The sequence below is a fragment of the Triticum dicoccoides genome, chromosome 7A, assembly GCF_002162155.2.
Source record: "Triticum dicoccoides isolate Atlit2015 ecotype Zavitan chromosome 7A, WEW_v2.0, whole genome shotgun sequence".
NCBI classification, from domain to species: Eukaryota; Viridiplantae; Streptophyta; class Magnoliopsida; order Poales; family Poaceae; genus Triticum; species Triticum dicoccoides.
In genome coordinates this window covers 199,895,893-199,967,981 of record NC_041392.1, presented here as the reverse complement: position 1 = coordinate 199,967,981, position 72,089 = coordinate 199,895,893, and the positions used below count along the sequence as shown (strand labels likewise).

The window sequence follows — 72,089 nt, the reverse complement described above, 5'->3', positions numbered from 1 at the left end:
GCCTCGATCCGCTCTTTGTGCGCTCTCCGCCTCCCACCGAACCGAAAGGGGCCCTGTCCCCATAGGTGTTGGTGTATCAGCACCCCCCGACAGTCTACTTGTCACGGATGTGATGCCTATATACATGATCATGCCTAGATATTCTCATAACTATGCTCAATTCTGTCAATTGCTCAACAGTAATTTGTTCACCCACCATAGAATACTTATGCTCTTGAGAGAAGCCACTAGTGAAACCTATGGCCCCCGGGTCTATTCTCATCATATCAATCTCCATCACTTTAATCTTGCTTTGCTTTTTTACTTTGCCTTTTACTTTTCACTTTGCATCTCTATACCAAAAATACCAAAAATATTATATCTATCAGATCTCACTCTCGTAAGTGACCGTGAAGGGATTGACAACCCCTAATCGCGTTGGTTGTGAGTAGCTATCGTTTTGTGCAGGTACGAGGGACTTGAGCGTGGCCTCCTACTGGATTGATACCTTGGTTCTCAAAAACTGAGGGAAATACTTACGCTACTCTGCTGCATCATCATTTCCTCTTCGGGGAAATCCAACGCAAGCTCAAGAGGTAGCAGGATGCTGATACGTCTCCGTCGTATCTATAAATTTTGATTGTTCCATGCCAATATTCTACAACTTTTATATACTTTTGGCAACTTTTTATACTATTTTTGGGACTAACATATTGATCCAGTGCCCACTGTCAGTTCCTGTTTGTTGCATGTTTTTTGTTTTGCAGTAAATCCATATCAAACGGAGTCCAAACGGGGTAAAAACTGACGGAGATTTTTTTGGAATATATGTGATTTTTTGAAAGAAAAATCAACGCGAGACGATGCCCGAGGGGGCCATGAGGCAGTGAGCGCGCCCCAGGGGGGCAGGCGCGCCCTGGACCCTTGTGGCCACCGCGTAAGGCGGTTGATGCCCTTCTTTCGCCACAAGAAAGCTAATATCCAGATAGAGATCGTGTTAAAATTTTAGCCCAATCGGAGTTACGGATCTCCGAGAATATAAGAAACGGTGAAAGGGCGGAATCTGAGAACACAGAAACAGAGAGAGATAGAGAGACAGATCCAATCTCGGAGGGGCTCTCGCCCCTCCCATGCCATGGAGTGCCACTGGGGGCCATCATCATCACCGCAATCTTCACCAACAACTTAACCGCCATCATCACCAACTCTTCTCCCCTCTATGCAGCGGTGTAACCCCTCTTTTACCCGTTGTAATCTCTACTTAAACATGGTGCTCAACGCTATATATTATTTCCCAATGATGTATGGCTATCCTATGATGTTTGAGTAGATCCGTTTTGTCCTATGGGTTAATTGATGATCAAGATTGGTTTGAGTTGCATGTTTTATTATTGGTGTTGTCCTATGGTGCTCTCTGTGTTGCGCAAGCATGAGGGATCCCCGCTGTAGGGTTTGCAATATGTTCATGATTTTCTTATGGTGGGTGGCGTGAGTGATAGAAGCACATACACGAGTAAGTAGGTTGTTTGTGTATGGGATAAAGAGGACTTGATGCTTTAATGCTATGGTTGGGTTTTACCTTAATGATCTTTAGTAGTTGCGGATGCTTGCTAGAGTTCCAATCATAAGTGCATATGATCCAAATAGAGAAAGTATGTTAGCTTATGCCTCTCCCTCAAATAAAATTGCAATAATGATTACCGGTCTAGTTGTCGGTTGCCTAGGGACAAATAACTTTCTCATAACAAAAGGCTCTCTACTAAAATTAATTTAGTTGTGTCTTTATCTAAACAGCCCCTACTTTTTATTCACACGCTCTTTATTACCTTGCAAACCTATTCAACAACACCTACAAAATACTTCTAGTTTCATACTTGTTCTAGGTAAAGCGAACGTCAACGTGCGTAGAGTTGTATCGGTGGTCGATAGAACTTGAGGGAATATTTGTTCTACCTTTAGCTCAATGTTGGGTTCAAAACTCTTACTTATCAAAAACTGTTGCGATCCCCTATACTTGTGGGTTATCATTAGTTGACTGGTCAAAATATGCGACCGAGTGGAAACTATACAAGTGTGAGAATGCGCCCGGGTGGGAGCTATCTAAGTGAAAGATTGTGGGCGGGTGACTTCCACCCGAGTGACTTCCATCCGAGGGACTTTCATCCAGGTGACTTCTATCTGAGTAAAAAGGTGTGCCCCAATGGAAATTTCATGCATCAGGGAAGTCAGAAAGAATTGTGTGTTAAATCGCCAAGTGATGCAACGGTCGAGTCAAGCAAAGGCAAGGAAAAAATCAATACCGACTCACTTATCTTGGGCACCGAAACATTAACCATACAGCAGCCGATTGTGCATAGCAATCCGAGTGAGCTGATACTTGCTATCGTGCCAAAGCACTCGGCTAATGACCATGAAGCAAGTACCAGCCAAGTAAAGACGAGAGATCCTAAATACACTCAGCCAAAGTGGTGTCCTCCAGGGCTAACAAAGACACGGAAGAGGAAACTACAAAGGTTAAGGAGTCAAGAGATGGCAGAACAAGAGGCCAAGAAACAAAGGGATAAGTTGTTCACTAACACTCGACCCATGGTGACTGCAAAACAAGTGTGGAGGCCTAAACAAATATAAGATGCAGTGGCTTCTACATATATCACAGCAGCACCTACACCACCAAACGAGGACAATGCGACAGCTATTACATCATATGCGACACTTCTTACTTCTCCTTCACTTGAACAGATTTCAGAATCGGTGGACACACTTGAGGAAGAGGATGATATGTTGGACTATGAGTCTACGCCGGTTCATGAAGGTATGGATATCAATATAGTGTATTACTTACCTGCTGAGTTTCGTGTTGTAGATGAGGAAGGGGAGGTGTCTTAGCTGGATTTTTGCCCTAAAACGCAATATTTGAGAAGCCAAAAGACCCAGTAACGCATCTCAAACCGCTGTATCTCAGAGGTCATATCAATGGACCGCTGCTCACTCAGATGCTTGTCGACGGTGGTGCTGTGGTGAATCTCATGCCTTATTTGGTCTTCAAGAAATTGGATTTGGCCGATGAAGAATTAATCAACACCAATATGGTTCTTAATGGATTTGAAGGCAAAGAGAAAACTGAAGCCAAAGGTGTGGTGTATGTGGAGCTTACAGTCGGAAGCAAAACTTTGGCTACTGCATTCTTTGTTGTTGAGGTACAAGGTAACTACAACGTCATACTAGGCCGTGATTGGGTCATGCAAACTAGTGCGTGCCATCCACTATGCACCAGTTTTTGATCCAGTGTGTTGATGATAAGGTGGAAGTCATCCATGCAGATAACTCGGCATCTGTTGCTTTGGCCTGTTCATCGATGAGTTGGCAACACCCCAATGCTACTTGCTTGACGGGACGCGACTTGTCAAAGTTTGATTTTCTTAGCGCGACCAATAATGGTTTCGTGCCCGTCTCTTTAAAGCCGACTGAGTGCAATCGGCTCCAAGGTATGATATATTTAAATGGATTCTGAAAGGATCAAGAAGAGGGGTCTAGGAGGGGGATATTAGACCCTCAATAAGCAAAAGTAGCAGTTTTTAAGTTCTTCAAGTTGAGGTGGAATTTTAGCACAAATTTAAACATTCACAATACATTTCAAGCAAGTATGGCAAGAGTATGAGCAGCGGAAAGAGTAAAGCATGCTAGTTACAAGAAAGTAAAGGGATGGGATTGGAGTGTCCAAACGCAATGAAGACACGGAGATTTTTGGCGTGGTTCCGATAGGTGGTGCTATTGTACATCCACGTTGATGGAGACTTCAACAAACGAAGGGTAACGGTTGCGCAAGTCCACAGGGGGCTCCTCCCATGAAGGGTCCACGAAGAAGCAACCTTGTCTATGCCACCATGGCCATCGCCCACGAAGGACTTGCCTCACTCGGGTAGATCTTCATGAAGTAGGCGATCTCCTTGCCCTTACAAACTTCTTGGTTCAACTCCACAATCTTGTCGGAGGCTCCCAAGCGACACCTAACCAATCTAGGAGACACCATTCTCCAAAAGGTAATAGATTGTGTGTTGATGATGAACTCCTTGCTCTTGTGCTTAAAATGGTAGTCTCCACAACACTCAACTCTCTCTCATAGATTTGGCTATGGTGGAAAGATGATTTGAGTGGAAAGCAACTTGGGGAAGACTAGAGATCAAGATTCTTCTGGTTGGATTGGAATGTCTTGGTCCCAACACATGAGTAGGTGGTTATCTCTCAGAAAATGAGTAGTGGAAGTGTAGGCGCGTTCTGATGGCTCTCTCTCATATAGAGAAGGGGGTGGAGGGGTATATATAGCCTCCACACAAAATCCAACCGTTACACACATTTGCCCCAACTCGGTCAGACCGAATAGAAGAACTCGGTGAGACTGATTTAGTTCAAAATGTGAACGTTAGGAATCTCGGTGGGGCCGGTGTGCTAGGGCTAGGACAAAACCTCATCTCGGTGGCACCGATTGCATCAACTCGGTTAAACCAAAGTGAAGCAATAAGGCAGCAGAGAGTTGGTCAGGCAAACTTGATGGGACCGATTGCACATTTTGGTTACATCAAAATAATTACAATAGGCAACAAAGAGTTTGCAAGGCCATCTCGGTGAGACCGAGATCCATATCGGTGTGACTAAATTGTCTAGGGTTTCTGGTAGTGGCTCGGTCAAATGAACTCGGTGGCGCCGGATAGATCAAATCGGTGGGGTCGAGTTTGACTTTGAGTTTTGGACAAATATGGAAATGAGAAAGTGGTTGAGGGTTTTGGAGAAATATCACTAAGCACTTTGAGCAAGTAGACCACTAAGAAACACCTCATCCCCTTTTAATGGTATTGGCTTTCCTATGGACACAATGTGATCTTGTATCACTAAAATGAAAATGAAGAGTCTTGAGCTTTTGCCAATCTTTGTCCTTACATTTTGAAGGGATTCCACATCCTCTTGTCCTTGCCATGCCATTGTTGAACTCATCTGAAACACACTAGGTAAAGGTATTAGTCCAACAAGAGATATGTTGACATTAATTACCAAAATCACCCATGGAGCACTTGTGTTTTCAATCTCCCCCTTTTTGGTAAATGATGACAACATACATAAAAGCTCTAGATAAAAGATATGAAGAGTAACAAGTAAAGCTTTGGAAGGACATGTAACTTGCATAGGCTCCCCCTACATGTATGAAATCATGTAAAGATGGAATATAAGAACATGTGAATGCATAGGCGCAAGCAATGAGTTACATGTATCTTGGCCATATGCATTAGAGCAAATGTTATAGATAAAAGGAAGTGTACCTTCATGTTCACGAATCCTCTCGCAAACAATATGTACATCAGCAAGAGATCATCATGCACATGAGTGTGATGCATATACTTACCTTGTGGTCTTGAGCTGGCTTTGGAAGAAGTGGACTTGAGAAAATAAGGTTAGATAACACAAGAACACTCCAGATAAAGCAATTTCAGGAAACAACAAGAGTACCAAGACTGGGATGACATGTAATGGGTGAGTACGTAGTACTTCATTTGGATATAGACATGTCCCCAAATATTAAAGATATGCAATGAATTTCAAAAGATTTTCTTCCCTAGATATGGACTCTTCCTCCCTTGAATCTGATGTTGGATAATGGGAGAAGGTAGGGTAAGAGAAAATCAAAGCAAGAAAAAAATAGAGCATGAAATGGTACAAACAACCATATATTGACATGTATTTCCCCTCTAAAAGACATGTGACTTCTCTCCTCTTAGTTTTATTGGCATCTGGAGGAGCTAAGATGTGTTGTCTCTCCCATATGATAAGCTTTGATGTGCTCTCTCTCCCCCTTTGACATCTATTTCCAAGAAGGGAACATCTGGAGCATGATTCAAATAGGTTCGGTCCTTGAGACACACTACAAAGCGGCATGTAGATTAAGATGCGGGTAGAGGATAAGAATCATTGAGTGGAGCTGGAGAAGCAATGAAATATGTAATGGCAAAAAAATTATCAGCAGTGAAATTAGTAACGCCGATCAGTTTCCATCGGTGACACTGAGTTGGCAGTGTCATAGATGATGCATATCGATCAGACCGGGTTAGTCCACATCAGTTGTACCGATGAACTATCTACAAGATTTTCTTATAGTTCGGTCTAGCCGATAGGCTTGGATCGGTGAGGCCGAGTTCAATGTAGAGGAAAATTTTGTCAACTCAGCTCACTAGACAAATTAAATCTCACAAGGATTTGCAAGGAATTAACTGAAAGATTTGCAATGAATTAGACACAGAGAAAAACATACATACAAAAGAGATCTAGATGAAGTTGTTTTTATAAGGGGAACAAGTCTGCAACAATCATATGCAAAAACACAAAGTAAGTGAACAAAGAAACACTGGAGAACTTCATCTAGAAGGGGTCGGCGACAAAGTCACCTATGTTAGAGTATATTGACTAAGGAGTCAAGTGATAACACTTGATCGTAGGTCATACTCATTGTTTAAGCTCAAAATGGGGTTACAATTTTTTGTTTAATCATTTTGATATATTCACATCTTGTTGAGTTGCTTTAACCCATGACTTGGATTAAAGCTTCTCTAAGATGGAATAACATACCTTGGTGGTGGTGTTGATCTTGATCATGTAGTCGAACTTGTGTTGGATTCTCAAGGTTGATGTAGTTCATCAAGAGTTTGGAGCACCACTTGTAGTTTGAGTTCATCTTCCTACATGGGTTAGTCTTGCAAGAAAGAGCACTTGTGTATCCAAAATGAAAATCATGAAACTTGATACCAAATGAAATTTTATATATTGAAATTGTCAAAGGATATGTTGAGTGGATTCATGCTTCCTTGAATTCAACAACCATATAGTAGGAACTTGATGATGTAGAGATTGCTCAAAATGTGAGTGGCTTGCAATCTCATAGATTTGGGCTCATCCAAGTACCTACAAGGATTAGATAACATGCAAGGGTACAAGTATGGATCCAAGACATATGGTCATCATCATAAAAGAAATATCAAGAATTAGTCACAAAAGGCTCATGCCTTGCATGTATCCAACTGGATTTTCTACTCCAAGTTTGAGGCGTCAATGATATTCAATTCACCTCTCAAATGGCAAAATACTTTCTCATCAAGCGGTTTGGTGAGTATATCCGCCAATTGCTTATCGGTATGAACATGCTTAAGATTGATGTCTGCTTTAGCAACATGATCTTGAATGAAATGATGAAGAACTTCAATATGCTTAGTTCGAGAATTTTGCACGGGATTGTGAGCAATCTTAATAGCACTCTCATTATCATAAAGCAATGGAACATGTTTCACATATATCTCATAATCCTTAAGGGTTTGGGTCATCCAAAGTAACTGAGCACAACATGATCCGGCGGCAATGTATTCCGCTTCGGCGGTGGATAAGAATATCGAGTTTTGTTTCTTGGAGGACCAAGACACAAGGGATCTACCGACAAATTGACAAGTACCTGAAGTGGACTTTCTATCAACCTTGTCACTGGCATAGTCCGAATCGGAGTAGCCAACAGGATCAAAAGAAGACCTCTTAGGATATAAAATGCCAAAATTTGGTGTATGAATTAAGTATCTCACTATCCTTTTCACAGCCTTAAGATGACATTCTTTAGGGGGCGCTTGATATCGTGCACACATGCGCATACTTAGCATAATATCGGGACGGGAGGCACATAGATATAACAATGAACCAATCCTAGAGCGGTAAACCTTTTGGTCAACTGGTTTACCATCCTTAGTCAAGTCAAGATATCCACTAGTAGGCATGGGTGTTTTCATACCTTTGCTTTCTTGCATGTTGAACTTCTTGAAAAGGTCCTTGGTATACTTTGTTTGAGAAACAAAGGTACCTTCCTTAGTTTGCTTGATTAGCAAACCAAGAAAGAATTTGAGTTCACCCATCATAGACATCTCAAACTTCTCTCACATTAGCCTTCCAAACTTTTCACTAAAATGAGGGTTAGTCGAACCAAATATGATATCATCCACATACATTTGGCACACGAATAATTCTCCATTAACCCTTTTAGTAAAAAGTGTAGAATCAATCTTCCCAATTTCAAATCCTTTTTCAATAAGAAACTTGGCCAAGCATTTATACCATGATCTAGGAGCTTGTTTAAGACCATAAAGAGCTTTGTGAAGTTTTTAGACATGATTAGGTTTCTTAGGATTAACAAAGCCAGGAGGTTGTTTAACATAAACTTCCTCCTCAATTTCAACATTTAGAAAAGCACTTTTAATGTCCATTTGATATAAAGTGATATCATGATGATTGGCATAAGAAAGTAAGATGTGTATAGGGGGGCGATCTACAAGGACAAAACAGATGGCTCTCCTCCCACCCACCCACCCTCCCACCCACGGCCTAGGTTTTCTGGTGATCTACACTTCTAGCCAGTGAATTGTGGATCTTCCCCGCTCATCTACTCCAGCGTCTTCTGATCTACACGTCTATACCCATCTCATATGGGTCCTTCTGGTGGATCAACGTTGGATTTGGACTTCTCGGCGGGCTCCATCTTTGCGGATAAGGTTTTCACCTCTTGTGGGAGATCTGTCCATCCCACAGATGACACGGGCCATTTCATTATGGTTGTGTATTTTAGCAGACATGATTTCTATCTTAATGATTCAGTGGCAGCTGCCTTGGAATCAGCAACTGGGGGATCGGCCATTGATTTGTCGGTCCAACTCATCAAGGACAAGGTATTTTCATTTATTGTCTCCTGCAAGAAAGTTGGCCTCTACATCCTTCAATTGAGATCGTTTGCATGCCCACATTTCAAATGTTATTTTCATCTTTCGGGGAAGGGTGGTCCTAATTGGAAACGTGAGTTTGACATCTGGAAAAAGGAATGTGACACTGAGTGGATTCTTGTTAGTCCCTCCAAAAAGCGTGCTACTTTGGGTATGATTGCTATGCATAGACCACCATCAAAATCATCTCTTAGATCGGGTTCATCTATGGGGAATAAACTTTCCTTTGCCATGTTTCAGCAGTATCCAGCTTGTAAGGGTTATAGATACCCTGCTACACAACTATGTGTTGATACGATTTCTGAGGCCGGTTACAACGTGAATCCACGTGAGAAAGTGATCATGCCATCACCGACGGTGACCAACCTTTAGTGGACGGTGACGACGCCACCCATCTCTTTCGGAACGATCAACGTCCCTGCCAAGAATATTGTCGTCATATACGGAACTGCATCGAGCTGTTTAGGCAATGAGTTGTAGGTGTCGCACGATATCATGTCAACTGGTGGCGTTGCACCAGTCTCCCAGGCCCAACATGGCTCCCCGGCTCCCTGTGGTATCTCTATGTCCCAATCTATGCACCAACCGCCTATGACCTGTTTGGATAATTCTATTTCCTTGATTGGAAAATATTCTCAGGTTGTTATGGACGCACAACTGCCGGACTCTTCTGTGGATTCTGCTAGGGTTAATGATCTCATTGATGATATTGTGTTCAATGTTTGGAAATGCTAGAATTGCTTATCTATGCTGCATCATACCAGCTCGTGTACCAAGCAAGTCCGCTGTCGTAGATGCTTTTGTCTGGGCCACAAGGCCAAGGGATGCTCCTACTCTGCGCCTTCCCCGACTTACAGGTGGGTCCCGCGAGTCAATCCTGTTTCTCCGGGCCGGTCAGCTGAGATATCCTTGCCTGGCGCCTCGGTTTCCCTCCCAGCTTGCCCTCTTGGGCCTTTGCCCAGTCCCATCACGCTTGCCACCCCATCGCTCCCACCATTGCCCGCAGAGCCACCTCCCATTACACCTCCACCGCCCACCTCGTCACCACCGCACACCCCGCCTCCGCCGTTAGCCACTACGGATCCAGCCTCGCCATCCGCTGCATCTTTGCAGCCGGCAATGGCTAACTTCGCCCTGAACCCCATGGAGTTCATCCCGTCGGGTTTCGACATCATCGACGGTGGGCCGCGGTGCCTCTCGCGCGCCTTCTTCTCTCCGGCTGTGGCGCCAGATCGCCAACATGAAGACTACGCCATTGCCATCATCGAGCCGGCTCCTCTGCTTGAAGAAGTTCTCATCTACAGAAACATGGTTAGTGATTTTGTTGTCAACACTCTCGGCAGATCTGTCCTTGATGCTCAGCCTTGGATTCAAGGAGTCGGTCTTTTTTGTTTCCGTAGCCCAGTTGCTAGGCAAGCTCTTGTGGATCATCCGCCGTTCGAACTAGACAATGATAGATTTGTTTGGTTTGTGCCGCATGATGAGGGTATTAACTATAGAGCTACTCAAGGTTTTCGTCGGGGGTGGGTGATGATTGTTGGAATACCCCTGGACTATAGGCGCATGCAGTATATCGCAGATGCAATCAGTACTTTTGGTCATTTTCAATACTGGCACCAGGATGATCCTCTGCTAGTTCGCACCCTAGCGTATGTTTCTTTCCCGGCAACAACTTTAGTGTCGTGTGATGTAGTGTATCGTGAGTATGCAGACTTTGGTGGAGCACGGATTTCTTGGACTGCTCCGATCTATATCTTCTCTGCAGACTTTGCTGATGTTTTGCCAGCTGATGAGGATCCTATGCCTTTCAATGGCAACCCTCATCCTCTTCCTGCGCACCTGCAATTTGATAACCATAATTGGGTTATGCCTGAGTTTCTTGAGAATGGTTGGGATGAACTGCCACCCCCGGCACATGATCATGATCAACCTCATGAGGATGTTCCACACAATGATTAGAATGTTGAGCAGCAAGAGCTTGTTAAAGAAAACCAAGTTGATGCCAATCAGTCGCAAGAATCGGTCATTCTGCAAGTTTCTGATGTTTTTGTTAATGATGATGATCCAGTGGCTAATGTGGTGATCTATCAACCCCCAGCGGCCCCAATGCAACCTCCACTTCATATTGGACAGGTTATCACTGTCTTTGGCCCTGTTCTTCCCCCGGTTATGCAGTGGCAGCGCACTTTTCAAAGGATAATACCGTCTCTGTACACTGCTGACATTCCAAAGTTTGTGTTCAAGTCTGAAATTGGGTCCCTCCTGCTGGCTAAGCGATCCTGGGATTTCTGTTACAATGGTTCTGAATTCAGCTTCACTCTGTAGCCTCTGTCTGACTCCTCTCACTGCATTCCTAGTCGTGCATCTCAAGTCAAGAAGCCAGTTGCAAGGGCTCTCTGCTTTGATGATCTCTCTGAACCCATCACTGAGTCCTTCGAGTTCAATGTTGCCCCAAAAGTGACCGTGAAACGTGGCCGGAAGCCGAAGTCTACTAAAATTTTGGTGGACAATGAGGTTCGTCGCAGTGCACGTCTCAGTGTGTTACGTGACGGATATCGTACAGTCCCAAGCAGTGGCCCTAGCCAGATCAAGACTCCTCACACCCTGAAGAAGCGCAAGACCAAGTCGACGCAGTCTGATGAGAGCCTGTCAGTGCCTCCCCCAATGACTATTGCAGATCTTCAGCGTATTGGGACTCGCCTACGCATCGCTCCTGAGAAGATCATTGCGGATAAGCTTGTGGCTAATCCAGCTAACTCAACCAGCAGCAAGAGTTCTGATGATTAGTTGCATCAAGCAGCTTTCTGGTCTATGGCATACCATTTTAAACGTCATCTATCTTTATTTATGTTTTCATGTATGGAGCTCTGTCATTTTGCTCTGCTTAGCTGGTCTGTGTAGGTCATTGCGTGATCTACTTTTGCTGCACTTTCTTATGGTTTGTAATGAATCAGACCGGTTTTCAAGACTGGAAGGTTTTATGTTGGAATGTGTGTGGCCTTAATTCTGAAGCGCGGCAACTCGCTGTTAAACAAAAGATTGATGAAAGTGGCTACTCTGTGGTCTGTCTCCAAGAAACAAAGTGTATGCATATTGATCACAGGTTCATTAGGAGGTTTTGTCCATGATGTTTTGATAATTTTTCTTATGTGCCTTCGGTGGGTGCCTCGGCTGGTATGGTCATTATTTGGAACTCTTCTTTCTTTAAGGGCGGATTAATTGAGGCAAAACCTTATGGTATCATTGTGGAATTCCGCTCTAAACATACCTCCGAAGTTTGGACCCTAGTCTCTGTTTATGGCCCATGCCAGGGTCTAGCCCGTGATGAATTCGTGCAGTTGTTATACAACCTTGACATTAATTCTGATGATAATTGGCTTCTTTTGGGCGATTTCAATTTTATGCGGTCGCTTGAAAACCGTAATTTACCTGGTGGAAATGTTAGTGACATCTTTCTGTTTAATGAAATCATTGGTCATTTGGGTCTTGTTGAGTTACCAATAAAAGGAAGACAGTACACTTGATCAAATATGCAATCTGAACCTTTACTTGAACAAATTGACTGGTTTTTTACATCGGTTGCATGGACTTCGGATCATCCCAACACATTAGTTTTGCCTCTTGCACGCACTGCCTCCGATCATGTGCCTTGCGTGGTCATGATTGCCACTGCCATTCCTAAGGCTAAGGTCTTTTGCTTTGAAAATTATTGGATTGATTTGCCTGGATTTAATGAATGTGTTGCTCGGGTTTGGAACAGGTCAGTGGGTAGATCCTCGGCTGCTTTAACTATATCTTCTAAATTCAAAGCTCTTCGGTATGCCCTCAAGAAATGGCATTTAAACCTGTCAACGGTTAAGGCGCTCATTTCAGATTGCAACAAAGTCATTCTTTATTTTGATGGGCTGGAGGAGATTAGGCCTTTGAGTAGGCCAGAGTTTAATTTCAGGTGAATTGTAAAATTGCATCTGGAGGATATTTTGCATTGGCAGTTTGTTTATTGGAAGCAATGTTGTACAATAAGAAGCATTGAAGTTGGTGAGGAAAATTCTAAAAAAATTCATGCCATGGCCACTAAAAGGTTTCGGAGGAACACAATTTCTTCAATCAAGAATTCGGCAGGTGAGGTGGTCTCTAATCATCAACAGTTGGCTGGCATGTTTTGGTCTGATTTCAACTAGCGTATGGGCCAAGCAAAAGGAATTCACATGGGATTTGATTTGGACACCTTAATTGCGTGAGTTGATGGTCTGGAGGATTTATCTCAACCATTCACGGATTCTGAGGTCGAGTCTATAATTAAGAACATGCTAACTGATCATGCACCTGGTCCCGATGGCTTTACTGGCATTTTCTTAAAGAAGTGTTGGCCAATCCTCAAGGAGGATTTCATGCAGCTTGTCAAGGAGTTTTATGAGGGGAGGTGCAATTTGGAATGCCTTAATACGTCCTTAATTACTCTTATCCCCAAGAAACTGAGCCCTGAAGTGGTTGCGATTTTAGGCCCATCTCATTGACCAACACTTGCTTGAAGTTTTTAACTAAACTACTGGCTAATCGTCTCCAGAAAGTGATCCTGAGATGTATCCATCGTAATCAATATGGTTTTCTTCGTTGTTGATCTATTCAAGATTGTCTGGCTTGGTGTTTCGAGTATATACATCAATGTAAAGCTTCGAAGCGGCCCATCCTCCTCCTCAAGCTTGATTTCATGAAGGCAATCGATACAATTGAGCATGAAGTTATTCTCAGAATTTAACAATGCAGGGGTTTTGACAATCATTGGACTGGTTGAATTAATAGCATCTTTTCTATGGGATCTTCTTCTGTGCTCTTAAACAGAGTGCCGGGCAATCACTTTGTATGCAGAACGGGCGTTCATCAAAGGGATCCTTTATCTCCGTTATTATTTGTGATTGCGGTTGATTTACTCCAGTCAGTAGTCAACGAGATGTGTTCCAGGAACATTCTTTCATTGCCAATCCCAACCAGATCCAATGATTACCCGATTTTCAAATACGCAGATGATACTCTCATTGTCCTGCATGCGATCGACGACCAACTCATTGCCTTCAAGGAGATGCTCGACACCTTTGCGCCATCAGCAGGACTACGTGTCAACTTCAGTAAATCCTCCCTTATTACAATCAATATGAGTGATGAGGAGGGCACTAGGGTTGCCACTTTGCTCGGATGTGATGTTGGTTCCATGTCGTTCACATATCTAGGATTGCCAATGGGAACTTCTAGACCTACAATCTATGACCTACTGCCTCTGGTTGATCGCATTGAGCATCATTTATCTACATCCTCATGACTACTGAATCAAGGGAGCCGTCTACTAGTCGGTGTTATGTTCCATGCCAATTTATTTCTTGTGTACACTCTCTCTTCCCAAGGGCATATTGCAACAAATAGAGTGAATCATGCGACAATGTATGTGGAGAGGAAACACGGATAACCCATGCCAATCATTGGCTGCTTGGGATTTGGTCTGTCGGCCTAAGAAGTACGGTGGTCTGGGTGTTCTTAATTTGGGTATTCAGAATGAGGCCTTGTTGCTCAAGCACCTCTTCAAGTTTTTTAACAAGGTTGATGTGCCTTGGGTCACATTAATTTGGGACACTTATTACGCCTCCTCACCGCCACAAATCACTCAGAGTTGTGGCTCATTTTGGTGGCGTGATGTCATGCGTTTATATAACAACTTCTGCAAGTTATCTGTTCCACAAGTACATGCAGGCAACATGGTGCTATTTTGGCTTGATCGATGGCAACTGGGTAATCATGTTGTCTTATTGCATGAGAGTTTCCCACGGCTCCATTCATTTGTGATTGATGGTGCGATCACTGTCAAAGACTTTATGGAGCGGCCTGACATCTCTGATCACTTCCATCTGCCTCTTGTCGCCGGAGCCCTATATTGAGTTCACCCAACTCCAGTCTCTACTACCACTGATCAATCTGGATGAGGAGAGGAAGGACATTTTGAAATGGCCATCTAAATCTGGGGATTTTAAGTCAAAGATTTACTATGAGTCTTGCTTCTCCCACCTAGTGGTTGATCCCATTTTCAAATGGATTTGGAAGTGTGCATGCACGCTCAAGTTCAAGGTGTTTGGTTGGCTTCTCTTAATGGATCCTTTGAATACTAGGGATATGATGCAGCACCGACACTGGATCATCCAGGATGACACATGTGTGTTATGCCACTGTGCTTCTCGTGAAGATCGGGCACATCTTTTCTTTGCTTGCAACTTCGGTCAAAGGGTTTGGAACTACCTTGGGATTTCTTGGACTGTTCAGCCGAACCAGACTACATATGAGATGGATCAATCAGCTAGGAGGGATTTTGGTCTTCCTTTTTTCACAGAGGTTGTCTTCACTGCTTCATGGAATATATGGACACAAAGGAATGGGAAGATCTTCAGAAATGAGCAGCCTTCCTTTAGATCTTGGAGGAGGAACTTTATCCATGACATTTCTCTTTTGTCTCATAGAATTAGATGTAAATATAAAGATAGCTTAATCTCCTGGATAGCTACCCTTTGCTAGATCTCTTTGTAAGTATTTCCTTTTCTCCTGCTTGTAAATTTGTAATATTGTAACTTCTCTAGTTCTTTATCAATAAAGGGTTGTGAGGCTGTTGCATTGCAGTATATAGTCAAAAAAGTAAGATGTGTATGGACTCAAGTCTAGCAACGGGGGCATATGCCTTGGCATAGTCCATACCTTAGACTTGAGTGTAGCCTTGAGCGCCAAGATGGGCCTTATTGCGTACAACTTGTCCATCTTCATCTTGCTTATTCCGAAACACCCACTTGGTTCCAATGACATTGTCGTTGTCGTCCGGCTTTTCTACCAATATCCACACTTGATTCCTCTCAAAACTATGTAGCTCTTCATGCATAGCGTTCACCCAATCCAGATCCTGAAGGGCTTCTTCAACCTTCATAGGTTCAATACTAGAAATGAATGAGTAATGTTCACAAAAGTTATCCAAACAAGTTTTAGAGCGAATAATTCTCCCAGTTTGAATGTCATCGAAGATTTGTTCGACGGGATGATCTCTTTGTGACTCTTTCTCTAACTCGTGAGAGCTTTTGTTTGGGTCAGGGTGGAACATCCTCTTCTTTGTCTTCTTCTTGTTGTTGTCCTTCTTCATTGTTGTTGGCGTTGTTGTTCTCCTGTGTAGGTGGAGAAGGAGTTTGATGAGATTCATCTTGTTGTACTTCCTCATTTCCTTCGTCTTGACGTGTTCCACTTGTGGATGCCTCCAAGTCAACTTGTGGTTCACTTTGTTGTGAAGTTGAGACTTCCACTTGAATGGAAGAGGTACTCTCCTTCACCTCCGTTTGGCGAAACTTGCCAATAGACAAGTCTCGAATTGCTTCCGAAGGGTCTTTATCTCCTACATCAATTGGCAATTGCTCTACTTGTGAGCCGTTAGATTCATCAAACTTCACATCTACCGTCTCTTCAACCTTTCGGGTGAAATTTTTGTAGACACGGTAAGTGTGAGAGTTTGAGCCATAACCGAGTAGGAAACCCTCATGAGATTTAGGGGCAAATTTCAAACGATGATGCTTATCAAGAATGTAACACTTTGAGCCAAATACTCGAAAGTATCCAACTTGGGGTTTGTTACCGGTGAGAAGCTCATATGCCGTCTTGCCGAGAAGCTTGTGAAGATATAGTCGATTTGTTGCATGACAAGCTTTCTCAACCGCTTCCACCAAAAAGTTTTTTGGCATCTTGTATTAATCAAGCATCGTTCTCGCCATCTCAATAAGTGTTCGGTTCTTCCTATCAACAACTCCATTTTGTTGAGGTGTGTACGTAGTCGAGAACTCATGTGAAATCCCTTCTTCATAAAGAAAGGTATCCACATTGGCGTTCTTGAACTCTGTTCCGTTATCGCTCCGAACCTTCTTGATCTTCACTTAAAATTGATTTTCGGCCTTCCTAGCGAAGTTCTTGAAGATCTTTTGTACTTGCGATATATCATCAAGAAAGAACACCACGTAAATCTTGAAAAATCATCAACAATGACCAATCCGAACGAGTTACCACCGGGACTCTTGTAGGCGTTGGGACCAAAAAGATCCATGTGAAGTAGCTCAAGCGGTCTTCTCGTGGTCATGATGTTCTTCACGGGATGGCTTCCTCCAACTTCTTTTCCTGCTTGACAAGAACTACAAAGTCTATCCTTGTCAAATATGACATCTTTAACACCAAGGATATGATCACCTTTAATAAGCTTATCAAGATTTCACATGCCCATGTGACCTAACCTTCTATGCCATAACCAAACTTTAGAAGATTTAGCAACTAAGAAAGTACAAGGTTGAGCCTTTTTAGTGAAGTCAACAATGTATAGATCACCTCTACATATACCGGTAAAGACCATATTATGATTATCTCTTAGAAACACTTGGCAATATACTTTAGTGAATAGAACATTGAAACTCAAATCGGCTAGTCTAGATACGGAAAGTAAATTGTAGCCAAGAGATCCAATGAGCATAACATTTTGGATAGAGCTGTCATGTGAGATGGCCACCTTACCAAGGCCAACCACCTTACCCTTTGAGTTATCACCAAAAGTGACATACTTTCGGGGACCGTCGTTTTCAGCAACCTCACGAAACATGTCCTTATCTCCGGTGATATGATCAGTACATCCACTATCAAGAACCCATTCCTTTCCTCCGGCCATGTAACAGTGAAGGTTAGCCATAAGATCAAAGTGTCTCATTGACTCATCAAGATCAAAGTCACTATCATCATCCTCATCATAATATCCATGTTCAACATTGTCTTGTGATTGATCATCGCCTAGAGAGAGTGATTCATTGGATTTATGACCATGACAATGTGCATCTTTATGAATTCTAATGACTTGAGAAATGATGCTACTAATGACTCTAACATCTCCTTTGGCACGCATAAGGTCATGAAGCTCAAATAGACAGTCACCAAATTCAGGATCACTGGGATTCATTTTATAAAAAGCAACGGATTTTTGAAGAATCTCATCTAGATTTTTCAAGAAATAGTTTGGAAAGCGCTCCTCAAGGTATCTCCATATAGTATAAGCACAATCAAATGTAGGCAAGAATACAAGCAAATTTCTAGGCAATCCTCTTATGATAAGATCAATAGTTCTAAGATTGCGGGTCATGTCAAGATACTCATCAGGGTAGGATGCAAGGGATTAATAGGAGGCGCACAAGGGCTAGTAATATACTTGTTCAAATTATATTCATTGATAATCTCAAGCATCTCATTTTTCCAAGCACTATAGAACTCTCTGTTAAGCATAGGCACTCTATGTCTAATACTCTCAATCGTAGACTCATCCATCTTCCTCCAATGGTGATTAAACCAAAGCAATGGAGATCAATGCTTTGATACCAATTAAAAGGATTGAGAAGAGGGGTCTAGAGGGGGTGATTAGACCCTCAACAAGCAAAAGTAGCAGTTTTTAAGTTCCTCAAGTTGAGGTGGAATTTTAGCACAAATCCAAACATTCACAATACATTTCAAGCAAGCATGGCAAGAGTATGAGCAGCGGAAAGAGTAAAGCATGCTAGTTGCAAGAAAGTAAAGGGATGGAATTGGAGTGTGCAAACGCAATGAAGACACGGAGATTTTTGGCGTGGTTCCGATAGGTGGTGATATCGTACATCCACGTTGAGACTTCAACCCACCAAGGGTAACGGTTGTGCGAGTCCACGGAGGGCTCCACCCATGAAGAGTCCATGAAGAAGCAACCTTGTCTATCCCACCATGGCCATCGCCCACGAAGGACTTGCCTCACTCAGGTAGATCTTCACGAAGTAGGCGATCTCCTTGCCCTTACAAACTTCTTGGTTCAACTCCACAATCTTGTCGGAGGCTCCCAAGCGACACCTAAGCAATCTAGGAGACACCATTCTCCAAAAGGTAATAGATGGTGTGTTGATGATGAACTTCTTACTCTTGTGCTTCAAATGATAGTCTCCCCAACACTCAACTCTCTCTCACAAACTTGGCTATGGTGGAAAGGTGATTTGAGTGGAAAGCAACTTGGGGAAGGCTAGAGATCAAGATTCTTGTGGTTGGATTGGAGTGTCTTGGTCTCAACACATGAGTAGGTGGTTCTCTCTCAGAAAATGAGTTGTGGAAGTGTAGGAACGTTCTGATGGCTCTCTCTCAAATAGAGAAGGGGGTGGAGGAGTATATATAGCCTCCACACAAAATCCAACCGTTACACACATTTGACCCAACTCGGTCAGACCGAATAGAAGAACTCGGTGAGACCGATTTAGTTCAAAATGTGAACGTTAGGAATCTCGGTGGGACCGACATGATCAACTCGGTGGGACCGATGTGCTAGGGCTAGGACAAAACCTCATCTCGGTGGAACTGATTGCATCAACTCGGTTAGACCAAAGTGAAGCAATAAGGAAACACAGAGTTGGTCAGGCAAACTTGGTGGGACCGATTGCACATTTTGATGAGACCGAAATAATTACAATAGGCAACAGAGAGTTTGCAAGTCCATCTCGGTGAGACCGAGATCCATATCGGTGTGACCGAATTGTCTAGGGTTTCTGGCAATGGCTAGGTCAAATGAACTCGGTGGCGCCGGATAGATCAAATCGGTGGGGCCGAGTTTGACTTTGGGTTTTGGACAAATGTGGAGATGAGAAAGTGGTTGAGGGTTTTAGAGCAATATCACTAAGCACTATGAGGAAGTAGACCATTAAGCAACACCTCATCCCCTTTCAATAGTATTGGCTTTCCTATGGACTCAATGTGATCTTGGATCACTAAAATGAAAATGAAGAGTCTTAAGCTTTTGCCAATCTTTGTCCTTAGCATTTTGAAGGGGTTCCACATCCTCTTGTCCTTGCCACGCCATTGTTGAACTCATCTGAAATACACTAGGTAAAGGTATTAGTCCAACAAGAGATATGTGGACATTAATTACCAAAATCACCCACGGAGCACTCGTGCTTTCAGATTCTAATTCCAAGTGGTTACAAAAACGTCTTGTAAAATATTGGTCCAGCGAGAACGATGTGTATGAGTCTATAGAGGAGTTGGATGACATGGATAAACTTGGTCAAGGTTTTACGTCGGCCAATCCATTAGAGGGGTTAGATATTGGAGATGGTTCAGTCACTTGGCCGACGTTTGTAAACAAAAATTTGAAAGTAGATTGTAAAGCTAAGTTAATCGAACTATTGAAAGAATATGTTTGTCGCTTTGCATGGGAATATCATGAGATGCCAGGTTTAAGCCGACCGCTAGTGGAGCATCGGTTGCCTATAAAGGCCGGTTTTAGACCTTACAAACAATCGACCAAAAAGTTTAATCCAAAAACATATGACCGGATCAAGGAAGAGATCGGTCGTTTGCTTATAGCTAATTTTATTAGACCTTGCAGGTATGCCAAGTAGATTTCTAAAATTGTCCCAGTGGAAAAGAAAGGATCCGACAAATTGAGGGTATGCATTGATTTCATAGATTTGAATAGGGCTACACCCAAAGATGAGTATCCCATGCCAATTGCCGATATGCTTATTAATGATGCTTCTGGATATAAGGTTATTAGCTTTCTTGATGGTAATGCGGGGTATAACCAATTTTTATGGCCGAAGAGGACATATCCAAAACGGCTTTTAGATGCCTTGGTTTCCTTGGTTTATTCGAGTGGTAGTGATGACATTCGGATTAAAAAATGCTGGAGCTACATACCAAAGGGGTATGAATTTGACTTTTCATGATTTACTCGGCGTCATACTTGAAGTCTATATTGATGATATTATTGTCAAATCGGACACTTTTTAGTCTCACTTGGTCGATTTGCGTTTAGCTTTTCAAAGAATGAAAAAAGATGGACTGAAGATGAATCCTTTGAAGTGTGCATTCGGCGTGTCAGCTGGCAAGTTTTTGGGTTTCATTATTCATGAAGATGGCATAGAGATTGATCCCAAAAATATAGAGGCCATACGAAAAAGTGGAGGCTCCAACATGCAAGAGAGATATGCAAAATTTCCTTGGTAAGGTCAATTATTTGAAGAGATTCATAGATAATCTGTCAGGGGAGGTTGATGCATTTACTCCTATCCTTCGATTGAAGAATGATGTTGATTTCACTTGGGTGGCAAAACAGCAAGAAGCATTCGATATGATCAAGAATTATTTGTGCACTCCTCCAGTAATGAAAGCTCCCAAGCATAAGGAACCCTTCAGGCTTTACATTGCAGCGAAGGAAGGAGTTATTGGTGTTGTTCTAACCCAAGAAACCGAACAAAAAGAGCATGCCATCACTTATTTGAGCCGTCGTTTATTGGACGTTGAGACAAGGTATACTTTTATTGAAAAGTTATGTCTATACTTATATTATGCTTGCACAAAATTGAGACATTACCTAGTGTCGAGTGCTTTGTAGTGGCTTGTCAAACCGATGTCATCAAGTACATGTTGCATAGGCCAATTCTTGGTGGTAGAATTGGCAAGTGGGCTTATGCTTTGATTGAGTATGATTTGGCTTATGAATCTCTAAAATCCATGAAAGTCCAAATCATTGCTTATTTTATTGTTGAACATTTGATTGATGACAAGCATGATACTGATATAAACATTGTCTCATTGGTACCGTGGAGATTATATTCTGATGGTTCAGTTTGTAGCAATGGCCAAGGTGTTGGTATTGTTTACATATCTCCTCATGGTGCTATTTTTGAAGCCTCGTGCCGTTTAGAATACTTTTGCACAAATAATCAAGCCGAATACAAAGCATTGTTATTAGGATTAGAGATGTTGCTTGCTATAGGTGCTACACATATTGAGGCTTTTGGTGATTCATTACTAGTAGTACAACAGATATCCAAAGTTTTTCAGTGTTTGGACGAAACACTTAATGTCTATCTTGATAAATGTCTAGATATCATTTCTACTTTGGATTGTTTTAGCATTGCTCATATATCTAGACATGACAATTAGAAAGCAAATGAGTTGGCATAGCAAGCATCCGGCTATCATGTTGATCATGGCATGTTTCATATTTCTCAAAGGCCGATGTATACCATTGTCAATGTAGAGGCCGAACCAGAGCCCACTACTTTGGCCATTAACAAAGAATCTAGTGCAGTTGGCAGTCATGACTGGAGGAAGCCCATTATTAATTACTTGTGTAATCCGAGTGAAAGGGTGGACAGAGCTGTTCCACGTATGGCTTTCAAGTATACAATGAGATGATGGTCTTTATCACCGAACAGTCGATGATGTTATTCTAAAGTGCTTGGACGAGGACTAGTCAAGAGTTGCTATGGGAGAGGTACATGAAAGCATTTGTGGCACTCATCAGTCGGCTCCCAAGATGAAATGGTTACTATGATGTGTTGGGTTTTATTGGCCGACTATGATTAATGATTGCTTCAGATATTATAAAGGGTGTGAAGCTTGTCAAAAGTTTGGTGATATTCAATTGGCTCCTGCTGCTATGTTACATCCTATTATCAAGTCGTGGCCTTTTAGAAGATGGGGTTTAGACTTCATTGGAGAAATTCATCTGTCTTCCAGGGGCATCGGTTCGTATTGGTGGCAACCGATTATTTCACTAAATGGTCTGAGGTAGTACCGCTCAAAAACATGACACATACGGAGGTAATTCAGTTCATAACCGAGCACATTATTCATAGATTCGACATTCCTCAAACATTAACTACAGATCAAGGTTCACCTTTCATGTCACACCAAGTTAGAGAATTTGCCGAATCTTATAACATAAAGATGCTCAATTCCTCCCCATATTATGCCAAAGCTAATGGACGTTGAGTCTAGCAATAAAATTTTAATCAAGCTCATCAAGAAGAAGATTGAGGATAATCCAAGGACATGGCATGAGTTGTTGTCTGAAGCTTTGTGGGCACATAGAATCTCAAGGCATGATGCTACAAGCGTGACTCCGTATGAGCTAGTATATGGTCAAGAGGTTGTTCTACCAGTAGAAGTAAATTGAATGCTTTGAGAATAGCCAAACAGAATAATCTATCGGCAAAGGACTTTTATGACTTGATGATGGACAATATTGATGAGGTTGCCAATAAACATTTGGCTGCTTTGAAGGCCATAGAGAGAGACAAGTCAAGGGTGGCAAGAGCTTACAATATGAAAGTCAAGCTGAAGAATTTTCAAGTTGGCGATCTCGTATGGAAAGTGATTCTGCCGATTGGTTCAAGAAATAGAAAATTCAGAAAGTGGTCTCCGAGTTGGGAAGGTCCTTTTAGGATTACAAGAATAGTTCCTGAAAATTCATATTTGGTGGAATTCGTACAAGGGACATTGTTACCTCGAGCTCTCAATGGCAAGTACTTGAAGAAGTACCACCCGAGTGTGTGGCAAGAAGCCTAAGTAGGCAATGGCCGATATACGATTATCGTCCTTAGCACAAACATGACTGATACATATTTATTGCCGTGAGAGACACAAATGGCCGAAGGAGTGTTGACATCGTCCTTAGAACAAACACCGTGCATATTATTTTTCGGCATACAAGCTCTGCCGAAAAACAGGGGGGCATGTGTTGACACATGATTTCGGTAAGATACAGAATGTAATAAAGATGGTCTTGAGTGAAAAGGTTTTTTAGCATGAGAAATTTTCGCGTCGCCGAGTGGAACGACTTTAATGTTTAGGTTATCGCCATCCGACCTCAATTTGGGGACCGAAATTGTACTCAGAGTAGCAAAATCTAGTGTTCAAATGCTTTTTGGCCGATTAAGCCTTGAAATCTACCTCGTATGAAGGAGAACTCCACATGAATTGTCTTTGTCTCGTTAAGGCGGTCGATTTTCATATATAAATCATCTCAATCCGAGTTCATATGCAAAAGTTAGAGGCAATACACTACGGACTGAACCTAAACGAAAATATGGCGCGAGGTACCAGACACCGTGTTTGATGGGTCGCGCGAGCAATTCGGCCCTCAAGACGGCTTCTAACCGGGAAACCTTCAACATAAGAAAGTTTCGTCTCGTCAAGTAGATCGATTTTAATATATAAATCATCTCAATCCAAGCACGTGTGCGACCTGAAGAGGCCAAACAAGATCAGGTTGTGTTTTCAGTCGGGAAATCCGGGTGAAAAGTTTACCATCCGAGTGAAAGCTTGCCGATCGAGTAAAAGATTATCATCCGAGTGAAAATATAGTCATCCGAGCGAAAAATTGTCCTCCAGGTGAAAATATTGATATCTGAGTGAAACTATTACAAATCCGAATGAAATACTATCATCTAAGTGAAAGCTTGCCGTTCGGGGTAAAGGATTGCCGTCCGGGTGAAAATATTACAGATCCGAATGAAATATTGTCATCCGAGTGAAAGCTTGCCTTTCGGGTGAAAGATTGCCGTCCGAGTGAAAAAGTCTAGTCGGGCGATTCGAGTGAAAGACTCTAATATCCGAGTGGAGAGATTCAGATTCGAGTGCTCCAACCAGAAGCTGAAGATGTGCCCGAAAGGTTAATCTAGATTGGCTCGGATGAAAAGGTGTTTAACACAGGAATTGTTCGTAACATCGAAACGGATAACTTTGCTTTTAGACTCATCATCATCTGAGATAGTATATGGCCTGCAAAGTCGCTATAACACTCGGACAATACAGTCAGCTGTAAGACCGAGTCCGACTGGAAGATAAAGATGACCCCATAAAGTATTCAAGATGGCCTTGTTTGGAGACGTGGTCAACACGAGAGTTGTTCGTCTCGTCGATGCACATAAATTTGATATTTGCGCCGTCTTAATCGGAGGTCACATGCAAATTCGACGGCCCGCGCAAGGAGCATGACAGAAGTTTGGGTCAGATTCAGACTGGGTCCGAGTTGAACTAGAAGTAGAACTCTAGTGTGAATTAATGTAATTTTTCATGTAAGAAAAGCCTAGATGAATCATTTTCTTACGGGAAGTCCAGCCGCCTCATATGCCCATAGCCACCGCACTCCCTGACGGGTCCCTCTCAGGCGTGTAGGGTTTCGGGTCTGCAAAAGTGCTCACCGAATGTCTTGTGTATCGCACTGTCGGTCGGGTCTCCTTCGACGTGAGTTGCGGTGCATCACCCCCGGCGTCGAGGGTACACGTGACGTGTTCGTGTGTCAACACATGTGTCGCGCTCTGGGTTCTTCCTCCAAATTTTTTTATTTTCCACACGCGTTTTGGCTTTTTAGATGGTTTTTTTAGCTTTTCAATTTTTCACCGGTCTTTCTTAGCTTTTCAACAAAAGAAATCGAAAAAAAACTTTGCGCAAAACTATGTTTTTTTTCTTTAGCGGGAGGCACGACCGTGCCTCTCGGAAAAGGAAAATAACACGTTTTTTTTTCCATGAGAGGCATGGTTTTGCTTCCGCAAGAGGCACGACCGTGCCTCTGGAAACGGAAAAAATAAATGTGTTTCTCTTTTCTTTTTCTTTCATAAAAGGCATGATTTTACTTTCGCGAGAGGCACGGCAATGCCTCTGGTAAACCAAAAAAATGTTTTCTTTTTTCCTTTCATGAGAGGCACAGTTTCCTCTCAGAAACGGAAAAAGAAATCATGTTTTCTCTTCTTCTTTTTTTGTGAGGCACGGTCATGCCTCTCGAAAACAAAAACAAAAATCATGTTTTTTTTCATATGTAAAAGGCACGGTTTTGCTTCTGCGAAGCCGTGCTTGTTAGAAACAGCTTTCAGAAAGGAAAAAGAAAATGCTCCCAGTTTGGTTTTCTCGTCTATTTTCTTTGTCCAATTTTTTATATGAGAAAAGTTTTCGTCAAAACCTATCAATATGAGATCGAGTTAGTTTTAAAGATCTCGACACGAGGAATCCAACGATGAAAACGGTTTAAGATTTGAACGAGACAAACATTTTAAGTAAACGGATCTAGGAAAAATGAAAAAAAAAAACTCTCAGATTGCGGCAAATTGCACACATGCAACGTGCCACTTGCCGAGGTAGAAGTGATCATGTATCCAGCAGCGGGAGTACCTGAATTCAGATGAGTGGGGTGCAGCCTCTAGCAAATTAAGTTCGATGAATACCATAAAATAACTAAAAATAAAAAATGGCACGAACAAATTCAGATGAGTGGAGTCCCTGAAGTGATCATGTATTCAGGTTTGAGTAAAGATGTTCGTGAGGACAATAGAAGGAAAACAAAATCATAACCTAGCTTGCTCACTGGTGAACCATGTACCGTTGATACATTTCTACACCCCATAAATCCCGCAAGCCTGGCATCCTACGGGCTACTCCACATACCATGGAAGTGACGAGCAAGATTTGACACATCATGCTTGCTGTTTTGTCTGGGCTTACAAGTTTGACGGGTGATAATTCCTACACTTTTTCCTCACTTCCTGTATTCAATCATTTCTGGGCAGTAGCGCCTCGACAGCACTTCCACTTGTTCGATGAAAGGCTTCTCCCTGTGGCCACCAATGGCGCGGACCATCTGGTTCCATCTTTGACGACAAACCTCCCCAGACCTGAGTAAAGAGTGAATAGCCCCGTTATTATAAAACCACAAGGGTACCAGAATTTGTTATTTGTTTCTGTATGAAAATGCATGCCCTTCTGAAACTTGACATGAAGCCCAAACCACAAGGGTCCCAGAATTTGTTTCTGTATGAAAATGCATGCCCTTCTGAAACTTGACATGAAACCCAAGCTTCCTGACAAAATACCAAGTATACCAGTAATCCAGCACTAAGGTACTAGTGTATGCCAGGGTTATTGGGAGGATTTAATCAAACTTGGTACATAACCCAAATGCACATTCGCTATTGTCCATTTTGCTAAAATTTAAATCTAAGGCACAAATAAGTAAAGTTAACAGCTCTGTTAACAAACTCTCTGGCTGTCAAGGAAAAAAGAAGTTGGTATTTGCTTCATATCCTTCACAGGAAAGACTATTTACTCCAATAACATGCCACCTTTAGTTTAGACCGCATTAGAGTATTTCAGACCATTGGAGTTGATAAAATGGGGTAACTGAACCAAACTACTTTGTGATCAAGAACATGGCATAGTTAAAGGTTGTGTGAGTTAGATCAGCAGACAGCACTAACCTGTGATCAAGTAGGCTGTCCCAGTCAACATCTTCAATACAGACAGCATCAACCTTTTGAAGCCTATTTTTCGTCAAAAAATTAGCACAGGGAGTATATTTTTGTTTCATTGTAACACGACACTGAAAATAAATAACACATATAGGAGGCCTAAGCCTGAAAAAAAATAGCATTTAAAACACTAACTTCAGTCCAACTGCGATGCAAATAAATAGATCGTTGAGAGAGAGAAAGGACTTGTGTTTCTTTCTGTTGAAACAAAGCTTATGTGCAAATTTGGAGAAAAGGCAGATGGATATGATATATTAGCTCGCATGTATGCTTGTTACCTGCCCACACCCCAGGGTGAGATAAACCCACCCCAACTGAGGATAATACCGCGATTCTTAATGCAAAAACAAGCCAGAACAAATCGACTCCAAAACTTTTTGTTTTGCAGGACCCATATTGTCATACTACATCTTAGATAACCAAGGCGTGCACCATTACAGTCATCAAGCATAAGAATATCAAACTTGCGGGGGAGTCATGGAATATTCAACACACAGCCTTGCAGCAACACTGACTCAATCCTATATTGCTACAAATGAGCCAAAGAAATCGATCTCTTTTAGTTCAAGAAATAAACCAGAAAATTTCACCATAAGTTGATCACTCAGAGCCTCATGTATTACAGCCAGGAACGAGGCATGGAATGCACCTGAGGGTGAGCGCGCAACCTCTTACTGTACTCTAATCCCACTCATAAACATACACTGTCTTCCGTTCCATATAGCCCATAACAGTGTTCAGTTAGTTCAAAACCAAACAAAGACTACAATGTTAAAACTGGTGCAAGCTACCAAGAATAGAGAGGGGGGAAATGTAAGAATGCCTGATTTCCATCCCTCCTCATTACATCGTGAGTTGTAACCCTAAACAACAAGCACCCTCGACAACAAGACCAGGCAAACAGCAACAGACAACATGACCAAAAATGTAAAAATTCCTGATTTCCATCCTTCCTCATTACTGAAATTCTTACTTCTAAAGTTCATGCCTTCATGGTACTACGTACACCCACAGCATTATTGGCATCAACCACACGTCAATACTTTCAGGAATTGCTGAAACAATATCTCCATAGGCAGGCTAAACCCTACCTTTCGAAACAGTTCTTTTTTAACTCTGTTGCAAAACAATGTGCAGTGTTTCAATGGCAAAAAGGCAATCATTATAATAGTCTGTAGAATCTTACGCTTCCACCAGTAGATAATCATCAACATCAGCCCAGACTCCTTCCTTGACCATCGGAGATGCTAATGTTTCGTACCTGAAAGAGCATCATGAATTAATGGTCATGCTGCCGTTACATAACTTGCGTGTAACCCAGTCTGAAGATGCATATACGCATATAGAAGCACAAGATTTAGGTGTATGAAGGATGTGTTAAAACTAGTTAAATTCAATGAAGCCCACATTATCCCATTAGCCCAATCCCAAACGTAGAAAAGCTAATAATATACAGATCTCAATTCTGTAAATACAAGCATGCCTGGTTAAGCAAATTAAGATTCTTCATCTCTAATTATTATAATTCCAAGAAAATTTGTATTCATAGAATGGCTAAAACAAACCAGTTGCAAGGTCTACTAAGTTAAATAAATTCAGATAAACGGATCTGATGCAATACAAAGTACTTTTCGAGAAAACGCAAAGGATTTGCGCTTCAATACAAAGTACTCGGTTAAGCACTTAAATCAATCTGATGCAATTCAACAACAAGCTTATCTCTGAAATGTCAAAATGAACAATTTAGATATAGAAACAATAAATAGGAGAAGATGGGAAAAAGAACATGGATTAAAGATTGCAATGCACATAGCGTTTAGTACAGATACAATGAGAAAACAAAGTTATGCATATATATGCAGCAAATAGAAATACTAACCACTTGAGGCAACAATTCTTGTGATTACGGGTGGTCAATTTATCACTGATGGCCTCCCAGGAAATGTTATCTCTTAGCTGTCACAGATGATAAGTAAGCCACCTCATTAGATTCAATCATGTGATTCAAGAATATGAACAGCTGTGAGCACAGTTCAAATCAGGAAAGCTTGACCAAAATACACAATATCAACAACATTGGTAAATTACAAACCAGCCGATGATCAGGATTTTTGATTTGATGGGCTTTCAGACGCAAGTCAAGGTTCACCAAATCAAACAAGTTTTGGTGTTCATCCTGAGTCCAACGTCCTGAAAAAATACCAGTCAAGGAATGCACACAGAATTGAAAAGGTTAGCAAGGTCTAAATTTTATCGCATACGGCATTAACTGGGTAGGATACATATTTTTTATCATGTGATGATACTGCATTAACTGGTTAGGATGCATAAGTTTTATCACATGATGATACTACATTCAGTTTTACCAAATGATGAGATAATGCATTCACGTGTATAGGACATTCAATTTTACCAATTTTATCATTCAATCTATACCCAGAATTTTGTTCAGTACAATCCTCCCTACTTATCCCATGAATGAACTTTGCAATTAACCGATAGTCAACAACTTAAAACTGGATAAATAATCATCTATAAACCATTGTTCCTGAGGCGGTAAGGCAAGGCGAGGCGCCTAACCCCCGCCTTTACCTTTGAAGCATGTAAGGTGAGACAAGGCGACGCGTTAGACATAGAGGAACAGAGCAATCAAGCAGTTTAGCACGTATATTGCAAGGAAAAATAAGAAAGACTGAGAGATGGGCCACGACCTATGCACTCCCCTATGGCCCAAAAGCCCATCTAGTAGCTATATACTCCTCCCGTGACCTAATTCCACTATCCTCACTCCCTCCTCCCTCACCACAGCCGCCACACACCTGCTATCTTTCCTCGTTGTAGCAGCAGCAGCATACAACCCTAAAACTCCTCCCTTCTGATCATAACCCTGGCATTCTCTGATTCTCCCTCACTGCAGCATCCCTTCTTCCTCAACAGCAGAGTATATCGGGCAAGGGAAGGCGACGGTGGAGGCAGGCAAATGAAGGGATGCTCGCTGGAGTACTGGGGAATGGTGGGGCCGTCGTCTCCAAGCCCCAGAAGCAGCCGCAAGGATGATGCAGCGAGGAACAGGCGGTAGCAGATACCTTTGACAGCAGTGGACCCTTCACTGAAGCAGTCGTACGTTTCATGTCTAAGGCAGGGCGGACGCCTTACCATCCTGGGGCGCCTCAGCACTTAGGCGACTCCTAAGTGACGCCTTAAAAACAATGCTACAAACACACTGTGATAGCATAGCTGTATTAGCCCCCAACTCAACAATGGTGTTGTTTCAACTTTTTATTAGTACAAACCAATATGCAAAGATGGGTTAAACTACTACCTGACAAACATGCCTGAGTTGTGACAACATGATGTGAGAAAACTCATGCTCATAGAATTAAAATGGCGTAAATAAGCATTTGCATGTTGAAGTTGCACTGAAATATTACAGTTCCGACAGATAATTTAGCCAAAATATGATAAAACTTCAGGAGCAACAGGCACCTTTTTTCAAGTTCTTAGGTTTTATTCTTCTCCAAGTATCTTTTACGTGGATCTCACTCTTTCCAAGTTCCCGTGCCAATGTCTTCCAATCCGTTCCATTGCTTTCGACAAACCTGCGCAATAATGCAGTGATCTGATCTTAATTATGTGAAGCAACAACAGGAGATATCAAAACATCTCTCAATAACAAATATCAAGAAAGTATGCTATGTGTAAGAGAGATATTAGTCGCTTCACAAGTTACAACACAATCTAAATCATAGTATCACAATCGTGGCAGGGTAAACAGCTCCACCACACAATCTCATTCATGATTCGCCAGTGATCTCACATGGGATAGTGTGCAGTATGATTCATAAGGAGTGACAATCCCTACTTGATGACAAGGGCACATTCTTGATACGGCAGGTTTTACAGAAATCTATTAGCGTGTTGTCCATAATGGCCTCCTTAATGGTGAGTTGCGTGAGGAGGTCTACATGCACCCACCACATGGGTATTATGCCAGACAACATGCTATGTCGTCTTCATTGCTCTCTTCATGACCTTAAGCTAGCCCCTCCTGCCTGATTCAAGGGTTTAGCGTTAGTGGTCACTGTTAGTGGTTTTTCACCGAGTGCTCATGATCCCGCTCTCTTGTCCACCTTTCGTCTTGTGGCCGGGCTCTTCTTCTATACATCGATGACATATAATCACCGACGACGGCTCTGAGTGCATTGCCTTTGTGAAGGCTCGTCTTAGTGAGCAGTTTCTTATGTCTGATCTTGGTCTTCTGCGCTACTTCCTTACGATTGAGGTTTCTTCTACCTCCAATGGCTTCTTGATATCCCAATGGAAGTACATCCAAGATCTTCTTGCTTGCTCTGCTCTTGCGGATGAGCACATTGTTCAGGCTCCAATGGAGCTCAACGTCCACCTCCGGGCTTCTGATGGTGAGGTGAGCGTCTTTCGGATCCGACACGCTAATGTCACCTTGTTGGGAGTCTTGTCTACCTAGCCGTCACTTGTCCGGATATCTCCCATCTAATTCACATCCTGAGTCGGTTCACTACAGTCACCTACTTCAAGTTCTACGATATCTTCGTGTGACTATCTCGCATCGTCTTTTCTTTCCACGATCCAGTTTGCTATAACTATAGGACTATTTGAGACGACTTGGCCTAGCGATCTTCGGATCATCGATCGCTTTCTGCTTACTATGTTTTTTCGTGGTGGTTCTCTCATTGCCTGGAAGACGAAGAAACAGATTGCAGTTTCCCGTTCGAGTGCAGAGGCTAAGTCACAAGGTATGGCTCTTTTGGTAGCAGAAGTGACTTGGCTACGGTGGTTGCTTGAAGATTTTGGTGTTTGTCACTACACTGACTCTTCTTTCGTCCAACGGTACGAGTGCTATCAGTATGGGTCGTGACCCTCTGAAGCACATTGGTGTTGATCAGATGATTGCTCTAGAGTATGTGCCTTCCTAGTTGTACTTAGCGGATATCTTCACGAAGACCCAGACTATCTTCGAACTCAGTGTTGTTGATTCAACATGAGTTTAAAAGAGGGAGGGGGTAGTTAGTTATACTCCCTCCGTTCCTAAATATAAGTCTTTAGAGATTCCAATGCGGACTACATACGGAGCAAAATGAGTGAATCTACACTCTAAAATATGTCTATATACATCCGTATGTAGTTCACATTGAAATCTCTAGAAAGAATTATATTTAGGAACGGAGGGAGTATATGTCATGTAATACCCCCCCCCCCAAATTGCATAGGGGGTTTTCTGCATATATATCATTTCTATATATATCAAGGCCTCATGGAAATGGATGTTGCATATTTTGTCACATAAACATCAGGAAGGGAGAAGGAGGTGATTGGACCACCATCACCATGGACATCTTCAATAGGAGTGGAGATTTGTAAACATGACACAAAGTAGCAGCAAACATGAAGTTCAACTTGATCACATTAGATAACAATAATATGATAGTACTTCCTAATAATAAAAACAATTGAGTAAATATGGTCATGCAAACAAATATAATTTTGTCTCGGCAAAAGGAATTTATGTACCGCCGAATCTGCTCTTTTTCGTCATCTGTCCATTTACGTTCAGCACTCCTATAGAGTAATATACGCGCTCGATGGTATATGGCCTCGTGAGGTCTATGGGGTAACGACTTCGCTGCAAAGAATGTGCATCAGCAATTAAATATTGTAAGTTGTCTTCTATAAGGGTTAGAAAAATAAATGGAATGATGATTACTTGGAAATTCAACATGATATGGTAAGTCTCAAGAAATACTTTTTCATACAGGTTACATGCTTAACTCACACTATCACACAAAGACAGGCTTAACATGAGGAGAAAATGCTCAAGAACTTAGCTCCAGGTTTTTGGCTTACCTATATCATCCCAACAACCCTTGAGCTCTGGGTATTTACTACAAGACCCAATCATCTCTAAGCCTTTCTCTCCCAGTTGTTTCAGCTAAATAAGAAACACAACGAGAACTGTCTCAAACATGTTGGGCATGGCACTTGCAATCAGGAGCGAATTTAGTGGTAAATAAAAAGGTAAAATCAACACATAAAACTCAAGCACACAAAACAATTAACATTAATGGATAAGGAAGGGAAGGCAGAAGGCAAAATAGAATATTAGTATGACAATATGCGCAAAATCCAAAATAATTTAGGACTGAACTAAGAGCAGTGCTGCATGGTTTCTTCTCATGCAGGGCATCACCCTCATCTATCTCTGGCATGCATGTAATAATAACATATAAGCCTGACATCATCAAAGATCTCTTCAAATTCAAATTTTGAAAAAGTCCTTCCCATGCAGGGCATCAGCCTCATCTATCTCTTGCATGCATGTAAAAATAACACATAAACTGAAATCAGCAAAGATTTCTTCATGTTCCAATTTTAAAAAAGTTTTATCCCTCAAACCGTTAACCCGATTGACGATCCACTTTTCATTTCGACAACTTCTCTTTTTTCATCTGTACTTGCCAGGTTGGTGTTACTTACTTACCAGGTTATTGGCCATTTAGTTGCCAGATTAAATTAACTTGGTTGCGATGTTGTTGAACGTCAATGTACGCCACTAGAAGACTTGCTTCATGGTACTTGTGCTGGTTCATACCACGTCTTACTTATTGTTAACACTTGAATAGTAACTCTCGAGCTCTGCATAACATTGTGATGTCTAAAAACATACAAAACTATTGCCTGGTAACTATACACAGTTATTGTAGGAATTGTTCACTGCTAACATGACGACCACGATTAACATAGCATAGCTACTGATGGGGACAAAAAAATTGCTGAAACATGTCAACATGGGATCTAGTTTCAAAGCCCTCGTCAAGACAAACTCGCCAGCGAAAACGGATTATTAATCGGATTAACGGTATGTGAAATAAATCATTGTGAAATTTCTAATTTAGCAATTAATGTGATGATGTCAGCATGAGGCGGGAGATTCCTGCATGCAACTGATGAGGAAAATCCCATTGCGATGCCACCACATGGGAGAGCACTTTTGCATACATATGTAGCATAAATTTTCCGAATGATTTAACTTCAAAATGAGCTGTAGATGTAAGTCAGCATCCATTCGCACAAAATGAGTATTCATGATATACATGAGGATCTATATTCATTCATTTAATATTTTCTTGATATTAAAACTCAAACTACCAATTCACAGCAGAATAAAATTCAACTAAATCAATTACTTCTTAACAGTAAAGACTAAAGACAGTGGAGAAAATAAGTAAATATATTTAAAAAACGATGGAGTATGGTAATGCAGAAAATTAATATGTATTCGACTATATTTGTAAAGTCCAACCATCGTAGGAAACTTTCTGGTAAGTTTTCAAGCTAAGGGAAAGAAAATTTCATTTGTACAGGACAACCATACTTCAGTACGGTCATACGGTACTTCAACTCGATAAAAAAAAACTTCATATTAAATGCTCAGCTGAAGTGCATTATACAAACCCATAACACATGCACCTATAAGTAATAACTGTAATAACAAGTTTATGTTTCATCGATATGCTGTGATTTAAAACACGATTGATAGTAGTTCCACATGTAGATGGGATCAAATTGAAATAACATATGGTTGTCATCAATCATTTTATGTTAAAGAGAAACTATCCATCTAAATTATAAAGTTCAATCATCCTTTCCTCAAACCCCCAGGCCAGGGGCATAGCTTCCATTCAGTTTAGGTTTGCTCACTGTCACATGAATGCAAAAAATATAAGCAAGAGATGCAACCTCTGCGTAATCCCTCATAGCTTCCATGAGGATGGCATCTTCCTCTGTGGTAAACCGATGTCCATGTACAAGTTCAGATTCACCACCACTGACATCCTCTTCATCATCAGCACCTGAAACATATAACCAGTCAAAGGATGCACACACAGAATAGGAAAAGGTTAGCAAGAAGGTCTAAATTTTATCGCATGATGATACTGCATTAACTGGGTAGGATGCATAATTTTTATCACGATTATGTATTCACTTTCACCCCAAAAAGAAGATAATGCATTCACTAGGTAGGACGTATGGTTTCCATATTCACATGATGATTACCAAGAATACAATCATCCCTTTACTTATCTCATGACCAAACTTTGCATTTAACTGATAGTTAACATCTTAAAACTGGATAAATAATCATCTACAAACACACTTTGTGATAGTATAGATGCTTTAGCCCCCAACTCATGCTGTCGTTTCAACTCCTGTTTTGTCAGTAATTTCAATATTAGAGCAAACCAATATGTGAGGTTTGTTGTTGTTGCACATGACATACCTAAACCAAATATTAACTAGAATGCAGAGCTGGGTTAAACTACTACCATTAACATGACAAATTTGCCTGAGTAGTGACAAAATGATGTGAGAAAAATCATGCCCGAAGAATAAAAACATCCTAATTCCTAAAATAAACATACATGTTAAAGTAGTGCTGAAATATTACAGTTGCGACAGATGTATTAGCTAAAATATGATAGAACTTTAGGAGCAACGGGCACCTTTTTTCTTCTTAGGTTTTATTCTTCTCCAAGCATGTTTTACATGGATCTCACTCTTTCCAAGTTCCTGTGCCAGTGTTTTCCAATCCGTGCCATTTTTCTCGACAAACCTGCATCATAATGCAGCGATCTAATCTTAATCATGTGAAACAACAACAGGACATATCAAAACATTTTTCAATACGAATATCAAGAAAGTGCTTCAATCTAAATCATAGTATCACAATCACGTCAGGGCAAACAGTAATCCACCGCACAATCTCATTCAAGATTGGCTAACGATCTGAAATTGGCTGGTGCACAGTATGATTCATGGGGAGTGGCAATCCCATATGCTTACTTGACAACAGTGATGCATTCTGATGGTGATGACGCTTTGAAAGGTTTACAATTTACACCAGTCACCACCCTCACCAATGCAACTAACCTTTGTCACCATCAGATTTTGCTCCAATGTCAGACAGGTCAGATCAGACCACTGTTGTCCCTGTCAAACAAGCATATCCTCATCCCCCTTCCACTGCCATTTGAAGGAAGTGGGAGTGCTAGGTTGAGTCAAAGTAAATAGATTGGGACAGTGGTAGCAGTGACAAGAAGCCCATGAGGAAGTTGACAACAGGTGACATGGAAATTTTGCATTAGCTACTCCCTCTACTTCAAGCGACGGAGCCAGGCCCATCCAACAAGCACCTACCTCCCTTTTCAATTTTTTAACTCCTACATAATCTAATTTATTAGTTGCAAAACAAAATTAATTCATGGAAATCAAAGTCCATGCACTGGAATTATAGGTTTGTTAACTGCCTGACGGGAGAACCTTATTTTCTCATACCATGAACCCAAAACAAACCATGTATCAGGTAGCTCTGCTATGAGATCGCAAGGAGAACTTGCAAAAAGTATCAAACAGAGTAACAAGTTACATTGGGATAAACAAATTAGACTACACAGAGGCATTTGCTAATATACATTAGTGGCACATGCAGGTTGATGTTGGTTTATCAGACTTTGGTGACACACATAACCACCAAGCAAAAGGTATAAACATCAGGAAGGGAGAAGGAGGCGAACAGGACCCTGTCACTAATTGACATCTTCAATAGGAGTAAGGATTTGTAAACACATACTAACAAGTAGCACCAAACATGAAGTTCAACTTAATCACATTAGATAACAACATGATTACTTAATAGTAAAGACAATTGAGTAAATATGGATCATGCAGAAAACAAATATAATTTTGTCTCAGCAAAAGGAATTTGCGTACCGCCGAATCTGCTCTTTTTCTTCATCTGTCCATTTACATCCGGAGCTCCTATGGAGTAATGTATGTGCTCGCCTGTATATGGCCAAGTAAGGTCTATGGGGTAACGATTTCGCTGCAAAGAATGTGCATCAGCAATTAAATATTATAAGTTGTCTGCAATCCAGGTAAGAAAAAGGGATGGATGTTGATTGCTTGGAAATTCAACGTGAGATGGTGGGTCTTAATAAAGACTTTTTCATAAAGGTTACATGCATAACTGACATTAACACACGAAGAGCATGAGGAGGAAACGTTGAAGAACATAACTCCAGATTTTTTGGCTTACCTATATCATCCCAACAACCCTTTAGCTCTGGATATTTACGACAAGACCCAATCATCTCTAAACCTTTCTCTCCCAGTTGCTTCATCTAAAATAAGAGACACAACGAGAACTCTCTCAATTATGTTGGGCATGGCATTTGCAATCACGAGCGAATTTAGTGGTAAACAAAAAAATCAACACATAAAACTCGAGCACACAAAAAAAGAATATAACATTAATGGGTAAAGGAAGGGTAGGCAGAAAGCAAAATAGAATATTGGTGGATATGCACAAAATCCAAAATAATTTAACTTCAAAATGAGACCATTGTAGATGCTAATTTAGCATACATTAGCGCAAAATGAGTATTCGAGATATACTTGAAGATTTATATTCATGCATTTAATTATTCTCTTTATATTAAAATTCAAATTAAAAATTCACAGCAAGATGAAGTTCAACTAAATCACATTGGAAAAATAAATGGTTACTTCTTAACAGTAAAGACAATGGAGAAAATAAGTACATAAGTTAAAAAACAATGGAGAAAATATGGTAAATTAATATATATATTCAACTATTTGTAAAGTCCAACCACTGTAAGGAACTTTCTATAACTCTCCCAGCCAGTTCCTACCTAAGGGAACGAACATTTTATTTACAGGACAAGCATACTTCCGTTCGTCATAGAATACTTTGATTCGATACAAAAAAACTTCCATATTAAATGCTCAGCTGGAGTGCTTTATACAAACCCATATACTCCCTCCATCCCAAAATAAGTGACTCAACTTTGTACTAACTTTAGAACAGAGTTAATACAAAGTTGAGACACTTATTTTGGGACGGAGGGAGTATAACATATGCACCTATAAGTAATAAGTAACTGTAATAAGTTCATGTTTTATCGATATGCTGTGATTTAAAAGAAATTACCATAGTTCCATGTGTAGGTTGGATCAAATTAAAATAACATATGGTTGAAATCAATCATATTAAGTTAAAGAAAAAACATCCATCTAAATTATAAAATAGAAGCAGCCTTTTGTCAAAAAAAAAAAACATGGGCATAGCTTCCATTCAGTTTAAATCTGCTCATTGTAACATGAATGCAAAAATTTAAAGCAAGAGATGCAACCTCTGCGTAACCCCTCATAGCTTCCATGAGGGCGGCGTCTTCCTCTGGGGTAAATCGACCATGCACACTTTTCGATTCATTGCTGATGCCATCCTCTTCATTATCACCACCTTCAATGCTAAACACCTCCGCAGAATTAGCAAAGCTCACCCGCTTACCTTTCTTCTTTGACAGAGCTGCCTTTTCCTTCTGTTTTCCTCCTCCAATCCCCTCCCCATCACCACCTTCGGTTCTAAACATCTCCGCGGAATCAGCAAAACTCACCTGCTTACCCTTTGTTGACCGAACTGACTTTTCTTTCTCTTTTTTCCCTCCTCCAATCCCCTTGCTCTTCTTTTTCTTCTTATCATCATTACCATCTACACCAGCTTCCTCTCCCCCAGCAGATGCATTCTCACTAAAGTCTGGACTGGCTTTACTCCTTTCCTTTCCTCCCTTCTTAATCTCTCTATTCTCACCTTCATTGCTATTTTCGGTTTGGCTGCTCTCTTCCAGCACAACTGAATGCTCCTTCTTTTTCTTCTTGTATTCTCTTGTCACGATTTGATCAGCAGCAGGTGCACCATCATCACTCTTGCGTTTGCTCTTCTTTGCCTTGCTAGACTGTTTTCCCTCAACCTTGTCTCCCTCTGCATACTTTGCCCCTGAATTTCCAACAGTAGTATCAAATGTCTGCTTCTGCTGCCCAGTCTTCTCAGCTTCTTTCTCTTCCTTCTTTTTCTTCTTGACTTTCTTCACCTTGTCTTTGCTCATATCGCCCTGGGCGAGCTCCAAACAGGGCGTTACCTCCATCAAGCCAGAAGTTTCAGCTTGCTCCTTACCAACAGTAGTATCAAAACTCTGCTTCTGCTCAGTCATATCAGCTTCTTTCTCTTTCTTCTTCTCCTCCTTCCTTCTCTTCTTGTCTTTCTTCACATTGTCTTTGTTCATGGCACCCTCCGAACAAGGCGCCATCGAGCCCGACTTCTTGGCCTGCTCCTCACCAACACCGTTCTCTATGCTACCTGAAACGACTGGAACATTCTCCTTGCTCTTCGTCTCCTCACTGCGGCCCTTCCCTTTCTTGCGCTTGTGGCCTTCTTTCTCCTCCGCAGCGCCTACCACAGCCTCCTCCTTAACTTTTTCTGCGACCGAATCAGCCTCAGTTGCCTTTTCATCTGTGCGACGCTTCAATTTATCCTTCGCCTTCCCCTCTTCATCACGATGCTTCGCCTTCTTCTTGAGGCGGCGGCCTTCCCGTTCCACGCGCTCTTCGTCCATATGCACGGCAAGGGACGAGCGCGGAACAGCAGGAGGCGGCCGGGCGGCGCGGTTTGGTGTCGGCGGCGAGTGGCTGCGGCAGCTGCGCGGTTGCGGCGGCGGAAGGGAGAGGGGGAAGAGGTGGTGGCGGGTGCGACACCGACGGACGGCGCTGCCGCGCTGGCGAAGGCGAGCGCGAGGGGACGGCTACGGTGAGCCGGCCGCCGCGTGGCCGGTGTCGGTGTTGCCGTTAGGGCTTGGGAGGCGCTGTGTCTGTGTCTGTCGAGGAGCTCTGGTCCGGTTGGTTGTCGCCGGCATATGGGCCAGAAGCGGGCCTGGGGTGTGTGTGGACTGGACTGCTCGGCTGGTTTCCTCCGCAAAGACTACGGCCCGAGCGCCCAGATGGGGCTGCAGCCCGGCAAAGCAGGCCAACGGCGGCGAAGAGGTCGACGGAAAGGAGGAGAGGAAGGCGACGGCGGGACGGACGGAGGAGGAGAGGGCCGCGGAGGGCTGCCGGCGGGGCGGCGGCGGGCTGGCGCGGCTAGGGTTCCTGACGAGGAACAAATGGCGTCGTGGCGTGGGCTAGGGATTCGACCTGGTCGGAAGTTCACAGCGAACCCGTACGTAACTTTTTACACAACTAGAAGGAAACCCAGCGCGTTGCTGCGGGAATTTTAGTGCATATATTGTGAGTTTCATGAAGTAAAATGCTAATTTCAGTCAATCCTATCTAAAATGAAACAAATAATGGATGGGGTAGGATCATACATGCATATGAATCCAGAAATGTATATAATTTGCTTAGAAACAATGATAGTTGGACCAAACAACCAGATGAAACTTTGCTTGGGTTGCTCAAGCTTTTGGCAAATGTGAACAGTATATATACATATAAAAATTACATGGCAGAAAGTATGATAAGTACGAACTATTACAGTACAAAATGTTATTATATTTTGCACAACACTTTGTCTATCCAAACCAAAATTACAATAACATTTAATCACCAAGCAAGATGTCGTATACCACTTTCATCATAGATATTTTTTGGTACGCGAGAACAAACAGATTTGCCAGCAAAGCTATGCTAATAACAAATGCTCTGGAGACTTCAATGGCTAAAAGTTTGCAACATAGTAGTATGCGAATATAGATAAAAAATGAAGAATTTATGTAGCTCACGGAGCAATGCTCAATACAAAGAAAAACAGTAAAATCATATGCATAATATGGTGATATTGGTAGTTTGTTACTTTTACCAGCAAAGAAGATGATTTGTGTATGAAATGAACCAAATTCTAGTTACTTGACGTCCAAACTATTCCAGTTGATGGCCTTCCTCATGCAGCCTTGGTCCAAGCTAGCAAGCTCATCTTTCCTATTAGGGTTGAACAACAAACCAAAATTAAATGCAGTTAGCCTCGGCTTATGGACTTAACTGAAATCTCACCTTTGACAGACCAATGGGGCATCTTCTGTAGCACAACACATACATACAGGTATTCCCTTAATTATTAATTTATGCTCAATAACTCTGCAGATTGAAATGCAGTTAGCCTCGCCTTATGGATTTAAATGGTCTAATATGAACTTTTACCTACCTTGTGATGATGGGGGATTTTCACAATCACATCATAACCCAAAAAAGGATAGAGATGGGGGGAGACCATGAGATCGCCATAATTAACTAAGCACGATAAACATACAAATGAAAAGTATCGTCAAGCATAAACTGGGGAATTGACATTCATCACGTGCCTTACCAAAATTGGCTGTGCCAATCTCACATCAGAAGGCTGTGCCTATACCAGGATTAGATGTTGATGCAATGCATATGCATAGATTGCGGTGAGAGCAAGCTCGAGTAGTGCAGCTCCACTGCTCCAATGCGAGCTCCTTCTGTTTGGATGCGGCTTGCCAACAGACAAGAGGAGGCAGTGAAGCGTGTTTCAGTTGTGAAGCACGACATATATCACAAAGCATTGAGCAACTACATTGAACAAAGCATCTTCAAAAAATCAGTGGTAAAAGCGTGTTTCAGTTGTGAAGCACGACATATCATAAAGCATTGAGCAACTACATCGAACAAAGCATCTCCAAAAAATCAGTGGTAAAAGTCTCACTTCAGTTATGTGGTCTCACCAAAAAATGATGAATGGGTTACCTTTGCCACACCAGACACGATCACTATCTGTGGCCATTAATGTTACCTCTTCATCTTATTCATTCCATTTTCCTTCAGTAACACAATATTGGTAGGTCGACGAAAAATATAGATCAAAACTGCTCTTGGAAATATAGATCAAAACTGCTCTTGGAAATATAGATCAAAACTGCTCTGAATAAAATCCAAATCTGATTGAACTGCAAGAGGACAAAACAGATCATTAAGTCCATAATATCAATTACCTTCGGATTTGGTGATGTACAAGTAATTAGGGAAAGAGTAATACATTACTGAACCGCACCTACCTTACTGACGGGAACATTGACGCCAATGGTAATGTTTCGGTCTGATTGAGAGAGCATAGCGAACAAGAGTAAAGAAAAGAAAATAGTTTGGTAGAGGCAAGTAGAGCCCAGCTGCAAGGAGCCCCTCGTATTCTCTCCTGTCACAGCCACACCAACTAGATCGACAGATCGTTGTTCTTCACGCCGGGGCAAAGGGAAGAGCGGCTGAGGGGCTGCACGACGGGCTGTACGACTGAGGGGCAAAGCCGACGCAGGGCGCCGGCGAAGCGATCTCATCCGGGCGAACCCTCGAGGCCCATCTTGGCGCCGAAGCTCTATTCCGGCGGCTAGGAGTCGGGACTCGATCAAGAATAGAATAGGTGGGATTGGAAGATGAGATGCGCGGACCCGGTCTATTCATTGGAGAGAAATATATGGTGGGGAGATGAGATGATGCATCTAGGCTAGTGCCCTTGGAAGAGGAAACAATTTCAGTCAAGCCTTTAGTCGGATGTTACGTTTGAAACATAACTGCTCGCTGAGAAGACAAAAAATATAGAAAGAAGTGGTGGTTCCTCCTCCAGTACTGCTGGTAACCGAACACTAACGTATGTGGCCACTATTTTTTACGCTGGTTAACTTGTGGCTGGCCCCTCCCGTAAGTGGGTGAAGAAATGATGATGTGGCTGGGCTGTTGATGTGGACAGCTTGCATATCAAGAAAAAGAGATAGTGGGAATAAACTATTTAGGTATTATAGATACGCCTTTCTTTCGGCTTCGCAGACGTTCAGCCCAACTCCACCCATGGACTTTTTTTCTTTTTTTTCGAAAATGTACACCATAGGCATATATTATACCAGTGTATTTATAGAAGGAACGATACAAAGATGAAACGCATACAAGCAACAAAAACCAAGAAAGATACAAGTGGTTATACTCCTACATACTACCTTCGCCGCAACTACCAAGCACCCACGAACTTCACCGTCGCCGGAGAAGAAGAGCACTAGAAACTGTTCCACATCTTGACATTGAAGAAATCCCTAGCCAGGAAGCGTTAACGAGTCACGGTAGCCACCAACCCCGGAAGGTTGGATCTACCCCGATAAAAAACATCGACCAGAGGAGCCCTTCGAGCCTCTTCAACGCCAGATCCGGGGCCAACACCCACCCGCCCTTTAACACATGGCTGGATCCTCCACGATCTTCCGCATATCTACAGCAATCATCATTGCCGCGCTCGAAGATCAGCTCATTCTCGCCATCACGCCAAGACGCAACGCCAGATCGAGAAACCGGGGCTCCCCTCCCCCTCATGACGGCAAGACAGCGACTAGAGGGGAAGGGGAGCGACAGAGTTCCCGACGGGCACCCTGGGTCTGGAAGCACCTCCTGTTGATTGTTGGTTTTGCAAGAGGAACGCTTGTGTGGCAACTCTACGTGTGGACCTGGTGAAGCGCGGAGCTAGGAGAGATATGAATGAATGAAGCCTATGTATCGCTCACCACAACGCTAATGTTGTGTCGGCCTGTTAGCAGACAGTAAATCACTAGAAAGTTTCGGCTGATTTAGGGAAACTTCTCTACCCAGTTTCTGGAAGCTTCCAGACATGTTTTTTTTCTTTTCCTTTTGCTGATTTTTCTATTTCCTCAAGTATCTATTTTTTAGTTTTTCTTCTTTTGTAAAATAGATGAATATTTTTAAAATTCATGAACATTTTTCCAAACACCTGAATATTAAATATGATAACTTTTCTTAATTCATGAACATTTTTTTATTTGTGAAGATTTGTAAATTCATTAACATTTTTAATTCATGAATATTTTCTAAAATATGCAAACAATTTTCAAATTTGTGACACTTTAAACATTTATTTAATTTTATGGGAATTTTAAAAATTGCAAACATTTTAAAATTTTGTGGACTTATTTCAAATTCAAGGAAAAAATGTGAAAGTTTGTCAAATTCGTAAAAAACATTTTTTTACAATTTGCAAATATTTTTAAAATTCATGTACATTTTGTCAAACTTGTGGTCATTTTTAAAATTTGCAAACATTTTTATATTAGTGAATACTTTTTATAATTCACAAAGATTTATTTAAAATTAGTGATAATTTTAAGTTGAAATAAAATCGATTGAAATAATAAATGAAGTGAAAAAATCGTGATTGCTCGTTGGGAGATTTCACTTAGTGGGCCAGGCTCATAGGGGATAGCGTGTGGGCGACGCGAGTGTCGTGCTCGCAATGAGCGACACATATCAGCGTATGTTTCCCTCCACGTTTGGTGTTCAATATTGTTGAAAGTAGGCCTTAAGCTTCGTGCTCCTGTCACGTGGGAAGGCGTAGCTGAGACGGTGCTTCTGGAAGTGCTAGTTATCAACTAGAGAGGGTGAATAGGCGATTTTTATAAATGTCTTCGAAGATGCGAAAGCAAAATAGTAACTAAATAGGATACAGCGGAAGATAAACTACACTAGGCATGCTAGAATGTCAAACAACATTTGAAGTGATATGTGAAGACAAACAACAACTAGGTAGAACGGAGTAGATTAGGAAGATAGTGTCAAGACAAAGATGTAATCAGAGGGGATGTCTTCACACAATGTCTTCAAATAGAGCTGGTATGCAATGACTTCATGAAACTAAACTATAGGTAAAGAAGTGAAGTGATAGAACCAGTTGCTCGGAGAATACAAATGATTTGTTGGACCAGTTTCAGTTGCTGTGACAACTGTACGTTTGGTTAGGGAGGCTAAGATTGAACTCTTAAGACCATTGAGGGAGTCCTGGATTAGGGGGTGTCCGGATGGCCGGACTATACCTTCAGCCGGACTCCTGGACTATGAAGATACAAGATTGAAGACTTCGTCCCGTGTCCGGAAGAGACTTTCCTTGGCGTGGAAGGCAAGCTTGGCGATACGGATATGTAGATCACCTACCATTGTAACCGACTTTGTGTAACCCTAACCCTCTCCGGTGTCTGTATAAACCGGAGGGTTTTAGTCCGTAGGACAACATACAGAACAACAATCATACCATAGGCTAGCTTCTAGGGTTTAGCCTCTCCGATCTCGTGGTAGATCTACTCTTGTACTACCCATATCATCAATATTAATCAAGCAAGACGTAGGGTTTTACCTCCATCAAGAGGGCCCGAACCTGGGTAAAACTTCGTGTCCCTTGCCTCCTGTTACCATCCGGCCTAGACGCACAGTTCGGGACCCCCTACCCGAGATCCGCCGGTTTTGACACCGACATTGGTGCTTTCATTGAGAGTTCCTCTGTGTCGTCACAGTCAGGCTTGATGGCTCCTACGATCATCAATAGCGATGCAGTCCAGGGTGAGACCTTCCTCCCCGGACAGATCTTCGTCTTTGGCGGCTTCGCACTGCGGGCCAATTCACTTGGCCATCTGGAGCAGATCGAAAGCTATGCCCCTGGCCGTCAGGTCAGATTTGGAAGTTTAAACTACACGGCTGACATACGCGGGGACTTGATCGTCGACGGATTCGAGCCACAGCCGAGCGTGCCGCACTGTCACGACGAGCATGATCTAGCTCTGCCGCCGAACAGTGCCCTGGAGGCCGCACCCCCATCGGCTTTGACCCTTAATTCGAAGCCCACTACGCCGATCGAGGATGGGTGGTTGGACGCCGCCTCGGGGGCTGCGATCCCAACGGCGATCGAGCAGAACACCAGCCCCGCACTCCGCGAGACTCGTGACTCAAAGGAACCGGACTCCTCTCCGGACTCCGAACCCTCCGTGCCCCTGCCAATCGAATCCGATTGGGCGTCGATCATGGAGTTTACTGCCGCAGACATCTTTCAGCACTCGCCTTTCGGCGATATTGTGAAGACACTAAAGTCTCTCTCTTTATCAGGAGAGCCCTGGCCGGACTACGGTCAGCAAGGTTGGGATACGGACGATGAAGAAATTCAAAACCCACCCACCACCCACTTTGTAGCCATTGTCGACGATTTAACCAACATGCTCGACTTCGACTCCGAAGACATCAACGGTATGGATGCCGATGCAGAAGACGATGAAGAACCAGCGCCTATTGGGCCCTGGAAAGCCACCTCGTCATATGATATACATGGTGGACACCCCAAAAGAAGGAGATGGTGATGGAATAGCGGAGGATGACCCCTCCAAGAAACAGCCTAAGCGCCAGCGCTAGCGGCGCTGCTCAAAATCCCGCCAAAGCAAATACGGTGATTCCAGCACGGGAGATAATAATACTCCGGAGAGTGCCGAAGAAAACCCCCTCCAGCAAGATTCAGCACAAGAGGACGGAGAAACCAGCCCTCATGAGAGAGCGGCAGACAGAGAGGTCGAGGACGATAATCATATGCCTCCCTCCAAAGACGAGGCAAGCCTCGACGACGACGAATTCGTCGTGCCAGAGGATCCCGTCGAGCAAGAGCGTTTTCAATACAGGCTTATGGCCACGGCAAGAAGCCTCAAGAAAAAACAGCAACAGCTTAGAGCTGATCAAGATTTGCTAGTCGACAGGTGGACCGAAGTCCTTGCGGCCGAAGAGCATAAACTCGAACGCCCCTCCAAGAGCTACCAAAAGCGAAGGTTGCTACCCCGATTAGAGGAGGAAGCACTTAAACCTATATCACCAACACTCGATATGGCCGACCGGCCACCTCGTGGCCGCGACAGAGAGGCCTCTCGGCCCTCCACTCAAGCCGCACCCCGTACCAAGGCACGGGAAAATGCGCCCGACCTGCGAGATATGTTGGAGGACAAGGCAAGGCAAACAAGATCGATCTACGGATCGCGTGGGCGCCCCACAACTCGAGACGGTAACCGTCACGCCGGCCAGAAATCCGGCAGGGCCGAACACAGTAGACAAAGCTCATTGGAGCTACGTCGTGATATAGCCCAGTACAGAGGCGCCGCACACCCACTATGCTTCACAGAGAAGTAATGGATCATCAAATCCCCGAGGGTTTGAAACCCGTAAACATCAAATCATATGATGGCACAACAGATCCTGCGGTATGGATAGAGGATTATCTCCTTCATATCCACATGGCCCGCGGCGATGATCTCCACGCCATCAAATACCTCCCACTCAAGCTTAAAGGACCAGCTCGGCATTGGCTTAACAGCTTGCCAGCAGGATCAATCAGTTGTTGGGAGGACCTGGAGGCAGCATTCCTCGACAATTTCCAGGGCACTTATGTGCGACCACCAGACATCGATGACCTAAGCCACATAATTCAGCAGCCAGCGGAATCGGCCAGGCAATTCTGGACACGGTTCCTAACAAAGAAAAATCAAATAGTCGACTGTCCGGACGCAGAGGCCCGAGCAGCCTTCAAGCACAATATTCGTGATGAGTGGCTTGCCCAGCACCTTGGACAGGAAAAGCCGAAATCTATGGCAGCACTCACGACACTCATGACCCGCTTTTGCACGGGAGAAGACAGCTGGCTTGCTCGTAGCAACAATGTGACCAAGAACCCTGGTAATTTGGATACCAGGGACAGTAGTGGCAGGTCGCGTCGCAACAAGCAGAAGCGTCGCATTAACGGCGACAATGTTGAGGATACGGCAGTTAATGCCGGATTCAGAGGCTATAAATCCGGTCAACGAAAAAAGCCATTTAAAAGAAATCCTAGGGGCCCGTCCAGTTTGGACCGAATACTCGACCGCTTGTGCCAGATACATGGCACCCCCGAAAAGTCGGCCAATCACACCAACAGGGATTGTTGGGTGTTCAAGCAGGCAGGCAAGTTAAATGCCGAAAATACCTACAAGGGGCTGCATAGCGATGACAACGAAGAGCCCCGGCCGCCGAAAAACAGTGGACAGAAAGGCTTTCCCCCACAAGTGCGGACGGTGAACATGATATACGCAACCCACATCCCCAAGAGGGAGCGGAAGCGCACGCTAAGGGACGTATACGCGGTAGAGCCAGTCGCCCCAAAGTTCAACCCATGGTCCTCCTGCCCGATCACCTTTGATCGAAGGGACCATCCCACTAGCACCCGACATGGCGGATTCGCCGCATTGGTTCTAGACCCAATTATTGACGGATTTTATCTCACTAGAGTCCTTATGGACGGCGGCAACAGCCTGAACCTGCTTTACCAGGATACAGTGCGGAAAATGGGCATAGATCCCTCGAGGATTAAGCCCACCAAAACGACCTTTAAAGGCGTAATACCAGGTGTAGAGGCCAACTGTACAGGCTCAGTCACACTTGAAGTGGTCTTCGGATCTCCGGATAATTTCCGAAGCGAGGAGTTAATCTTTGACATAGTCCCATTCCATAGTGGCTATCACGCACTGCTCGGGCGAACCGCATTCGCCAAGTTTAACGCGGTACCTCACTACGCATACCTTAAGCTCAAGATGCCAGGCCCTCGAGGAGTAATTACGGTCAATGGAAACACCGAACGCTCCCTCCGAACGGAGGAGCACACGGCGGCCCTTGCAGCGGAAGTTCAAAGCAGCCTCTCCAGGCAGTTCTCCAGTCCGTCCATTAAACGTCCGGACACCGTCAAGCACGCCTGGAGTAACCTACAACAAGACCGCCTGGCACGTTCCGAGCAGGCGTAGCAATGCGGCCCCACCCCCAGCCCTCGCAAAAATGCGACGCCAGTGCTTCGCGTACATAACTACGCTCTAGAAATACCATGGTTACAGGGGGAGGGGCGCCATCACGGCACGCCCGAAACACGGCTTAAACCGCACTAGTGGCTGCCGATTTTTAAATTTTCTCTTACTTTCAGGACTCCATTCTTCGGAAGGCCTGTTTGGCAGTTCACTTGCCGCACAAACGATGCAAGAACCAGGGAAGCAGACAAGCCATGCCGCATTACGGAACTCCCAGGTGGTCTCTATCACAAGCAGTATACCTGTTTCGCATACCATTCCGCAGCCTGCCCTTGGAATGGACATGTTAAATAGTCCAACCTTTTGCTTATCGCATTATTTATATCGTTCTGCTTCGATCACAGCCCTTTTTAATAAACAATGCATAGCTTCTGTCTATTTTTGCATTACTTTTTTTTTACAAATATATGTTCCTTAACGACATGTTGCACCCGTACACTTTGGTACGGCCAAAATACGCCAGGGGCTTTAGCACCCCTCAATATGGTGTGAGAAGTCCGAACACTTTACCAAGTGCGGCACCCCGAACTTATAGCATTATATGCATCGGCTCTGAATCATGTCTTGGGTCAATAGTTGGGTTTGCCCGGCTCCTATGATTTGGTGCCTTACGTTCCGTTATATCGGCTAAGGTAGCACTAGGAGAACTACTGTGATTGTGCCCCAGTTGAGCTGGGTTGAGCACCTCAGTGGAGAAAGCTAAAACGGACTGTCATGATGAAGCGAGAGCTGGTCGCTGTCCGAGAGGTTTTTCGAGTCCCTAAAGACTTATGTCGCTTAGAGCGAGGAGTCGGCTCTGTCCGGCCAAGGCGTGGATAGCGCTCCGAACTCGGTCTTCCGAATACCAGGGGCTTCGTCGAAATTTAAAATTATAGAATTCTATGGCTAAGTGAGAGTGTTCACGCATTATAGTTCGATTGCCTTGTTCGTTGTGCTGAGCGCTTCCCTCGAAGGACCCAAGCATGGGAAAAAGAGCGCTCAGGTTTATCTCCGAACACCCCAGCACTAGCGGCCCAGGGGCAGAAGCCGACGACTCGCCATCTCTCAGAATTGATAAACAGCCGCACAGAAGGTAATATTTTAAATTCCAACAGCATTGCTTAGCGCATATGAACAAGTTTTCAGCGCACAGGACAAAACGAGCGAGTTTTACTCAAAAATTACATCCCTGGAACATTCATCCGCCACAAGGCGGGCACCCTTTAGAACATTCGTATAATAATTCTCGGGCTTGTGATGCTCTTTCCCCGGCGGTGGCCCGTCCTTCACAAGCTTCTCAGCATCCAGCTTGCCCCAGTGCACCTTAGCACGGGCAAGGGCCCTATGGGCACCTTCAATGCAGACGGAGCGCTTGATGACTTCGAGCCTTGGACAGGCCCCCACCAGCCGCCGCACCAACCCAAAATAGTTCCCAGGCAGAGCCTCTCCAGGCCACAGCCGAACTATGAGGCCCTTCATGGCCTGTTCGGCCGCCTTGTGGAGCTCGACCAGTTGCTTAAGCTGGTCGCTCAGGGGAACGGGGTGTCCGGCCTCAGCATACTGAGACCAGAACACCTTCTTTGTCGAGCTGCCCTCCTCGGCTCGATAGAATGCGGCGACATCGGACACGCTACGGGGAAGATTTGCGGATGCCCCTGGAGAGCTCTGGATTCGGGTAAGTAACAAGTAACTCACGTTTATGTGTTTGCTTTGCACAAAGAATGCCTTACCCGCCGCTATCTTTTTCACCGCATCCAACTCCTAGAGGGTCTTTTGGGATTCGGCCTTGGCAGACTTGGCATTTTTAATAGCCACCGCGAGCTCGGACACTCGCGTCTTTGAGTCAAGCTCGAAACTCTCATGTTTTTTCATGAGAACCTGAGCTCTTGCCGCACCTTGCCAACCTGGGCCTCATACTTCTCCCGCTCGGTGCGCTCCGTGTCCGCCCTCTTCTCGGCCTCGAGCAGCGCTTGCTTAAGGGTCGCCACCTCAGATGTGGCCCCTACAATAGCCACGATAATCTTGTCATTTTTTGCAATTGCACTTTATATATATATATATAAACAAGGTATTTCTTACCTTCCTTGTCCTCAAGCTGCTTCTTGGCACGCCCGAGCTCTTGCTCGGACCGCTCGAGGTTCTGCTTTAGCGTGTCCACTTCCGCAATCAGTGCGGCGGACGCCAGCAGAGAAGCCTGCATACGCATATTGACTCCTTTTTGTTAGACTCCCGCAAATTTTATTTGATCCTCTATTCGGCTTTTCTTCCCGAACGCCAAACAGAGCATCAGGGGCTACTGTCTATGCGGTAATATTATTTACACATTCTGTACTTACCTCAAAGCCTGTTAAAAGGCTAGTACAAGCTTCAGTCAGTCCGCTCTTGGCGGACTGAACCTTCTGGACCACCGCACTCATAATGGTGCGATGCTCCTCGTCGATGGAGGCGCCTTTGAGCGCCTCCAACAGATTGTCCGGCGCCTCCGGTTGGACGGGGGTCACGGGCACGGTGGGCTTGCTCCCCTTGGAAGGAGGTCGCCCGCCGGACTCCGGAACCTTTGAAGGTTCCGGAGCGGTGTCCGGCCTAGGGTCGGACTTGGAGCCCTGGGGGGTTTTATCCCCTTTACTCCTGGAGTCCGGGAGGTCGCCTTGCGGCGCCTCCAGGACCACCTCCTCCTGGCTTGGAACTTGTCGGGACAACACTTTGGCGTCGTCCGCAGGGCGGGGGGAGGAAGCCGTCGGAAGCGAATTCACATCCGACGAGTCCAGTGAACCGCTCGACGACGCGTCGAGCCGGTATTTGGGTGGGCTGCATAATCATATTCGACATAAGGGAAAGCTGCCCCTCTTCGGGAAGCCGGTACGCGATGTCGTTGGACAAGTATCCGGCCTTCCTCAGTTTTTTGATATGTCCCTCCGTGACGGAGGAGACCATCCACTTGCCTCCCGCTCCGGACATGGCTGGAGAAGGTTGAGGTGGAGAGTGCGGACTTGGGCGCTGGAGCTCGAGTGCGCGAGAATGGATAGGCAAAGGAGGAAGAAGGCGTAGGTGAAAAGGTGGATCCTTATCCCCTTATATGGGTGGACGCAACTACGTGTCCCCATCAGCCTGGTAAAACTCGCTTATCTCCAAGCGCCGTAATCAATGGCGCGGTTGGGTTACCCACATCCGTATTGATGAGAATCCCAGAATAAGGGGACACGATCTCTGCTTTAACAAGACGTGCCAAGGAAATCGCCTCGCATGACGCGCTTAGGTGGGATAATAAAACAATTTGGATAAAGGCTTGGCCGTGGTGTGTCACACTACAGAATACGTCAGCAGATTAGATTTGTGTAGATATTATTCTCTCTATGGCAATATATGGAAACTTATTTTGCAGAGCCGGACACTATCTTTGTGTTCAAAATCTTCTATGAAGTACTTGGAGGAGGAACCCGCCTTCCAATGCCGAAGACAATCTGCGCGTCGGACTCGTCGTCATTGAAGTCTGGTTCAGGGGCTACTGAGGGAGTCATGGATTAGGGGGTGTCCGGATGGCCGGACTATACCTTCAGCCGGACTCCTGGACTATGAAGATACAAGATTGAAGACTTCGTCCCGTGTCCGGAAGGGACTTTCCTTGGCGTGGAAGGCAAGCTTGGCGATATGGATATGTAGATCTCCTACCATTGTAACCGACTTTGTGTAACCCTAACCCTCTCCGGTGTCTGTATAAACCGGAGGGTTTTAGTCCGTAGGACAACATACAGAACAACAATCATACCATAGGCTAGCTTCTAGGGTTTAGCCTCTCCGATCTCGTGGTAGATCTACTCTTGTACTACCCATATCATCAATATTAATCAAGCAGGACGTAGGGTTTTACCTCCATCAAGAGGGCCCGAACCTGGGTAAAACTTCGTGTCCCTTGCCTCCTGTTACCATCCGGCCTAGGCGCACAGTTCGGGACCCCCTACCCGAGATCTGCCGGTTTTGACACCGACAACCATGTCTTCACCTTATTCCCCTTGAGCTAAGACCCGCAGATCTCTCCCAATCACTCAGGTAAGTCTTCAAGGTAGACTTCCAAATCTTCACAGACTTTGTTCACCGGCAATCCACAATGGCTTTTGGATGCTCAGAACATGACGCCTAACCGACTTGAAGATCACAACCTTCAAGAGTAACAAGTTTCTAGTTCACGCAGAACAGAAAAACTTCAGTGATGCTCAAAACACTTTGGGCTATGGGTCTTTTGGATTTGTCCCGACAGGGATTCTCTCTCAAAGGCTTGGGAGGTAGGTTGCTCTCAGACGACAAAACTCATGCACTAACTTGGAGAATCCACCAACTTGTGGTGGAGGGGTGGGCTATTTATAGCCAGGAGGCAACCCAACATGATATGTCCGAAATGACCCTAGGTTAGTGGACAACTGACACGTGTCCAACGGTCGGATTTTAAACACACGGGGGCAGCTTGACTTGGGCTCCAAGTAAAGCTGACTCAACCAACTCTGGAAGAGATTTTCTCTCATTGTGTTCGCTCGAAGACATTGGATTTTAGGTTGAGCATCATGCCAGTTTTCTGACTTTGCTTACTCGACCCCACTTAACAATGCAGTGGTTCCTATGAGTCAGGAAAGAAGAAAATGAAACTATCAAAAGACTAGGCCTTCGCACTCCATTGTCTTCAAACGAAAGTCTTCGGCGTACCATTAGCTTCAACAAGAATGTCTTCATTAACCACCATTGTCTTCAATGTATTCATACATTTTTAGGGGTCATCTTCGACGGGTAAACCGAATCACTAGGGATTTCTACCTGTGCTCTCCTGTGAATTTCACAAACACATGAGCCAACAACCAAGTTTGTCATCAAGACTCCAAAACCAACTAGGGGTGGCACTAGATGCACTTACAACTCCTCCTCACAGGTCGAGTGCTCCAGCCTCCATCGTCAAGTTGAGCTGGTGTTGCTCGCTCATCTCGTCGAGGGCGCGGGGATGTCGATGTTTCGGAGGGGGTGAGCATGGGTGCTAGAAAGGCAATTGGGGTAGCTATATCACTCGATCAATCAACCACATATGTGGCTTAAGGTAGCAATTGTTGAAAATATGACCAATTTACCATGTGATTTTATTAACAGAAATAGTAGATAAAACATGACTATAATAGTAGCTAATAGAGATGAAACAAGTCATGTAATCTACAGATGAGACAACAAAAGGCATGTGAACATATGAACTAGAAGAGAACATATGTAGAACAGAGGCTAGAACCAGAAACACTAGAGCAAGAAACATAGGCGAGATATTAAACTGAGAGAACATGAAGACACACGGAACAACGGCAGAAGCACTGGTCTTGGGGTCGGTGTCCTTGACAGCCATGTCTTCGAAGAGGTTGTTGACGTCGGGAAAGTAGTTGTCGTCGGGGAAGTAGTCGTCGGAGTCTGGGGCGTCCGTGATGAAGTTAGTAGTCGCGCGGAGCGCTCCCCAAAAACCTTATCACCCTTCTCCCGTCCACGACTAAAAGCGATGCAGTTTCAGAGGCCTACTGTCCCGACCCGCGGTGCACACCGCAAGCTGATACGTCTCCAACGTATCTATAACTTTTGATTGTTCCATGCTATTATATTATCTATCTTGGATGTTTTATATGCATTTATATGCTATTTTATATGATTTTTGGGACTAACCTATTAACCTAGAGCCCAGTGCCAGTTTCTGTTTTTTTCCTTGTTTTTGAGTTTTACAGAAAAGGAATATCAAACGGAGTCCAAATGGCCTGAAAATTTACGGTGATTTTTTATGCACTAGAACAAGCCCCCGAAGCAAATGAGTCGGGCCAGAAGAGCCACGAGGCCTCCACAAGGGTGGAAGGCGCGCCTGATACGTCTCCAACGTATCTATAATTTTTTATTGTTCTATGATGTTATATTATCAATCTTAGATGTTTTATAATCATTTTATATCATTTTTTGGTACTAACCTATTGACATAGTGCCAAGTGCCAGTTCCTGTTTTTTCTGTGTTTTTACATCGCAGAAAATCAATATCAGACGGAGTCCAAATGCCATGAAACTTTATGGAGAATTTTTATGGGCCAAAAGGAACACAACGGGCCCTGGCTGCGCCTTGGGGGTGCCCCGAGGGGGGCACAACCCACTGGGGCGCGTCAGGAGGCCTAGACGCGCCCTGGTGGGTTGTGAAGGAAATATGCCCTAGAGGCAATAATAGAGTTTTTATTTATATTTCCTTATATCATGATAAATGTTTATTATTCATGCTAGAATTGTATTAACCGGAAACTTAGTACATGTGTGAATACGTAGACAAACAAAGTGTCACTAGTATGCCTCTACCCGACTAGCTCTTTGATCAAAGATGGTTAAGTTTCCTAGCCATGGACAAAGATCGTGATTAGGATTTGTTGAGTTTGCATAGATCAAGATTAGGATTTGTCACTCCGTGTATCAGAGAGGTATCTATGGGCCCTCTCGATAATGCACATCACTATAAGCCTTGCAAGCAATGTGACTAATGAGTTAGTTACGGGATGTTGCATTACAAAACGAGTAAAGAGACTTTCCGGCAACGAGATTGAACTAGTTATTGAGATACCGACGATCGAATCTCGGGCAAGTAACATACTATGGTATGATTGTATGTTATGGTTGTTGTCCTACGGACTAAAACCCTTCGGTTTATATAGACATCGGAGAGGGCTAGGGTTACACAAGGTCGGTTACAAAGGAGGAGATATACATATCCGTATTGCCTAGCTTGCCTTCCACGCCAAGTAGAGTCCCATCCGGACACGAGACGAAGTCTTCAATCTTGTATCTTCATAGTCTAACAATCCGGCTGTCCGGAGACCCCCTAATCCAGGACTCCCTCAGTAGCCCCCGAACCAGGCTTCAATGACGATGAGTCCGTCGCGCAGTGTTGTCTTCAGCATTGCAAGGCGGGTTCTTCTCCAACTTTCAAGTGTTCGTAAGCAGTGTCCGTCTCCATAAGTGTTAAACCTCTTGGCTTATGTGCCCAATAAGGGCTTTCTCCCACGCGTCGAACGAATACGAGGCGCCAGGGCGTTTTTACCTTCACCCCCCTAGCCAGATAAACAAATTGTCTATTAAAGGAATGGGGATTCTTAGATCCGATCCATACCATCCTCCCCCAGCGAGAATTCATCAGAGCTTGTTTCCGAAAGATCCATTCCAGCATGGCCGACCTCCGCAGCTCCTCCTCCCACCCCCGTAGCCCTAAGCCCGATGATTGGGAGAGGTGTTCAGTCCCGCACAGTCGATTAGTCGAGCTCCAGACTAAGGGATTTCTCCCTCCGGCGTATATGGTGCCCGTTCGAGCCGGGCTTGCCACCTACAATGGCGGGGCGCAAGCAGAGAGCTTTCCTTGTCCCTCCATGGGGGAACGGGTCTGCCTTGTTCCTTACTTACTAAGGGGACTCGGATTTCCAATTCATCCGTTCTTCCGCGGGCTCCTGGAGTTCTACGGCCTCCAATTACACAATCTCACCCCTGCCTCCATTCTACATATCGCCGGCTATGTTGCTCTCTGTGAGTTGTTCCTGGACTGCGAGGCTCACTTTGAGTTGTGGAAAAGGCTATTCTGCCTTGTCCCTCGCACACAAAGGGAATCTCTTTATCAAGTGGGCGGAGCCGAAATATGGCGCATCGCCGATACCGGATACCTGTCCGGTACCCCGAAGAAGCCGTCCGAAGACTGGCCTTCAGAATGGTTTTATATGGAGGACGTCCCCCTTCTGGACCCTGTTCAGCGGGGTCTTCCTGAGTTCAACAATGCTCCTTTGAAGAAGCGCCGAAGTTGGCGCCCACGGAGCCCCCAGGCGGAAGACAACGGAGAAGTCCTATATCTGATGAACCAGATCAAAGCACTGGCTCAACCAAGATTGACAATAATCGAAGTTATGTCGATTTGCATAATGCAGGGAGTGCAGCCACTTCAATATCGTGGGCACCCCTTATGGTGTTATAACGGGGCGGATGACGCCACCCGCTGCGGGCGTAAGGGTCCGGACAATGCTGCCGCTCTAGCGAAAATTCTGTCTGAACTGTTCAAGGGTGAGGAAGAGGAATTTGCCCGCATCAAGCCACGGGAGGGATTCTCCATGTACAATCCTCCAAGCTGGGTAAGTTATATCTCCTTGCCCCCATTTTTCCCACATTCTTAGTCGTAAGTATTCACCTTGCCACTTTGTGGCAGGAACTGCGAAAAGCCATAAAGGAGGTCAGCAGCCCTTCTCCACAACCAGAGGACCCTGACCGGGCCCTCGATTCCAGACTTGAAGAAGATCCGGTTATCTCCGTGGAACTGATAGACCGACAGTTCTATTAGTTAAGCTGCGACGATGCCCTGGTGGCCATTACGGCCGACTATCCCGGACTGCTCCCTACATCACAGGTAAGAAAAATCAAAAAGTCCCAACTCCAAAACTAGGATCCCCTTTTTAGGCACTTGACCCACCATATACACATGGCATCTTTTATAGGGAAGGCATTCGGGACGCCCTGCCGAACCCGCAGCAACTCGTCAACAAGAGGTACCGAGGCCGGGTAGGCCAAAAAGGAAGGCGGTCAGGACGGAGACACCGGCGCAAAGGTATAGGAAAAACCCCGCTCCATGGTTGTCGTATTTCTCAAAATGTAATGATGCCCGCATTTTTTTAACAGAAAGAACGCTCGTGGAATATGTCCGGCGATGCTGCCAATCAAGCTTCCACCAGTCGGGCGCCAGGACCGGACATGGAGGCGGAAGCTGATATGGGGCAGGTGCCAGATAATCCCCCTACAGAGGATGCGGATAGATTATCCGCTACAAACTCAGAAGTGGAAAGCGCCATGAATCATAGGTGCCGCCGGGCCGTACTCCGCGATGCTTGTTTCTCACCAGAGGCGTTCGACGCCTTCAATTCTGGAGAGGCGTACCTCCGTGCTGCTCAAGATGGTCTAGCCAGAGCCATGAATCAGTATGTAAAGGATGTACAGGTGAGTAAATCTGGCGGTTTATATGTATCAGTAGCCCCTGAGACTTGAAACAGTTAGCAGAACTGACTTAAGGATCATATGTAATGTGTGGGTTCTTACAGAGAAGAATACTAGGCTGTCCCAGGAGCTGGAGGAATGCAAGAACCAACTAGGGGCCGCTCTTGCCGCATTGCAGGAACAGAAAAAGCCTCCCACTGGTAACATTTACTTTAAAGAATGATGGTTACCATATAGTGTGCGGCGTAGCTGCGGTTCTAACAACAGATGTTGCAGATGAATTCGGGAAGAATCCGGAGGATCAACATGTTATACGACAGCTAGAAGCTAGAAAACGCGTGCTGACTGAGGTTAGGCGGGAGAAAAACAATCTCCAAGATGCCAATGTTAAGCTGCGCGTTGAACTAAAAGACGTTCGGGGCCAGCTTGCAGACTCCGAGAAGGAGAATAAGCGGCTTCGATGCGGCATTTTCAGTAAGTGCTTGAACGAATCCTGTTAAAGGAGTTCGGCGAAGAAGTCGACTAACAACTTTATTTCTGTAGGTATGCTGCCGGGTCATCCCGCGAAGGAAATGCCCGGGTCTGTGGTTGATCTTCTGTCCGAGCTGTCACATCTGCACGAACAAGTTCGGCAGGTGATGCAGGGTGTTGCCCAAGCCTTGTGGCCGTCCGTCTCCCTCCAGAAGGCGTTGCAGAGCTTGTGGAGAAGTTGAAGGGAGCACGGCGGCGCTTCCGATTATGGAAGATATCAGCCTGCCGACAGGGTACCAGAGAAGCCTGGGCCATGGTGAAGACGCGCTATACCAAGGCAGACCCAAATCACATGGCTGAGGTCGTACCTGTGGGGCCTGACGGAAAAGAAATCCCCGTTAGCTTAGTTTATGGGCAAGTAGAATTATCCGCAAAGTATTCCCAACAGGATTGTAAGCTAGACCGCCTGTTGGATGGTATAGAGGAGGAGTTTAGTCAGTCTACATGACTATGTAATTAAAGTGACATGTATAATGCCTTCTAGCCGGATTGTAGATCATTTGTCATTGCGGACCTTTTCGCTTCAACCTCCGGGCCCAATAGTCCGGAGTGAATCCGAATACCCGCTCGGTTATATAAAACTGGGGTATGCGTGGAGACCAGGCGTAGGGTTCATTAGTGTTTTATCAGACAAGTGCCCAACTAGTTATGTTATATTACATGGGTAGTAAGAAACATCTTCCAGGGAGAATAGTTCCGTTAAGGGTTCCTTTCCCTGGGTAAGCATGCCCTAAAGTGCATGTACGGACTGCGATAGGAAACGCAGAAAAAACATCTGGGGGCAAATATGGATAATAAATAAAAATCATCTTTTGTTCACCGACCGAATATTCCCTTAAGAACGCTAGCTTTCAGCTTCACCCAGTCTGAGGTACACATCCAGCTGACCCGACAGTAACAATCGCAGAGGTGCTCCCCTTATGCCCTAGCCGAATTAACGAGAACGTAGGGCATAAATACAAGAGCCAGGCAACCCATCTTGGCCAAAACTTAAGTCATATCGATGCATATAATGGTGAAAAAAGGTACATACGGAAGTATAACACATGTGTTGGGCGTGAGGCCCAGATAAATAATTTAAGCTTCTGTGAAAGAAGCCCCCAGGTATGAAGAGTGCGGCTAGCGCATCTGTAATGTACAAGCGAGGCACAAGGTGACCCTTGAAGGCCTAGAGAAGTAATAAAAGAAAGAAAGAAAGGGAAACAAGACAGATGATGTATATGCAGAAAAAGGACAAAGGGAGGGGACTAACATAGAGTCCGGTGCTAGGCGTAGAATCTTCGGAGCCTGGCCGCGTTCCATGGGTTCGGCTCGAGTCGACTAGTCGATGCATCCCGCAGTCGGTACACTCCACTGGTCAGAACTTGGTCAATAATGAAGGGACCTTCCCATTTGGGCTCGAGCTTGTTCTTTTTCTTATCTGGCAGGCGTAGAACTAGTTCGCCAACGTTATAAGTTTTGGCCCGTACTTCTCTGCTTTGGTATCTGCGAGCCTGTTGCTGATAAAATGCGGAATGGGCTTTGGCTACGTCGCGCTCCTCCTCCAAGGTGTCCAGACTGTCCTTCCGATCGAGCTCGACTTCTCATTCTTTGTACATGCGCACTCGAGGTGAGTCATGAATTATGTCACAAGGCAAGACTGCCTCTGCGCCGTACACCATAAAGAAGGGTGTATATCCGGTACTATGATTCGGCATGGTCCACAGCCCCCAGAGTACGGAGTCGAGCTCCTCTACCCAGTGCGTGTCAGACTCCGTTAAGGAACGCACTAATCTGGGTTTAATGCCGCTCATTATAAGACCGTTTGCTTGCTCGACTTGACCGTTGGTTTGTGGGTGATAGACTGAAGCATAATCGAGCTTGATGCCCATTTTGCTGCACCAGAGTTTTACGTCGTCGGCCGTGAAGTTCGTGCCATTGTCAGTGATGATGTTGTGGGGGACGCCATAGCGGTGTACAACCCCGGATATGAAGTCTATCACCGGTCCGGATTCGGCTGTTTTAACAGGTTTGGCCTCTATCCATTTGGTGAATTTATCCACCATGACCAGTAAGTATTTTTTCTTGTGGGTTCCCCCTTTAAGGGGTCCAACCATGTCAAGCCCCCAGACCGCAAAGGGCCATGTAATGGGGATTGTTTGGAGGGCGGTGGGTGGCATGTGGCTTTAATTTGCAAAGAGCTGGCAACCGGCGCAACGTTGGACCAAGTCCTGTGCGTCTGCCCAGGCTGTTGGCCAATAGAATCCTGTGCGGAAGGCCTTGCTTACAAGGGCCCGGGCTGCGGCGTGATGACCGACGAGTCCGACGTGAATTTCTACCAAAAGATTCCGCCCTTCCTCTTCGGAGATGCACCTTTGAAGGACTCCGGTAGTGCTTTTTTTGTACAATTCTCCCTCATGTACCCTGTAGGCCTTGGATCGCCGCACTATGCAGCGTGCCTCATTTTGGTCCTCCGGAAGTTCCTGTCTAGTTAGGTAGGCCAGGAATGGTTTTGTCCACGGGGCAATAATGGCCATGATTATGTGGGTTGAAGATGTTATTTCGGTGACAGAGCCTCTGATTGTGTCAGAGTATTCGGTATCGGGCATTTTGGTCAGGTCCGGACTATTGTTACCGGTGTCTCCTTCCCATACTACGGATGGCTTGAACAGCCTTTCCAGAAATATGTTGGGGGACCGTATCGTGTTTTGCGCCGATGTGGGCGAGGACATCCGCCGCCTGATTGTTTTCCTGAGCCACATGGTGAAATTTGAGCCCCTCGAACCGAGCTGACATTTTTAGAATGGCATTTCGATAGGCCGCCATTTTCGGATCCTTGGCGTCAAAGTCTCCATTTATTTGGGATATTGCGAGGTTTGAATCCCCACGCACCTCCAGGCGTTGAATGCCCATGGAGACTGCCATCCGAAGACCATGCAACAGAGCTTCATAATCGGCTGCATTGTTGGAGTATGTATACAATATTTGTAGTACGTACTGAACGGTATCCCCGATTGGGGATGTCAGGACGACGCCAGCCCCTAGACCGGCCAGCATTTTAGAACCGTCGAAGTGCATGATACAGTTGGAGTATGTGCCGTACTCTTTAGGGAGTTCGGCCTCCGTCCATTCGGCGACGAAGTTGGCCAATACTTGCGATTTAATGGCTCGTCGAGGTTTGTATGTTATGTCAAACGGGAGGAGCTCAGTGGCCCATTTGGCAATCCGGCCCGTAGCGTCGCGGTTGTTTATAATATCATTAAGTGGCACTTCCGAGGCTACCGTAATCGAACACTCTTGAAAGTAGTGTCGTAGCTTCCGGGACGCCATGAATACCGCATAGGCTATCTTTTGATAATGTGGGTACCGTGATTTGCATGGAGTGCGGACAGTGGATACATAGTATACCGGCTTTTGAAGAGGGAATTTATGTCCGGCAGCTTCTCGTTCGACGATGAGCACTGCGCTTACAACTTGATGAGTTGCCGCAATGTACAACAACATTGTTTCGCCAATATTTGGCGGGGCCAGGATTGGGTTGGTTGCCAAAATGGCCTTTATTTCCTCCAATCCGGTTGTGGCAGCGTCCGTCCACTCGAAGTGTTCGGTGCGCCGAAGAAGGCGATAAAGGGGTAAAGCCTTTTCTCCTAAGCGGGAGATAAAGTGGCTTAGAGCCGCCACGCATCCAGTTAACTTCTGGATTTGTTTGAGGTCTGTTGGTGTAGCCAACTGTGACAAAGCTCGGATTTTGGCCGGGTTAGCTTCGATACCTCTACTGGAGACAATGAAACCCAGGAGCTTTCCGGCTGGTACACCGAAAACACATTTTTCCGAATTGAGCTTGATGTCGTATGTTCGGAGGTTGTCGAATGTGAGCCCTAAGTCGTCTATCAAAGAGTCGACGTGTTTGGTTTTGACAACCACATCGTCTACGTATGCCTCTACTGTTTTGCCGATTTGTTTCTCCAGACATGTCTGAATCATGCGATGATATGTTGCACCGGCGTTCTTGAGCCCAAAAGGCATTGTGTTAAAACAGAAGGGACCGTATGGTGTGATGAATGCCGTTGCGGCTTGGTCGAACTCCGCCATCTTGATTTGGTGGTAACCGGAGTATGCGTCGAGGAAACACAATGACTCGTGTCCTGCGGTAGCATCAATGATTTTATCGATGCGTGGGAGGGGGAAGGGAACCTTTGGGCAAGCTTTATTGAGGTCTTTGAAATCGACACAAAGGCGCCAGGATTTGTCCTTCTTTGGTACCATCACCAGGTTTGCTAGCCAGTCCGGGTGTTTTATTTCTTTGATGAATCCGACCTCCAATAACTTGGCTAGTTCCTCTCCCATGGCCTGTCTCTTAGGTTCGGAGAAACGCCGAAGAGCTTGCTTGACCGGCTTGCATCCCTTTAGGATATTGAGGCTATGCTCGGCCAGCCTGCGTGGGATTCCTGGCATGTCTGAGGGATGCCAGGCGAATATGTCCCAGTTCTCGCGCAGGAACTCTCGTAGTGCGGTGTCCACAATGGGGCTTAGCTGTGCCCCAATGGAGGCTGTTTTTGTAGGGTCCGTTGGGTGGACTTGGAATTTGAGTATTTCATCCGCTGGTCTAAAAGAGGTGGACTTGGATCTCTTGTCGAGTATCACGTCATCCCTGTCCACTGTGGAGCGTATAATTCCTCGGCCGAGAGGGCTTCAGATAGTGCCTCGAGGGCCAATGCGGCTGCTTTGTTTTTGGCGCGGAGTGTTGTGTCCGGATCACTGGCGAGAGTGATGATTCCGTTGGGCCCGGGCATTTTGAGCTTCATGTACCCGTAATGAGGTACGACTTGGAAGATTGTGAATGCCTCCCGTCCTAAAAGAGCGTGATAACCACTGCTGAACGGGGCCACTTGGAATGTAATTTCTTCGGACCTGTAATTATCCGGCGTGCCGAATACCACATCTAGTGTGATTTTCCTAGCACAGCGTGCTTCCCGACTGGGGATGATTCCTCTAAAGGTTGTGCTACTTTGCTCAATGCGGTTCCAGTCTATTTCCATCTTTTGAAGAGTTTCCTCATAGATGAGGTTTAATCCGTTGCCGCCGTCCATGAGTACTTTGCTGAGTCGAAAGCCGTCCATGATTGGACTGAGGACCAGTGCGGCTGGTGCTCGGGCTGTTCGGAATTTAGGTTCGTCACTGGCATTGAAGGTAATAGCCGTGTCACTCCATGGATTTATTGCTGCTACGTGGCAGATTTCGGCCATGTTGCGGAGTGTTCGCTTGCGTCTATTATTTGACGCAAAGGTCTCAAAGACCGTTAACACCGTACTGTTATCCACGGGATGGTGCTCTGTGGTATTTGGGAGAAGAAGATCCTCACCACTTTTGGCCACCTGTCGGAGTATCCAACATGCTCTAAGGCTGTGCGTTGGTATTGTATCTGTTGTACTATGAATTTTGCAGGGTCCCTTGAGCCATCCCTCCAGTATGGTTCCATACCCTGTAGAGGGTTTTTGCTTTTTGGTAGTTGATCCTGGTGTATTGTGATAATGCACCCTTTTGTTTCGGACTGGGTTTGTATTCAGGGTCGGATTATCCCAAAAGTTTATTTCGGTTTTCCAGGCACTTTCCATCGCACAGTACTTTCGTACTATGGACGCCAAGTCAGCGAAGCGTGTTATCTCACGGCGATTTATGGCGTTAAGGATTCCCTTGTCCGTGCAATTATTGCAGAAAAATAGGATTGCATCTTCCTCCCGACAGCCCTTAACCTTGTTCATCGCAAGGAGGAATCTGGCCCAATAGTGATGTACTGTTTCCTGGGGCTCTTGCCTGATGTGGGAAAGATCGCTCATGTTTCGGTGGGTGGAATTGAATCCGAACCCTCACCTGATCTGGGATCCAGGGGCCGAGGAATTTTGGAAGTTCCGGTTCCGGGGTGTGACCCGATAATCCTGGCCCGCTGCCTGACTCTAAGTTCAGGGATTGGATGTTGTCCTCCTGTGAACGGGCGTCCGACTCAGAGAGCTCAGGAATCCGGACATAGTTGGTCCTCAAGATGGAGGAAAGGTCACCGCATTGTTCCTCCACCACTGCAATATGATGGGTGACCGGTGGAGAGTTAATCTCCCTTTGATCGGGTTTAAGCCCAATCCGATCATAGTCCGTAGTGACTCCCAAGGCGGCGATGCGATCTAAGAGCTCGTTTAAGGAGGCGAGCTCCATTGGATCCATTTGTTTGGCGAGTGCCGATTTGACTTGGAGGCTGTTTCCGATGACCCGAGAAGTCATCATCGGTGGTGCGGCCGAACATGCGGTCATGATGAAACCGCCTAGCTGGAGAGTTTGGCCGACAGACAAAGCTTCCCCGACGGTAGTACCGTCTTTAAAGACGAGACGAGACATCCTTCCTTCTGGCGACGACACAGAGGAACTCTCAATGAAAGCACCAATGTCGGTGTCAAAACCGGCGGATCTCGGGTAGGGGGACCCGAACTGTGCGTCTAGGCGGTTGGTAACAGGAGGCAGGGGACACGAAGTTTTACCCAGGTTTGGGCCCTCTTGATGGAGGTAAAACCCTACGTCCTGCTCGATTAATATTGATGATATGGGTGGTACAAGAGTAGATCTACCACGAGATCAGAGACTAAACCCTAGAAGCTGGCCTATGATATGATTGTATGTTGTCCTACGGACTAAAACCCTCCGGTTTATATAGACACCTGAGAGGGCTAGGGTTATACAAGGTCGGTTAAAAAGGAGGAGATATACATATCCTTATTGCCTAGCTTGCCTTCCACGCCAAGTAGAGTCCCATATGGACATGAGACGAAGTCTTCAATCTTGTATCTTCATAGTCTAACAGTCTGGCCAAAGGATATAGTCCGGCTGTCCGGAGACCCCCTAATCCAAGACTCCCTCAGTGGGCGTGGGTATATACATATTGCTTGCCATCACTAGTTGATTCTTGATTTGGCGGTATTGTTGGATGAAGTGGCTCAGACCGACATTACGCTTACGCTTACGCGAGACTAGTTCTACCGACGTGCTTCGCACACAGGTGGCTGGTGGGTGTCAGTTTCTCCAACTTTAGTTGAATCGGATTCAATGAACATGGTTCTTTCTAAAGATCAAAAAGCAATCACTATACCGTGTTGTGGTTTTTGATGCGTAGGTAAGAACGGTTCTTGCTCAGCCTGTAGCAGCCACGTAAAACTTGCAACAACAAAGTAGAGGACGTCTAACTTGTTTTTGCAGGGCATGTTGTGATGTGATATGGTCAAGACATGATGCTAAATTTTATTGTATGAGATGATCATGTTTTATAACAGAGTTATCGGCAACTGTCAGGAGCCATATGGTTGTCGCTTTATTGTATGAAATGCAATCGCCATGTAATTGCTTTATTTTATCACTAAGCGGTAGCGATAGTCGTAGAAGCAATAGTTGGCGAGACAACAATGATGCTTCAATGGAGATCAATGTGTCAAGCCAGTGACGATGGTGATCATGACGATGCTTTGGAGATGGAGATCAAAGGCACAAGATGATGATGGCCATATCATATCACTTATATTGATTGCATGTGATGCTTATCCTTTATGCATCTTATTTTGCTTAGTTCGGCGGTAGCATTATAAGATGATCTCTCACTAAATTTCAAGGTATAAGTGTTCTCCCTGAGTATGTACCGTTGCTACAGTTCGTCGTGCCGAGACACCAAATGATGATCGGGTGTGATAAGCTCTACGTTCACATACAACGGGTGCAAGCCAGTTTTGCACATGCGGAATACTCTGGTTGAACTTGACGAGCCTAGCATATGCAGATATGGCCTCGGAACACTAAGACCGAAAGGTCGAGCGTGAATCATATAGTAGATATGATCAAAATAGTGATGTTCACCATTGAAAACTACTCCATCTCACGTGATGATCGGACATGGTTTAGTTGATTTGGATCACGTAATCACTTAGATGATTAGAGGGATGTCTATCTAAGTAGGAGTTCTTTAGTAATTTGATTAAATGAACTTTAATCTATCATGAACTTAGTACCTGATAGTGTTCTGCATGTCTATGTCGTTGTAGATAGATGGCCCTTGCTGTTGTTCCGTTGAATTTTAATGCATTCCTGGAGAAAGCTAAGTTGAAAGATGATGGTAGCAATTACACGGACTTGGTCCGTAACTTGAGGATTATCCTCATTGTTGCACAGAAGAATTACGTCCTAGAAGCACCGCTAGGTGACAAACCTGCTGCAGGAGTGATACGTCTCCAACATATCTATAATTTTTGATCGTACCATGCTATTATATTATCTGTTTTGGATGTTTAATGGGCTTTATTATACACTTTTATATTATTTTTGGGACTAACCTACTAACCCAAGGCCTAGTGCAAATTGCTGTTTTTTTGCCTATTTCAGTGTTTCACAGAAAATGAATATCAAACGGAATAAAACCTTTGGGAGAGTTATTTTTGGAACAAACATGATCCATGGGACTTGGAGTAGACGTCAAGAAAGGAGCGAGGAGATCACGGAGCAGGGAGGCGCACCTGCCCCCTGGGCGCGCCCCCACCCTCGTGGGCCCCTCGCAGCTCCACCGATCTACTTCTTCCTCCTATATATATATCCATATACCCCAAAAACATCCAGGAGCACCACGAAACCCTATTTCCACCGCCGCAACCTTCTGTACCCAAGAGATCCCATCTTGGGGCCTTTTCCGGAGCTTCGCCGGAGGGGGAATCAATCACGAAGGGCTTCTACATCAACACCATAGCCTCTCCTATGATGTGTGAGTAGTTTACCACAAACCTTCGGGTCCATAGTTATTAGCTAGATGGCTTCTTCTCTCTCTTTGGATCTCAATACAAAGTTCTCGATCTTCTTGGAGATCTATTCGATGTAATTCTTTTTGCGGTGTGTTTGTCGAGATCCGATGAATTGTGGGTTTATGATCAAGATTATCTATGAAGAATATTTGATTCTTCTCTAAAATCTTTTATGTATGATTTGTTATCTTTGCAAGTCTCTTCGAATTATCGGTTTGGTTTGGCCTACTAGATTGATCTTTCTTGCAATGGGAGAAGTGCTTAGCTTTGGGTTCGATCTTGCGGTGTCCTTTCCCAGTGACAGCAGGGGAAGCAAGGCACCTATTGTATTGTTGCCATCGAGGATAAAAAGATGGGGTTTATATCATATTGCTTGAGTTTATCCCTCTACATCATGTCATCTTGCCTAATGCGTTACTCTGTTCTTATGAACTTAATACTCTAGATGCATGCCGGATAGCGGTCGGTGTGTGGAGTAATAGTAGTAGATGCAAAATCATTTCGGTCTACTTGTCGCGGACGTGATGCCTATATACATGATCATGCCTAGATATTCTCATAATTATGCACTTTTCTATCAATTGCTCGACAGTAATTTGTTTACCCACCGTAATACTTATGCTATATATATTGAGAGAAGCCACTAGTGAAACCTATGGCCCCCGGGTCTATCTTCCATCATATAAGTTTCCAATCTATTTTACTTTTCAAACTTTATTTTCCAATCTATATCATAAAAATACCAAAAATATTTATCTTATTATCTCTATCAGATCTCACTCTCGTAAGTGACCTTGAAGGGATTGACAACCCCTTTATCGTGTTGGTTGCGAGGTTCTTGTTTGTTTGTGCAGGTACGAGGTGGCTTGTGTGTAGTCTGCTACTGGATTCATACCTTGGTTCTCAAAAAATGAGGGAAATTGTCGGTGTCAAAACCGGCGGATCTCGGGTAGGGGGTCCCGAACTGTGCGTCTAGGCCGGATGGTAACAGGAGACAGGGGACACTTTGTTTTACCCAGGTTCGGGCCCTCTCGATGGAGGTAATACCCTACTCCTACTTGATTAATATTGATGATATGGGTAGTACAAGAGTAGATCTACCACGAGATCAAGGAGGCTAAACCCTAGAAGCTAGCCTATGGTATGATTGTTGTGTATGGAGTTGATTGCCTACGGACTACAACCCTCCGATTTATATAGACACCGGATAGGGTTAGGGTTACACAGAGTCGGTTACAATGGTAGGAGATCTTGAATATCCGCATCGCCAAGCTTGCCTTCCACGCCAAGGAAAGTCCCATCCGGACATGGGACGAAGTCTTCAATCTTGTATCTTCATAGTCCAGGAGTCCGGCTGAAGGTATAGTCCGGCTACCCGAACACCCCCTAATCCAGGACTCCCTCAGTAGCCCCTGAACTAGGCTTCAATGACGACAAGTCCGGCGCGCAAATTGTCTTCGGCATTGCAAGGCGGGTTCCTCCTCCAAGTCCTTCATAGAAGATTTGTAAACACCAAGAGTAGTGTCCGGTTCTGCAAAATAAGTTTCCACATACTGCCATAGAGAGAATAATATTGACACAAATCAAATCTGCTGACGTATTCCGCAGTGCGCTATCACACTATGGCCAAGTCCTTTACTCGAATCGTTTTTACTTTTCCACCTCAGCATGTTTTGCGAGGCGGTTTCCTTGGCACGTCTTGTCAAAGCAGAGATCGCGTGCCTTTTTACGGGTTTCTCATCAATACGGACATGGGTAACCCTAACCGCGCCATTTACCACGGCTCTTGGGAGGCAAGCGAGTTTTATTAGGCAGGTGGGGACGCACAACCGCATCTGCCCATATAAGGAGATAAGGATCCACCTTTTTACCTACGCCTTCTTCCTCCTTTGCCTATCCATCTCCTGCGCACTCGAGCTCCAGCGCCCAAGCCCGCACTTCCCACTTCAACCTTCTCCAGCAATGTCCGGAGCGGGAGGCAAGTGGATGGTCTCCTCCGCCACGGAGGGCCATGTCAAAAAGCTAAGGAAGGCCGGATACTTATCCAAAGACATCGCGCACCGGCTTCCCGAGGAGGGGCAGCTTCTTCCCACCCCAAGGCCCCATGAGAGGGTAGTATTCCTTCCCCACTTCCTCCGCGGACTGGGTTTTCCACTCCACCCATTTGTCCGGGGGCTCATGTTCTACTACGGCCTGGATTTCCACGATCTGGCCCCGAACTTCATCCTCAATATCTCGGCGTTTATCGTCGTATGTGAGGCTTTCCTCCGCGTCCGCCCTCATTTCGGCCTCTTGCTCAAGACCTTCAACGTCAAGCCCAAGGTGGTGTGCGGCAGCCAGGTGGAGTGCGGAGGCGCCATGGCGGGCAAGATGGCTAACGTCCTATGGCTCGAGGGCTCCTTCGCGGAGACCCTAAAGGGGTGGCAATCCGGGTGGTTTTACATCACCGAGCCACGCGATCCAAAATGGACCGCAGCCCCCAAGTTCCGATCCGGACCCCCCACGCGGCTTATGTCCTGGAAAGAGACGGGCCTATCGTGGGGTGACGAAAAAGAGGTGACCGGATTGCAAACATGCATCCAGTCCCTGGTGAACAAGCCAATCCGGCTTGTTAATGTAATCCAGGTTATGCTCGTCCGCCGGATCCTCCCGTGCCAACAACGGGATTTTAATCTGTGGGAGTTTGTCCCGGCGCAGCACCAAACCCTTAACAGGCTCTTCGACATGACGTATGAAGACGTCTGGAAGGTGCTAACCAAAGGCGCCGAGGCTCCCACATCCGCTTCCGAGGACCGCGGATACAGCTCGCAGCGTCACGCCAGCGAGGTAAGCTATTTTCACCTTTTACAGGATGTTAAGTTTTTTCATAGTTTAACTCCATGTGGGATCTAAACTCCCTTACCTTTGACAGGCTTGGCGGGCGGTATCCGGACCGATTAACTGTCCGGCTCCGCTGCCCGAGGACCCAGCCCCAGCTCTACTAGTGAAGCTGCTGGCTCCGGCGCCTTATGTGGTGCCGGAAAAGAAGGCCAAGAAGAAGAAGACCATGGGGACTCGAAAGAGTACCCGCAACATGGTGTTGTCGGACTCGTCATCCGATGAGTCCGAGATGCCCTCCTCCCGTAAAAACGAGGAGGAGGAAGAAGAAAGCTCTCCCCCCCAGCGGAGGGAGGAAAGAAAAGGAAGGCCGCCCCAAGGGGGAAGGCCGAAGGGTCCAAGAAGAGGAAGACCCCTCCACCGGACTACGCCCCCGATGCCGACGAGGATGAAGAGGAGTGGCCGGACAGGGCCAGGCGTCCGGCAAAATCGTAAGTGTTCGGTTACCAGAGTAACTCATGATATTCCTTTTGTTGCACAGCTTTCCCTAATGTCGAATATAATCATGCAGCCCGCCCCACGCCGAACTCAACGAGTCGTCGAGCGGCTCCCTGGATTCATCGGACGTGAACTTAGTTCCGCCCGTTGTCTCCCCCCGCACTGCGGATGACGCCGAAGTGGCGTCACAACGAGCTCCGGGGCAGGAGGAGGTGGTCCTGGAGGAGCCGCAAGGCGACCTCCCGGACTCCAGGAGTAAAGGGGACAAGACCCCCCAGGGCTCCAAGTCCGGCTTTATGCCGGACACCGCGCTAGAATCTTCAACAATTCCGGACTGCGGTAGGCAAACTCCTCCCAAGAGGAGCAAGTCTTCTGAGCCGGCCGCCTCCGTCCAACCGGAGGCGCCGGACAATCTGCTGGAGGTGCTTGAAGGTGCCTCCATCAACGAGGAGCCCCGTACTATTATGAGTACGGTGATCCAGAAGGTTCAGTCCGCCAAGAGCGGACTGAGTGAAGCTTGCGCTAGCCTTCTAACAGGCTTTGAGGTAAGTAAAAATATGTAAAAATATTACCGCATAGACAGTAGCCCCTGATGCTCTGCTTGGCATTCGGAAAGAAAAGCCGAATAGAGGATCTAGTAAATTTCGCAGGAGTCTAACAAAAAGAGTCAATATGCGTATGCAGGCTTCGCTGCTACCCACCGCCGCACTGACTGCGGAGGTGGGTGTCCTGAAGCAGGACCTCGAGCGGACCGAGCAAGAGCTCGGCCTTGCCAAGCGGTAGCTCGAGGAGAAAGAAGGTAAGAAATACCTTACTGAAAATGGTGCCTATAGAGAGGCGTGATTGCAAAAAATAACAGGATTGTACTGCTTATTGTAGGGGCCACGACTGAGGTGGCGACCCTCAAGCAGGCGCTATCTGAGGCCGAAAAGAAAACGGCCGCGGAGTGCACCGAGCGAGAGAAACTTGGGGCTCAGGTCGGCGAGGTGCAGCAAGAGCTTCAGGCTCTCATGAAAAAACATGAGAGTTTGGAGCTTGAGTCAAAGACCCAAGCGTCCGAGCTCGCGACGGCCCTTGAGACTGCCAAGTCTGCCAAGGCTGAAGTCCAAAAGGCCCTCCAAGAGTTGGAGGAGGTGAAAAAGATAGCAGCGGTAAGGCATTCTTCATGCAAAGCAGAAATATAAAAGTAAACTACTTGTTACTTACCCGAATCCGGAGCTCTCCAGGGGCATTCGCAGATCTTCCCCGCAGCGTATCCGACGCTGCTGCATTCTACCGAGCTAAAGAGGGCAGCTCGACGGAGAAGGTGTTCTGGTCTCAGTATGCTGAGGCCGGACACCCTGTGCCTTTGAGCGACCAGCTGAAACAGCTGGTCGAGCTCCACAAGGCGGCCGAACAGGCCATGAAGGGCTTCGTAGTTCGGCTGTGGCCCGAAGAGGCCCTGCTTGGGAGCTACTTCGGGCTGGTGCAGCGGCTGGTGGAGGCCTGTCCAAGGCTCGAGGTCATCAAGCGCTCCGTCTGTATCGAAGGTGCCCGTAGGGCCCTTGCCCGTGCAAAGGTGCACTGGGGTAAGCTGGACGGTGAGAAGCTTGTTAGGGACGGGCCGCCGCCGGGGAAGGAGCATCGCAAGCCCGAGAACTACTATAAGGATGTTCTTGCGGGTGCCTGCCTTGTAGCGGATGAGTGCACCAAGGATGTAATTTTTGAATGAACTCGCTCGATTTTATCCTGTGCGCTAAAAACTTGTTCATATGCGCTAAGCAATGCTTATTGAATTTAAAATATTATTTTCTATGCGGCCGTTTATCAAAAATTGAGAGATGGCCAGTCGTCGGCTTCTGCCCCCATGCCACTAGTGCTGGGGTGTTCGGTGATAAACCTGTGCGCTCTTTTTCCCATGTTTGGGTCCTTCAAGGGAGGCGCTCAGCACGACGAACCAGGCAATCAGACTATAATGCTTCAATACTCTCA

At 45.0% G+C, this 72,089-nt stretch overlaps 1 protein-coding gene across 1 annotated transcript; it reads right to left on the bottom strand.

The window, feature by feature from the left end:
- Positions 1–25,877: 25,877 nt before the first annotated feature.
- On the bottom strand, positions 25,878–42,319 carry LOC119329493 (DNA-binding protein REB1-like). Its single transcript, XM_037602550.1, has 17 exons — positions 41,872–42,319; positions 41,163–41,763; positions 41,001–41,086; positions 40,850–40,933; positions 38,161–40,777; positions 37,044–37,128; positions 36,719–36,830; positions 35,452–35,561; positions 34,688–34,800; positions 32,795–32,879; positions 32,462–32,573; positions 30,401–30,513; positions 29,007–29,104; positions 28,794–28,870; positions 28,101–28,175; positions 26,864–26,926; positions 25,878–26,281 (listed from the first exon to the last, which is right to left on the bottom strand). The coding sequence occupies exons 5-17, from the start codon at positions 39,418–39,420 to the stop codon at positions 26,146–26,148; spliced, it is 2,439 nt and encodes an 812-aa protein (XP_037458447.1). The 5' UTR covers positions 39,421–40,777; positions 40,850–40,933; positions 41,001–41,086; positions 41,163–41,763; positions 41,872–42,319; the 3' UTR covers positions 25,878–26,145.
- Between the last annotated feature and the right edge of the window lie 29,770 nt (positions 42,320–72,089).

Bases quoted from the DNA above. Each gene is read 5' to 3' on its own strand.
- LOC119329493 (XM_037602550.1), bottom strand. From the start codon at position 39,420: ATGGACGAAGAGCGCGTGGAACGGGAAGGCCGCCGCCTCAAGAAGAAG. The intron at 36,831-37,043 runs GTAAGCCAAAAA...CATTCTTTGCAG, and splicing joins GGGTTGTTGGGATGATATAG to CGAAATCGTTACCCCATAGA. The intron at 26,927-28,100 runs GTAAGATTCTAC...GACGAAAAATAG, and splicing joins GATTATCTACTGGTGGAAGC to GCTTCAAAAGGTTGATGCTG.